Source organism: Microcaecilia unicolor, chromosome 1 (assembly GCF_901765095.1).
Source record: "Microcaecilia unicolor chromosome 1, aMicUni1.1, whole genome shotgun sequence".
Taxonomy (NCBI): Eukaryota; Metazoa; Chordata; class Amphibia; order Gymnophiona; family Siphonopidae; genus Microcaecilia; species Microcaecilia unicolor.
In genome coordinates this window covers 667,306,096-667,378,184 of record NC_044031.1, presented here as the reverse complement: position 1 = coordinate 667,378,184, position 72,089 = coordinate 667,306,096, and the positions used below count along the sequence as shown (strand labels likewise).

The window sequence follows — 72,089 nt, the reverse complement described above, 5'->3', positions numbered from 1 at the left end:
ATCTTCCAGGTTTACAGAGATTTGATTCAGTTTCTCTGACTCATCAGCACTGAATACCATTTCTGGCACCAATATCTCTCCCACATCTTCCTCTGTGAAGACCAAAGCAAATGAATTCATTTAATCTCTCCACTATGGCTTTGTCTTCCCTGAGTGCCCCTTTTACCCCCTCGGTCATCTAGCGGTCCAACCAATTCTCTTGCCGCCGCCTTGCTTTTAATACATCTAAAAAAAACCTTTTTACTATGTGTTTTTGCCTCCAACGCAATCTTCTCTTGAAAGTCTCTCTTTGCCTTCCTTATTAGCGCTTTGCATTTGGTTTGCCATTCTTTATGTAGTTTCCTATTATTTTCAGTTGGACCCTTCTTCCATGTTCTGAAGGATTTTATTTTTTAGTTCTAATAGCTTCCTTCACCTCACTTGTTAATCATACCGGCTGTCATTTGGTCTTCCTTACTCCTTTTTTAATATATGGAATATATTTGGCCTGGACTTCCAGGATGGTATTATTGAACAGCATCCACACATGATGTAAAGTTTTGACCTTTGCAGCTGCTCCTCTTAAGTTTTGTTTTTTTTTTTCACTGTTCATTTCATTTTATCATAGTCTCCTTTTTGAAAGTTAAATGCTAATGTATTGGATTTCCTGTGTGTACTAACTCCAGAGCTTGTATCAAATCTGATCATGCTATGATCACTGTTTTCAAGAGGCCCCACCGCCCTAGCACCATTACCTCCTGCACCAGATCATTCACTCCACTAAGGACTAGGTCTAGAATTGTTCCTCCTCTTGTTGGCTCCTAAACCAGTTGCTCCATAAAACAGTCTTTGATTCCATCATGGAATTTCACCTCTGTAGCATGAACTGATGTTACATTTATCCAGTAAATATCGGGGTAATTGAAATCACCCATTATTATTGTGTTCCCCAGTTTGTTAGTCTCCCTAATTTCTGATAACATTTCTACATCTGTGTCTTCATCCTGGCCAGGTGGACAGTAGTACACTCCTATCATTATCCTTTTCCCCTTTACATGTGAAATTTCAATCTATATGGATTCCAAGATGTGTTGCATGTCCAGTAGAATTTTTAGTCTATTCGATTCAAGGCCCTCCTTAACATACAATGGTACACCTCCACCAATTCAATCAACCCTATCATTGTGATATAATTTGTATCCTTGTATGACATTGTCCCACTGGTTATCCTCCTTCCACAAGGTCTCAGAAATGCCTATTATATCTATTTTTTTCATTTAGTACAATATATTCTAACTCTCCCATTTTATTTCTTAGGCTTTTTGGCATTCGTATATAGACATTTCAGACTATGTTTGTTGTTCCTATTTACATCTTGCTCAGCAGTTGACAGTGATAATGTGCAATCTTGAAAATCTGTGTACTTTTATTTAAAGACCCCTGGTCTACTATGCTCTCTATTGCAGCCTCGCTATCGGGATGCACTATTTTCCCTGAAAGTACAGCACTGGTCACTTGAACTAGTAAGTTCTCTCATTTTTCATTCCATAAACCTTTTCCATCCATCTACCACATGTGTAGAATGGTGGATATCCAATATTTCAGTCTGCAGGAAAAAATAATTATTCCAAGGTATCCTGCTGTACATTTCATGCAAAAATGTGTTTCATCTCTAGGTTTTACCCGCTCAACAGGGTGATGCTAATTATCACAGTATCCTTGGCCTTTTTATAACTATTATGACTCTGTGGAATGGCACCGAAGAAATTATTTGTCACATCCTTCATATCACCTAGACATCCATTTTATTACCAGAGCCCTGAAGAGCACATTATTGCCATTTATGTCTGTTTCTAAATCGGTCATCACCGTCTGACAGATACTTAATTTATTGACTTACATTTCATCAGCAATATCATGTATAGCGATACACCCATGTACCTAACGGCTCTCGTCCTTCATTAACTTATTATCTCTGGCCTAATTCACTAATCAGATGTTAAAATCCTTGGGTGTTTTCAGTTTGAGGTTAGTCGTCTTTTGCATTCAGCACCAATAAATTAATTTCCATTTTAGTTGCTTCATTACCCCTTCACTCTATAATCATGTATGCACATTTTTGTGCACACAGGTTATAGGATAGTGCCAGTTATGTGCATAACTTAATTGGTAAATTAGGCACTAGTAGGACTTTCCTAGTGGTTAGAGCACTATTCGTGACATCCAGAGGTGCCTGGTTCAAATCCCACTGCTGCCCCATTGCCTCAGGTACAAACTTAGGGCCCTGTTTACTAAGGGTGTACTAGCTTCCTCAGCATGCACTAGGAATTTATGGGTGTCTCTAGCATTTAGCACGCACTAAAAACACTAGCGTGCCTTAGTAAACAGGGCCCTAAGATTGTGAGCCCTCCAGGGACAGGGAAACACTCACTGCAGGGGCATAGCCAGACCTCACAGTGGGGGGGGGCCAGAGCCCGAAGTTGGGGACACATTTTGAGTGCCTCCCCCCCCCCACTGCCATGCCTCACCTCACCTCCTCGCCCCCTGCCTCCTGCCCCCCCACTGCCTCATCTCACCCCCCCCCCCCCACCACCTCGCCTCGCTCCCTCACAAACAAATACCTTTACCGGCCTTCTTCAGCACGGTCTCCGGCGCAGCCGTGTTCGCTGCCTGCCCCTACTACTACTACTACTACTACTATTTATCATTTCTTTAGCGCTACTAGACGTACGCAGCGCTGTACACTTGAACATGAAGAGACAGTCCTGCTCGACAGAGCTTACAGTCTAATTAGGACAGACAAACAGGACAAACAAGAGATAAGGGAATATTAAAGTGAGGATCATAAAATAAGGGTTCTGAACAAGTGAAAAAGGGTTAGGAGTTAAAAGCAGCATCAAAAAGGTGGGCTTTTAGCTTAGATTTGAAGACGGTCAGAGATGGAGCTTGACGAACCGGCTCAGGAAGTCTATTCCAGGCATATGGTGCAGCAAGATAAAAGGAACAGAGTCTGGAGCTAGTAGTGGAGGACAAGGGTGCAGATAAGAGAGATTTACCCTGTGAATGGAGTTCCCGGGGAGCAATGTAGGGAGAGATGAGAGTGGAGAGGAGTTTGAACTGTATGTGGAAACAGATAGGAAGCCAGTGAAGTGACTTGAGGAGAGGGCTAATATGAGCATAACAACACTGGCAGAATATTAGTCATGCAGCAGAATTTTGAATAGGAGAGAGATGGCTAAGTGGGAGACCTGTGAGAAGCAAGTTGCAATAGTCTAAGCGAGAGGTGATAAGAGCGTGGATGAGGGTTCTGGTAGTGTACTCAGAAAGGAAAGGGCGAATTTTGCTGATATTATAGAGAAAGAAACGACAGGTTTTAGCAGTCTGTTGAATATGTGCAGAGAAGGAGAGGGAGGAGTCGAAGATGACCCAAGGTTACTGTAGGAGTATTTGCGGTGATCTCACCCACCCGGTGTGCACATGAGAGCACCTTTACAGCCAACATGGACGCTGCAACCTTTCACCTATATGTCTGACTACCAACTGTGCAGAAGTCAGCATTTCAGCTTGTAATAGATTTACTGAAGCCTGCACCACCTCCAAGGTCACTCTGTATCGGGGGAGAATGCATGTCCCTGAGAGAGAGAGAGCTTACGAGATAAGACGGACAATGGAAGCTTCATACAGATGCTGGGAGTACATGGTGGGATTATTTCTGATTGGCTCCCAGAAAACTGATGGGTCGGAGAAGCGGGAACGGAAGGAGAAGAAAGTTGGTTGGCGGGAAGAACGGAAGGAGGAAAGAACAGAGGAAAAGAAGAGGAGAGGACTTGCATTTTCGCAAGCACCTGATTTACCTGAGAGACTTACTGATAATACCTGGCAAAGCTTTTCCCCAGGTTACAGCTGTCGACAGGATCTATACTGAGTCTGTATCATCTGTTGCTGAGCAAGACAAGTGCATCACCTAAGCTCGTGGGACCTTGCTGAGACATTCAGCTGAGGTATCGGAAGGAACCTGATCTGGTGACCAGAACGGTGAGATCATAGCTTACTTCCTTCAAGCTGGGTTAGATAATTGGTCTGTGCTCGGACCCATCAGATGCGTGACGTCAGGATTTATGATCTCTACTCGCTGTTAGCCTAGTATAAGATTTGTGTGGTAATCATTAGGATCTCGGTATTGTGTTTATCTGTCATTACAGATTAGCCAATAGGATAATCATAGTTATTCTCTATATTTTTGGTCTCATTGTGCATGCAATCAGGAATTGCTGATGCTATAAGCTGATAAGGATTTTTCTATATTTTTGTATATAACACTGTATAAATAAACTAATATATTCCATTGGTCTGTCCGTTATTTTCCATGTAGCGAATGTCGGGCGGAGGCCACACCCCCTAGACATAAGCGAGTACGTATGTAGGAATTGGCCTCTTACAAAATCTATATAACTACCTACAAATTGGGGGCGTTCGTCCGGGACGGTTGGTGCAGGAATAGCAGAAGTTAAGCCTTTTTCTGGGTCTTATCAGAAGGCTGGTTTAACCTTCTGTTTCTCTTTGCACGAACTGCAGTTCCACCCTAGCTGACGGCAGACCTTTGTTTATACAGCTGTGTTTTATTGCTGTAATTGGTTGACAGATTTATTACTCTGAGCTCCAAAAGAGAAATAACGGTTTCTCTAACTCTCTGTCAGGAAGGAAAATAGGGTGTGTTTAGTCTTTAACATGGCGACCGGCACGGTTGGCACATTGCCTGAAATGCTCCTAAGAGAACAGGAGAAGGGCGTGCTGAAAATATTACTGCCACTCTCTCATAGTAAGACGAAACCAGCACCTCCTACAGTAGAGTCTGTACGTGCTTTATTTAGTAGCAGTTCACCGAATAGCTCAGAAGTATATGCTACGGTTTTAAATACAATTATAAAAGAGAAACAGCATTTGTCACAATGGATGCTTTGTGAACTGGGCGTGTCTCTTTTGGCGGTTAAAGACTCTTTGATGAATGAGATAAGAGAGGTATCTGTACCTCTAACAGATCGCATAGCGGATTTGCAGTTAGATTTGTCCCAGACTAGGGAAACTGTCCAGGAGCGAGACAGCGAGTTAGCTGCATTACGAGTTGATTTAGAGACTGCCAAATCTGCTTTAGCAGGGACCAATGTAAGCCCCGCCCCACCTCACTCTGCTGAAGAGATGTGTACGGAGTGCCAGACACTGTATGATAAGTGTAAAACTTTGCAGTGTGACCTATCTGATTGTGAAGCACGTAATTACACATTAAAGCAAGAAATTGCCCAGTACCTCATGTCTTTTGATTCGTTGCAAGAGAAATTTTCTCGTTTGACTGGTGCTTTACACAACCAGACTAGGGAAACAGATAAGTTGCAGACATTATATCGGGAGCTAAAACAGGTCTCAGAAGGTGTTCAGAGTGAGTTGCGCAGGGAGCTAGTGACCACTCAAGAATCTGTGTCTGTGTTTCAAGATTGGCACGCGGCCAAGCTAGAGTTGGCTGAGTTAAAAGAGAAGCAGGAAACAGTCTCACTGCAATTACAATGTACAGTGAAGGACAGAGATTCATTGTCTAAAGCATTAGATGAGTGCACTGTAAAGATTTCCACAATGCAGCAAGAGCTTACGCACATGGCGCAGGAAGAAGTACCGTATACCTTAGAGTTCCCCGACAGTTTTGCTGCGGGTCACCCAAGCCCAGCTCCCGAAATGAACCGTTACGTGAGCCGGGAGGGACCCGAGTTAAACACACCCATTGGGGGCATGGCTTCGGCTCTTTCCCGCCCCTCTGTACAATCCAGCCCCATAGTGGCTGGTGACCGAAGCAGCAGACCCGAGACAGTGACACACCCATTGGGGGCACGGGACCAGGGACGGCCTGCTGAAATCATCAGCTCACTTGGTCAGGTGCCTAGCTCAGGGTTTCAGCCTTCGGCAGATCCACCCAGTTTTAGCAATACACCTGCCCCGAGGTTCTCTACACCTGGTAGTGATCAGCGGCATGTCAGGCCGGAACCCAAGAAAGGAATGTCTATGGAGAGGCAAGCATATATTATAAAGATGCTACGCACCGTAATAGCGCCTTTTAAAGAGTCTGCCTCGGTATCCATAGAAACCCATCTTAAGGCAGTGCATGAACTCCTGCAGACCATGCACGTCTCTTCTGAGGATGACATCAGAGCCCTCCTCAAATGGACCTTTAGCACCGAGTGCCATGAAGTTCTAGATTTGATCATGTCCGATAACCCCGATTTACGGGCAGTGGAGCAAGCCTTAGCGAAGCGCTACGGTCTCTTTGCCAACTCTCTTGAAGCTAAGCGTGCAGCGTATACTATTAGTTGTAATCCGGAGGAGAGTCCGCGGGAGTGGGCCCATCGCTTGAAGCGTGCATTTTACCAAGGGGGGGTGCCGCCTGATTCTAAAGATCTTGAATTTGGTGATTTCAGGGAACTTTTTATACAGGGTCTGCCTGATCCGATAAAGATTCCCTTGGCAGGAAAAAACGCAGAACCCTATTCCAGCCTTCTAAAGCAGGCTGAAGGAATTTTTGAAATCTGCCGCGCCAAGCCAATCGCAGAGACTCCGAAACCGGCATCCAAGAGTCGCAACAGGGTGATACCACCCGCCGTTTGTGCGGTCACTTCCACGCTTTCTCTGGAAAACAAAGCGCCGAGACCAACTACGCCGCCGGGCTCTCAGGCCCTGCCGCGGGATGCAGCGCCTCCTATTGCACAGGAGGGACAGCAACAACCTAAAAAGAAGCGGTTTAATCAGAAGAAGTGGAATGCAGAGAAGATCCGTGCTATGCAAGCTCAGCTGGACCAATTGATGGCAAGATGTTCAATCGCGGAGTCTAGCAGTGTACCTAAGACACCTTCATCTCATAAAAAGGTCAAATTCCAGAAGCAGAAGGACCAGTCTTCTAGACCGCCGACCCCTCCGGGGCTGAGTGTTAAATCTGTTGAGGTGGAACAGCCATCCTCTTCGGAGGAAGAACAAGCATGACTAGACGTAGCCACAAAACCTGTTACCGCAAGCGTCCCCACTGTCCACGTGGATGCGTTGTCGTCCATCAGTGAGGAGTCCCCCGTGAACCATGCTGCGTCGCAGCCCTCGAACCCGGAAGGGCCTCTTTCAAAAGACTCATCCCAGGAAGTCAGGTATTTTCTAGGTAAGCTTATATCTAAAGGTTACAGATATACCGTGGAGTTGTTAATTCAACAAGTACTTTCCTGTGAAGGTCTCCTGGATACAGCATCAGAGGTGACTTTGGTCACCCAGGGCCTGTTTCAGAAACTCGAGGCATCTCTAGGGGGGGGTCAGGATGTGCTGCATGTCACACCGTGCGACTTGTCACTGGTGGCCTATGGCAATCAAAGTATTGGAACTGTGGGACAGGTTTGGCTATCTTTACAGCTTGGACAGATGACCGTCAGGCACCCTGCCATCATCACTACCAGTGAGGGTGAAGAATTTCTGATTGGAAATGACCTTTTGAAGAGATTTCGGCCTGTTTTGGATTATGACGAGGAAACGATCTGGTCTAAAGTCACTCGACCCCTTAAATATGTGCGAGGGAGATACTGGCGTACAGTCGGTGATGCCAACTCTGTGGAGCTACAGGACACTCCCCTGCGGACTGATCTCCGGTGTTCCGCGGATCCGCCCATGCGGGAGCCTCCGTTGACAGAGGCACCAGAAGGGGGTCAGAAGCATGAAGAGCTGGTGCAACAAGCGGACCATCTAGAGATTGTTTCACAGGACTCAGCATCACTTGACATCTCATCTCCTATCTCTGGTCCTGATTTTGCTCATCCTTGCAAGGTGACTGTCATCACCCAGAAAGGTGATGAATTCACCATACCAGTTCAGGTGGCTAACACCCAATTGCTTCAAGCTACTTTACTGTTCACTAGTGATCTCTCCTACATCAGTGACTCGTTGTACAGCCAAATTCGTAAGTCTGTACAACTTCCCTTCAGCAGATGTTCCTCTACTTCGGTACAGGTACCGGGACAAGGCTCCAAGCCGCTTGACGGAATATGTGGCCTTCCCTTGACTGTGGGAAAGAAGACATTCACTCACCACTTCTCTATTGTCCGGGGCTTGAGGGAACCCTTATGTTTGGGGTCAGATTGCCTTGCACGACTGGGAGTTTATGTGAACCTGGTGAATCTAGTCCTGTGGAGTAGAATGCAGAACAACCCAGTGGAACTTGAACCTACGGCTGTTTGTTTGAAGTCTGGACAGACCATTCCCCAGGTCTGTGAGGTAGTCTGTGACAAGGATGTAACCATTCCAGGTAGGGTACGGGATTTTTCCCTCAAGCTTCGCCTCGCTCAAGGACAACGTCTGCTGGATGATGTAGTGTTCTTTAACCCACATGCCAACTTTCGAGACCTTGGATTGGCAATTGGTGTTCTGCCATGTTTGGAGGTCACCGGTACCACCTTATACCTGTTGGTCACCAATCCACAGTCTGCTGAAGTTGAGCTATCTGCTGGAGATTCTTTTGGCTTTCTGGTTGGCCAGTCTTTCCATGATGTCGAGGTAAGTTTGCCTATCCTTGGCAGGCTGCCTTCTTCTTGGGACACCTGCCAGGGGGGGGAGACGACTGACAGTTGGTTTACCTCTCCCAGGTTTATCTCTCGAGTTTGTTTGGCCCTATGATGCGACGTGTGCTCAGGTACAGGTGGAAGATGACTTCTTGTTTCTGTCCAGGGAAATGTCTGTACCTCAGAAGCCTCGAAGGGTGAATTCTGTGGAAACCTCAACCTTGCAGGAGGACATTGAAGAACAGGTGGAAATTTCATCCAACCAACCTTTCTCAGAGTGATGCTATGGTGAAAGAGCAAGTGGAACAGGCTGATGCTTGTACTACTCACACAGAGAAGAGGAAGTTGACTCAGTTGTTGTACAATTACAAGGACCTTTTTGCTGTAGATTCGTATGACTGTGGACTTACGAACCTACATGTCACCAGAGTGCCTACGGAACCTGGTAGCAAGCCTGTCTTTGTGCGTCAGTATAAGATTCCATTGGCTTCCTACGAGTCTGTACAAGAGATTCTCAACACTTTGGAGACCAGGGGTATCATCAGACAATGCAACAGCACGTACAACTCCCCTCTGTGGCCCATCTTGAAAAAGAATAACAGCTGGAGAATCGCTCTGGATTACCGTCAGTTGAATAAGCGAGTACCCTTGTCCCGGTGGCCTATGGCTCCACTGGATCAGAACCTTGCAACCATCAGGGGGGCTAAGTATTTCACCAGCCTGGATTTGGCATCAGGGTTTTGGACAGTACCAGTCCATCCCCACGATCAGCATAAACTGGCTTTTACGTTTGGGAAGAAGCAGTATACGTGGAACAGGACACCCTTTGGGTTTCTCAATTCACCTGCTGAATTCAACATTTTCCTACACAAAGCCCTACCAGATGCTGAAGCTCGAGGAACAGTGGTCTATGTGGATGACATTCTGATCAAGAGTCCTACCTTTCAGGAACACCTGGAGGAGATGGAGCATGTCTTCACACAGTTGGCAGATGCTGGAGCTAAACTGACTCTTGCCAAAGGACAATGGTGCAGGAAATCACTGAATTACTTAGGGTATGAAATTTCTGCTGAGGGTCTGCGACCCCAGAAGAAGCGAGTGCAGTCTTTACAACAGTTGAAACAGCCCACCAATATCACTGAACTTCGTTCCTTTCTAGGAATTTGCAACTACTCCAGACAGTTCATAGATGAGTATGCGGAGATCACCCGACCGTTGGTCAAGTTGTTGAAGAAAGATACACCTTGGGTCTGGGGGCCAGAACAGAAATCTGCTATGCAGGAGCTGAAAGACAAGCTTAGCTGCTTCCCATGCCTCGCATACCCCGAGGGAGGTCGTGAGTTCTACGTGGACTTGGGATATTCCCAACACTCTATGAGTGCTGTCCTATATCAGAAGTATGACACGGATAAGAGGGTAGTGGCGTATGCCAGTAAAGGACTAACGGATGTGGAGAGGAAGTATTCCGACTGTGAGAAAGCACTCCTGTCTACCGTTTGGGCTTTGCAACACTTCAGAAGTTACATCCAAGGTGAGAAGCTAATTGTGGAGACTTGCCACCAGCCCATCAGTTTCTTGGGTAGTGACCGAATTAAGACCGGTCGAGTGTCAAACAGCAAAATAGTCTCCTGGACATTGGCTCTTCAAGGCTGGCCTCTGGAGGTAAGGTATGCTCAGAAACATCGTAACGCAGTAGCCCAAGGTATGGCTGACCTACATGATTGTGCAGAACAGGATTCCATTGCAGGTATTCCCGAAGCAGATGTTCCCCCGCTAGAGAAAGAACCTCATCGACACCATCTGTATGATGAACAGACTTGTGCTACCATGCCTAAGGTCTATGTAGATGGTTGTGCTTACCGTCGTGATACAGTCAAGGAATTGGTTGCAGGAGTAGGAGTGGTATGGGATCCAACCAATCTTGAAGAGACCCTGAAACACAGCTTGGGCTCGCGAACTAATCAGTACGCTGAGATTGTGGCAGCTCTGGTGGCGGTACAGTCTGCAATTCAGAAAGGAGTCCGACAGTTGGTCATATGTACGGATTCGGACTATGTGAGACAGAATTTTGTGTCCCATTTGCCCATCTGGAAGCAGAAAAATATGTTAAATTCCAAAGGAAAACCAGTACATCATGGAAACTTGATCCGGATTTTAGATCAACTGGTAAAGGACCATGACATGACCATCTATTGGAAGAAGGTCAAGGGTCATGCAAAAGTTGACAGTCCCGACAAGCTGGGAAACGACTTGGCCGATCACCTGGCCAAGGAGGGTGCGCTTACAGGAGAATTATGGCGACCCCCAGATGTGGAGACTGCGGCTGTCCATGCGGTCACCCGACGACAGGCGAAGCAGTCCAACGACACGCCGGTGGTCCAGTGGTGCAGGGAAGTCCCATCCTTTGATCTTGTCATGGCACAGAAATCCGACCCGGTGATCGGTAGATTTTATGAGTACATATGGAATCCGCAAGACTGTTCCCTGACGGAAGAACACAAGCAAGATGAGGAAATGAGGATACTCTACGCCTCCCGAGAGAAGTTCAAACTTCACAAGGACCTGCTTATTCGGACGAGTAAGCATGGCATTGAGCAATGGGTGGTGCCTAAAGAATATCGAGGCATTATGTTGCAGCATGCCCATGACGAACCATGTGCTGGACATCGAGGGGAGAATATCACCTATGAGACCCTAAAGCAAGTAGCTTATTGGCCTCACATGCGACAGGATGTACAGTTGTACACGCGAGGGTGTTTGACCTGTTGTCGTTTCCAGCCATCTTCACCATCTCACCGAGCACCACTTAGGAAGAAGGGTATCGCCATGCCCTGGTCGGATATCCAGATTGATTGGGTTGGTCCTGTAGTTCGATCCACTCGTGGTAACAAGTACTTGCTCACAGTCACCTGCTTGTTCACCAAGTGGTTGGAGTGTCTGCCTGCACCCAACTGCACGGCAGAAACCACGGCTACCTTACTACTGAATCATGTGTTCAGCCGGTGGGGTTTGCCTATGCGAGTGGATTCAGACCAAGGTTCTCAGTTCACGGCAGAGGTGATTCAACATATGTGGAAGATGCTTGGAGTAAAGAGTAAGTTGCACATAGCTTACCGACCTCAATCTTCGGGACAGGTGGAAAGAGCTAATCGCACCATCGTGACCATTCTGAAGAAGTATGTGTCATCCTCAGGTAAGAATTGGGACCTTGTCTTACCATTGGTCCTTATGGCGATTCGTTCCACACCCCACCGTTCCACCGGAGTGTCTCCTTTTGAGATGATGACAGGTAGGGAAATGACATTACCAATGCATTTGTTGTACAGGACTAATGATGTGAACTTGTCCAGTGCTACCTCCACTCATGAATATGTCACCCATTTGCGTAAGCATTTGCAAAGTGCCTTTGCCTTTGCTCAGAAAAATTTGGAAAGTAGCGCTAGAGGTAGAAAAGCCTATTATGATCAAGGGACTACCTCTAAAGAATACCAAATTGGCGACAAGGTATTCTACTTCAATTTTGCCAGAAACAAGGTTAAAGAAAGGAAGTTTCTGCCTAGTTGGCGTGGTCCATTCCCAATAGTGGAAAAAGCTTCACCTGTGGCTTACCAAATTTGCCTCAAGAAAAATACTAAGGGTGAAGACACCCTTAAATGGGTCCACATCAATCAGTTGAGACCACGTCATCCCAGTCATTTGATTCCAGACGTATGTGTTGATGACACGAACTGTACTAACACCCCAACAGCATAGTCTGTTTTCTTTGTACCTTGCAGATGCAGAAAAGAACCCTGATGATCGTGTTCTGGATCTCCGTGCTGCTGGGATCGTGGTCCAAGATGATCGAACCTGGTCCCATGTCTGGAGTTGTTCTGCAAGATACCCCTGGCTTCCTGATTACCCAGTCCCAGATTGTTCCCCAGAAAGTAGTTGTGTCCCTTGACCCAATGCATGTACTACTGAAACATTTCAATATGAGTAACTTATCTCTGTCTGCTGTTACCCATTCCTGGTTTCTCAATTATATGCAAAATGCCCGTGCACAAGTGAAGAACATTTTGCATCAACTGGACAAAGTCATGGTACAACCTATGCAACCTTATAATTCCAGGTCCAGATCTAAGCGTTTTCTTGGTCTGGCCGGTGGTTTGATTTTTTCGGCCATTGGTTCACTTTTTGGTATTTCCATGTCTGTTGCCAACGTAGTTTCTGTCCAAAAGCTGCAGGCCAATATACAAGCCATCCAAGCAGACTTGAAAGCCATCGAGACCAAATTGGTAGTCCAACAGAGCCAACTTGTGGCCCAGGGTAAAACTATTGCTGATACGGTCACTCTTGTGAATTTACATACACATAAAATTAGTGCTAACACAGCTGATTTGTTGACAATTAAAGGTACCATGAATGAAGACCGTGTGTTTATACAACCTGTTAAGGACCTTATCCAGGATTTATTTAGGGAAGTAGATACTAGTATTAGTAAGCTAATGCAGGGACAGATACCAACGTACCTGATACCATCTGATGTTGTTAAAGATGCCTTTGCCAAAGTTACCCGTTTGTCTATTGAACCTTTTCAAATTCAAATCACATTTCATTTAGGTACTGCCCTTCCCCTTTATTTGGATATGGAGCGTATGGAAATTGCCTTCATCCTTAATTTGCCATTTATTATGCCTGAGAATGTATACCAGCTTAAACAAGTTGTAAACGTAGGTACGTGGCATGAGAATTTGTACCTTAATGTTGATACCCCTAAGTATGTTGCTTACCAACAGGATGCTCCACAACATTATTTGGTCCCTAACTTAGACCTTTGCCACAAAACTAAAGATGTTAATTGGCTATGCCCGGGTAAACCTTTCCTGAAAGACACAACAGAAGCTCTTTGTGGCTTGTCCACAGAGAATGACCAAGAGAAGTGTAAGGTTACCGTGTCAAAATATGACGATTTTTCTGATACCACTGTAGCTGTACTGGATACGGTATGGTTAGTTAGCACACCTAGTACGGAACTCACTGTCACCTTTCAGAAGCATGATGTAATCAACCGTTACACTCTTCCTTGCAATGTTTGTGTGATCGCTGTACCCAAGTATGCTGTTGCCCATGTAGGAGGAGTTTCCCTGTTTTATCTTGACACAGACCCGGTTGTTTCTGAGTTGGAAGTGCTTGATGTATTTCGTGGACATCCTATTGACTTTGCTATGGACCTTATACCATTTTTACAGTCCAAAGACTCTCACACTGTTGAATTATCTGTTGACCATGAGACTCTCGAGGTTGCAGATTACAAACGTCGTTCATCTGATGTCACCCAGTTCCACATGTCCACTCACGTTGTCATCCCACTTTTGACCATCTCGTGGTTCATCATGTTCCTGTGTGCTGTAGTGTTTTGGAGAGACCTTCGTCATTTACGCTATCGCGTAAACACTTTGTCACCTACGGCGATGAGATTGCAAGACTTTATGTAGTTACATCTGACCAGCGTTTGGCCAACAATTTATTCCGTTTTCACTTTTCTGTACTAATATGCTTTGCTTTGCATGATGTGATTATGGTTCATGATTCGTTTGATTAATTTTCATGTGTTAAGACTTTTAACTAACTGCACATGCGGGTTCTATTATTCAGTATTTTGCTGTATTAGCATTTTTGATTTCCTTGTGAACATTATTTTGCTTAATAGAACTGTTGGAAGTGTGTTAGTTTGCATTAGTTGAGATTTACTTTGAAACTTTTTGTAGTTGACCATGAAGTTGTACCTGAATCCTGACTGAACTGTCTGGCTTATTTTTGTAGTTAGGTTGGAGAAGGCCTTTACTCCTTTGTAGTAATTTCCATCTCCAAGGGGGGGAATCTGTAGGAGTATTTGCGGTGATCTCACCCACCCGGTGTGCACATGAGAGCACCTTTACAGCCAACATGGACGCTGCAACCTTTCACCTATATGTCTGACTACCAACTGTGCAGAAGTCAGCATTTCAGCTTGTAATAGATTTACTGAAGCCTGCACCACCTCCAAGGTCACTCTGTATCGGGGGAGAATGCATGTCCCTGAGAGAGAGAGAGCTTACGAGATAAGACGGACAATGGAAGCTTCATACAGATGCTGGGAGTACATGGTGGGATTATTTCTGATTGGCTCCCAGAAAACTGATGGGTCGGAGAAGCGGGAACGGAAGGAGAAGAAAGTTGGTTGGCGGGAAGAACGGAAGGAGGAAAGAACAGAGGAAAAGAAGAGGAGAGGACTTGCATTTTCGCAAGCACCTGATTTACCTGAGAGACTTACTGATAATACCTGGCAAAGCTTTTCCCCAGGTTACAGCTGTCGACAGGATCTATACTGAGTCTGTATCATCTGTTGCTGAGCAAGACAAGTGCATCACCTAAGCTCGTGGGACCTTGCTGAGACATTCCGCTGAGGTATCGGAAGGAACCTGATCTGGTGACCGGAACGGTGAGATCATAGCTTACTTCCTTCAAGCTGGGTTAGATAATTGGTCTGTGCTCGGACCCATCAGATGCGTGACGTCAGGATTTATGATCTCTACTCGCTGTTAGCCTAGTATAAGATTTGTGTGGTAATCATTAGGATCTCGGTATTGTGTTTATCTGTCATTACAGATTAGCCAATAGGATAATCATAGTTATTCTCTATATTTTTGGTCTCATTGTGCATGCAATCAGGAATTGCTGATGCTATAAGCTGATAAGGATTTTTCTATATTTTTGTATATAACACTGTATAAATAAACTAATATATTCCATTGGTCTGTCCGTTATTTTCCATGTAGCGAATGTCGGGCGGAGGCCACACCCCCTAGACATAAGCGAGTACGTATGTAGGAATTGGCCTCTTACAAAATCTATATAACTACCTACATTACGAGCTGATGAGACAGGAAGGATGAGAGTGTTATCCACAGAAATAGAGAATGGGGGAGGAGGAGAGGTTGGTTTAGGGGAAAAGATAAGAAGCTCAGTCTTGGTCATGTTTAGTTTCAGATGGTGCTGAGACATCCAGGCAGCAATCTCAGACAGGCAGGCTGATACTTTGGCCTGGATTTCGGCTGAGATTTCTCGTGTGGAGAGGTAGATCTGGGAGTCATCAGCGTAAAGATGATACTGAAAACCATGGGATGAGATCAGAGTACCAAGGGAAGAAGTATAGATGGAGAAGAGAAGAGGTCCCAGGACAGATCCCTGAGGTACACCAACTGACAGTGGGATAGAAGTAGAGGAGGATCCACTAGAGTATACACTAAAGGTACGCTGGGAGAGATAAGAAGAAAACCAGGAAAGAACAGAGCCCTGAAATCCAAGTGAGGACAGCGTATCAAGGAGTAGGCTGTGATCAACAGTGTCAAAAGCAGCAGCAGATAGATCGAGAAGGATGAGGATAGAATCGAGACCTTTGGCTAGGAACAGATCATTGGAGACTTTAGCAAGCGCTGTTTCAGTTGAATGAAGGGGGCGAAAGCCAGATTGAAGTGGATCAAGAATAGCTTGAGATGAAAGAAAGTCAAGGCCCCCCTGCTCTTCTTTCTTCTTGCTTTTCCTGTGCACGCTGACGCTGAGCCAGAGACCGCGCTGAAGAAGGCTTTGGCTGGCAGGGGTTGGGGACCCCCGCCAGCCAAACCAGGGGCCTGGATAAAATTTGCGGGGGCCCAGGCCCCTGTGGCCCCCGTAACTATATCCAGAATGTAACTCACCTTGAGCTACTACTGAAAAAGGTGTGATCAAAATCCAAATAAAATAAATAAATCATAGGCACTGGCTACCGATAGCTATATTTAGAGTTAATGAAACTGCAATTAGCTGTAACTCTACAGCTTTATGGGCCGATGCTCAGAACTCTCATGGTAAAGCAACAGCACAGAAAACTAACTCAACAACACTCAGTGAAAATGGTATTCAAATTATACGTGAACTGCAAAAGCAAGGGGACAACATGCTTGGCGTTTGCGTAAAAGAGTTTAACAGTAAGCTCAGCTCTTGTGCGCATGCGCCAGGCAAACCTGAATATGAAGCATACATTGGCACCTGTTTTCTATGAAGGATTATATTTTAGCGCAGGAATCAGGCGCCCCTGTGCGCTTTCATTTCGGGTTTGCTCAAACTCACAAACACTTGTCTCTCGCTACCAGCACTTAGGGGCTTGCATGGGATTCTTTCTGCTTCCAAATTAAATAAAAACCAGCAGATTTTAAAGAAAGAATCGTGAGAAATCCTCTGATCAAACACCCTAATGCCTGCTGCAAGCTGGCATTAGGTTTTCAGTGGTGAGGGCAGCTGTGTTTTGTGCGATGTTCTGTGAGCATTGGGCGGGAAAAGGAAATGACCTTATTAACATCTATTTGACTACATTTGCATGCTATTTGCCCTAATCTTTGGCATGTACATTGACTGTCACACTACAGCGTCTAAGCATTCTGCGCTCACTAATGCCAGCATTAATCACCTCTAGCGCGGATGGTACATTTTGAGCATCAGCCCATTAGTGAAGAAATCACTTAGCATAGAACTGCTAGGAGGCTGTTGATGTGGAGGGGGTATAGGCAGGTCAGCACTTACACATTAAAGTTATAGAATACTAACAGTTACATGCACAACCGCAACAGTTAGTCACGGACATTTACACCAGCCACTGACCAGTGGCGTAGCCAAGGGTGGACCTGGGTGGGCCCTGGCCCACCCACTTTGGGCTCAGGCCTACCCAGTTGCATCACACCTATGATGTGGCTAGCAAGGATCCCCAAGCCCCACCAGCCAAAAACTCCCAACTGTCCCTCCTGCTTACCTTGAATCAGGGGCGTATCTGGAATCCGGCGGTAGGGGGGGCCAGAGCCAGAGAGGGGGGGGCACATTTTTGCCTCCCTCCCCCCCGCCGCCGCCGCCGCCGCCTCTGCCTCTCTCCACCCCCTCCCCGCCGTCAACCCTCCCCCGTTGCTTACTTTTGCTGGCGGGGGGCCCCAACCCCCGCCAGCCGAGGTCCGACCCGCAATCTCCATATTTCGTCTTCCTCCGTGGCCATGTGCTTCAAGGAAGTAACGCTGCAGTGCTGATTGGTTGAATCCAGTTCGGCGTCTGACGTCGCAGCAACGTCAGACGCCGAACTGGATTCAACCAATCAGCACTGCAGCGTTACTTCCTTGAAGCACATGGCCACGGAGGAAGACGAAATATGGAGATTGCGGGTCGGACCTCGGCTGGCGGGGGTTGGGGCCCCCCGCCAGCAAAAGTAAGCAGCGGGGGAGGGTTGACGGCGGGGAGGGGGGCCAGGGCGAAATCTGCGGGGGCCCAGGCCCCTGTGGCCCCACGCAGATACGCCCCTGCCTTGAATATAGCAGATCTTCACCTGCAGCGAGCAGCGACTGGTACATACTGCTCTCACCAGCCCCACAGCCTTCCCTCTAATGTATTCCCACCTATGTGGAAACAGGAAGTTGCTTCAGAGGGAAGGCTGTGGAGCCAACATGAGCAGTGTGTATTAGTTGCTGCTTGCTGCTGGTGAAAATCTGCTATTTAAAAGGTAATCAGGGAAGGGGGAGATGTTTGAAAGACCATATGGCATGCAGACAAGAGAGGGAGAGACCAAGAGGGGCATTTTCGAGAGGTCATCCAAGTATGAATTAGGACGCCCTCGCGAAGTTGGCCAAAATAAGGTATGTATAATCAAAAAAAACAGTATGGATGTCCTTAGACATTCCATTATCGCAGTGCAAGACGCCGAAATCAGGGACGCCCAAAGTATAGTAAAAAGGACGCCCATCTTCCAGAACCACAAAATGACGTCCCTAAAACATTCACTGTACTTACCAATTTGTCATATCAACGTCCTTTGCCGGTTCTACAAGAAAGACATCCTTATTAATATACTTTGGACTTCTCTGATGTACCTGGTTGTTCCATAAGTACAGTGCATGTAGTTGCGGACATCCAGGTACGGGAAATATAAGGGACATTCATAAGTGTAAAGTACAGTAACAAGGATGTGTTTCTCACAGAACTGCTGAAGGACGTCCATCTTTCTAGGCCCACCAAAGGACATCCTTGTTACTGTACTTGACACTTATGAATGTTCTTTATATTTCCCGTACCTGGATGTCCGCACTGTACTTGCGGAACATGCAGCTATGGGAAATATAAGGAACATATATATTTTATTGTGTATATATAAAGAGGTTCACACACTATGTTACTATATCAAAGTAGGGTATACACAAAAAAAAAAGTAGCACACTTGATAATGATCTATATAAGGAAGGCTCCGCACGTGTGAACATGTACTCATCCAAATAAGGCCCCACACGTGTGACGACGGTCCATGCATCATGCTCGTCCACGTGCTGACCCATCATATATGGGACAGGACGTCCATGTGCTGACCCGTCCATATATGGAACTGTGCATGTAAGGACGTCCATCACGCATGGGCGTCCATATAAGGCCATGCACGTTTTACAACGGTTATTCACTGAGCCAAATTTTAGTGTGGCGGAGAGTCTGTTCCTGGTGCAGCTCTGCCTGAGGCACCGGCGCAGGCTCTTTATGCACCACCACCACCTGCCCCCCAGGACTGTGTCCATTAAAACATGGACACAGATATGGCAGAGCCTGGAAAGGTAAGTGCTTTTTTTCACACACACCCCCACTGTTCCTGGGCTATCAGGTCCCCCTCCTGTAGCACCACATTTAAGAGCTCCCTCAGCAATGTAAGCACTAACTGTAGTCTGCATTCAAGCATAATCAGTGATATGTGCACATGCACATTCAGTAATAGAATCTATGTACTAGAAAGGAAAAACATTCACACATCCTTACAATACTGCACACAAATGGTACTCTCTGTCCTCATGTCCACCTCAATGACATCACCTGTACCAATGTAATGCCCCCCCCCCCCCCCTCCCCATCATCAGTGTGTGTCTCTACAATTTGGCTGCCAAATGAATTTGTGTTGTGAAAGCAAGAAGGGCCATCCTCTGACTCCTGGTGTACAAACTTGTGCAGATGTTTTGGAATTCGTAGGGACCTAGAGTCCCTGAGATGCCAGTTCCGCCATATATGGCGGGACAGCCCCAATTTCGTCAGGAGCGTGCGACGGCGCCTCAGGGCTCGACGTAAGTATTGAAACAGGGCACCTGTACTCACTTGCAAATGTATTTATTTAATAATGCAAATGTCGTGTACAATATCAGTTTCCATGTAGCTAATAGGCAACTAGTAAGTCATAACACCTCTGTCCCAGATCAAGACCTGAGGTTGCTGCTACCCTCCTATGAGTGTGGCTGTAACTTCCAACTAACCTCATCTGAGATGAATGAGATGACATGCCTCACTTCTGTATTCCCATTTCTGGGGTGGATACTGTTTCATGATATTCTTGCCTGATGTCCTGCTCTTAGTGGATGTCATAGCATGATTTGAAAGTAATGTAAAGAAATAGTGCTTCCGTCCCTCCTCTCCCCCCCCCCCCAAAAAAAAAAAAATGGTTATTCTACCAAAGTCACAACTCAAAATGCTAACATGCTGCTGAGGAATGAGTGTTCCCTGCCAACACATCTCATAGTATACTCCTTTTTCAGACCAGCTTCCAGGGTTCCCTGTCATGTCATCTCATGCATCTCACACCCCATGCATCTAGCCCAGGGCTCACCACTGACCCCGCCTTTCCCCATTCCTACCTCATGCCAGCCAGCCAGCTCCTGCACTATGCAAGCCATGTTGAATGCGCTGATCTCAAGGACAATCCTTTTACATACACAGGGAGCCAGCAGCAGGAGGAGGAGCAGGAGGCAGGACGGCCTGCTCCAGTGGTGGAGGAGGAGGAGGCAGGACTGCCTGAATCGGTGGTGGAGCAGGAGGAGGAGGACCCCTGGCATGACATGCCTCCCCTCGAGGAGGAGGAGGGCCCAACACTTCCAGCCGTCTCCATACCATTCCCAGCAGCAGCCCCATCCCCAGCACCATCCCCAGCCCCAGCCCCAGCCCCAGCCCTGGTACCTGCAAAAATGCCAGCTCCTCCTCGATTCCAACACCCCTTTCCTGCCTGGTTCAAGATGGCTGGTTAGTGCTGATATTCAGTGACACTGCCTGGTTAGGTGCCACTGAATATCAGAGGCTAACAAGCTGAATGTGAGTTAAGTGAGCAGGAGCCTCTATTGCCTGCTTATATAGCAGGGGCGTATCTGCGTGGGGCCACGGGGGCCTGGGCCCCCACAGATTTCGCCCTGGATCCCCCTCCCGCTGTCAACCCTCCCCAGCCGAGGTCCGCTTCCTCCTGCTGCTGCCTTTAAAAATATTCCTTCAGCTGACAGGGGACCCCAACCCCCACCAGCCAAGGTCCGCTTCCTCCTGCCGCTGCCTTTAAAAATATTCCTTCAGCTGGCGGGTGACCCCAACCCCCGCCAGCCGAGCTGAGGTCTTTCAAGTTCTTCTTCGTCCTCCATGCTGTTCAAAGCTGCTGAATCCAGTTTCAGAGTCTGACGTTGTTGCATGTTAAAGGCAGCGGCAGGAGGAAGTGAAAAAGCAAGAGAAAAAGGAAACCGATATGGTTCTCCAAGCAAGTGGTTGAGAAAATAAAGGCTAAAGAGTTGGCGTTCCAGAAATACAGAAAAACTCAAGAAAAGGAACACATGGAGGAATACCGGATGAAAATGAAAGAAGCTAAGAGAGAGATACGACTGGCAAAAGCGCAAGCGGAAGAACAAATGGCTAGAAACGTAAGGAGGGGTGACAAAAATTTCTTCAGGTATATTAGTGAAAGGAGAATGACTAAAAAGGGAATTGTGAGACTAAAAGATACTGCGAACCGCTATGTGGAAAATGATGAAGAAAAAGCAAATTTGCTAAATAGATACTTTTGTTCTGTTTTCACAGAGGAAAATCCTGGAGAAGGACCACGATGGACTGGAAATAGTGCAATTGAGAATGAAGTGGATAGAGCACCGTTCACAGAAGAAAGTGTGTATCAACAACTTGAAAAGCTAAAGGTGGACAAAGCCATGTGTATACATATAAAGTATCACATACCATATATATATATATTGTTGGGCAGACTGGATGGACCGTACAGGTCTTCATCTGCCATCATTTATTATGTTACTATATTAGTTTGTCAGTACAATACAAACCGAAGGTAAACATTGTAACCAGGTTCCCCTTCCAGGTGGGAGCCAGGGTGGACCCTGCTTAGCTTTCACTGGCTTCCGTCTGCTTTCCTAGCCAGCTACCGCACTTTCACTTGCTCTCCCTCTCCACCTTGCCAGCTGCTGAGAAAATCAGTCCCACTCCAGCAGAAAGAGCAATCCAAGTTCTTTATTGTTACAGATGTCAGCCTTGTCTAAACACCTCCAATTATCAGCAAACTTTAATCCATTTTCAATTACAGGCTTTTGTTTTAAATTCTCTCTCCCCAAACCTCCAGCCACACTATCTTCACCGCAGATAGTTTTGGAGATTTAGCTGGAACCACCTCCTCTCTCACCTCTTACAGTTTAAGTTCCCCCAAAATGCACATGCCTTTCTGTCTTAAAGCCCTTCCCCCCCTTCCACAGCACTACCTCTTGGGAACAGCCAATATGGTAGCAAGTTGTGCTTTCCAGTTGCTCCCCCACTGCTTTGCTCCCAGCTTCCCCCAACTCCACAACCGGGGCAATGCTGAGGCCACAAAAGCTCTCACCCTGTCTGCACGGGTTAGAGCCAAACCACCCACCTCCATACATTCCCCCTTACCTTCTCCTTCTACCTCTGCTTTATTCCACTCCATCTCCTCCTCCTCCCCAAGCTCCACCAGCTGTTCCCCATCTCCAGGATCAGACCTCATCTCCCAATCAGTCATTCCACCCTCCCCCTCCTGAGAGTTCAGCTGACCCTGCACTGGCTTCTGGGGAGTGTAGTTTTTCTCCTGCATTACAGCTTTCCCTGGCAGTTTGATCCCTAGAGGGCGCCCTGCTCTTCTAGCTGGGCTGAATGACCGGGGATGATGCCGGCTGAAAGAACCACTATCCCCTCTCCCTCGTACCAGCCCTCCAGAGTGCTCACACACCCCCCGGCTCAAACGATTGCCAGTCTTCTCCTGTCCTGTACTGGCAATTCGAGAAAGAACATCCGCGTTTGTCAGAAATTTGCCTGATCTATGCTCCACCTTGAATTGATAGGGCTGTAAAGCCAGATACCACCTTGTGAGACGACCATTACTATTTTTCATCTGGCCTAACCACCTCAAAGGCGCATGATCAGTAACCAGAGTAAATTTACGCCCATCTAAATAGTAATGGTACATCTGCACTGCCCATTTTATCGCTAAACATTCTCTCTCTATGGTCGAGTACCGGACCTCATGGGGGAGCAGTTTCCGGCTCAGATACATCAGGGGATGTTCCTGTCCCTCGTGTACCTGAGACAACACAGCCCCCAAACCTACCCCCGAGGCATCAGCTTGCAGTACAAAGGGCTTATCAAAATCCACGGCTCTCAGCAGGGGTTCCTGACACAGGGCCAATCTCAATTCATTGAACACCCGAAGCCCTCCCTCCTCCCATCGTAGACTGTTGGGGGACCCCTTCTGAAGTTTATTAGTGAGGGGTGTAGCAATGGAGGCAAAGTGGGGTATGAACCTCCTATAGTACCCCACTAGGCCCAAAAAGCTCCTTAACTGTTTCTTATTTTTGGGGCAGGGAAAGTCCCGGATACTCGCTACCTTATCCCAGAGCGGAGTTATCTGACCATTCCCCACCCGGTATCCCAGATATTTAACCTTCTCCTGCCCAAAGCAACACTTTTGAGGGTTCAAAGTCAAACCTGCTTGACGGAAAGCCTCTAATACCGCCCTCACTCTTATCATATGAGAGGGCCAATCCTCACTCTGAATGATAACATCGTCCAGGTAAGCCGCCGCATATTGCTGATGTGGTCTTAAAACCTGATCTAACAACCGCTGGCAGGAAGCTGCTGCGGAATTAAGACCAAACGGCATGCGTTTAAATTGATAGAGCCCCATGGGTGTAGAAAAGGCTGTCTTAGGCTTGGCCTCCTGAGTCAGAGGGATCTGCCAATACCCTTTGGTCAAGTCCAGGGTGGACAGATATCGGGCAGTACCCAACCGATCCAATAGTTCATCGATACGTGGCATCGGATAGGCATCAGAATCTGACAGCGCATTAACTTGTCTAAAGTCGATGCAAAACCGCCACGTACCATCGGACTTGGGCACTAACACCACAGGACTCGACCATGGACTGACAGATTCCTCAATGACCCCAAAATCCAGCATCTCCTGTACCTGTCGGACCACCTCTTGTTTCTTTGGGGGTGAGAGACGGTAAGGTCTCTGTCTGACCACCCGGCCTGGCTCAGAGATGATATCATGCATGATAAGGTGGGTTTCCCCTGGGCAAGGACTCAGGACATCCCGAAACTCCTCCACAAGTGCCTGAACCTCTTTCTGCTGACTCCCTGGCAATGTAGTCGCAATCTGCGGTTCTCCTGCCTTAAATATCTCCGTGATCTGTGGTCCTAATTCTTCCTCAGCTTCTATCCTAGACTGACCAAATAGTCCCCTTCTCTCCTGCCAAGGTTTAAGCACATTAATATGATAGGTCTGCCCCCGGCCTTGCTCATTCCTTACTAAGTAGGTGACTGGACCTAACTTCTTTTCTATGACAGCAGGACCCCTCCAGCGTCCCGTGAACTTATGAGGTGAGTCTGAAACCATGATCAAGACTTTGTCCCCCACCTCCAATGCCCTCTCCTCCCCTTTCCGGTCATAATAGGCTTTCTGATAATCCTGACTCCTCTCCCAGTGTTGCTGAGCCCCGCGGCTCAATTTATGCAACCGTTCCTTCAGCTTCACTAGATAGTTCACTACATCCCGATCCTCCTCTTCCGGAGGAACCCACTGCTCCCTTAACACATCCAACACTCCCCGGGGTGATCTCCCATACATCAATTCAAATGGTGATACGCCCAGAGAGGCCTGAACATTCTCCCTACACACATACAAAACAAATGGTAACAATAGATCCCATTCCTCATGGGAGGAACCTAACCCTTTCCTCAACAACATTTTCAAGGTTTTATTGAATCTCTCCACCAGGCCATTAGTCTGAGGATGGTAAGCTGCGGTCCGAATATGCTGTATCCCGAAAGCCTCCCACACCTGGGCCAGGGTTCGTGACATGAAATTGGTCCCCCGGTCGGTAATCATTTCCCTAGGAAACCCCACCTCACAAAAGATCCGAATTAGCTGGGCCGCAATAACTTTCGCTGAGGTGGTACGAAGCGGCACGGCCCAGGGATACCTTGTGGCCATATCCATGATCACTAGAATATAGGAATACCCCCTTCGAGACTTATCAATGGGCCCGATCATATCCATTGCCATACGGGTAATAGGAGTCCCTATACGGGGAAGGGGTCGTAGGGGCACTCTGTTCGGTGTTTGCTCTGATACCCTCTGACACTGACTACAGGAGCTGCAAAATTGTTCCACCTCTTTATACACCCCGGGCCAGTAAAATCTGTTTAATACCTGCCGGAGAGTATTCTGAGCCCCCTTGTGACCCCCTAAGATATGATCATGAGATACCCGTAACACCAGGTCCCTAAACCCCCTCGGTACTACTAACTGTTTCTGAGGTTCCTTCCCCCCTGCTAAACAGGACAGCCGATATAGCAACCCCTTGTCACTAACAAACCGAGGGAAGCTGGTTTCTCCCTCTTGATCTACCCGCTCCCACGCATACTGCAATGTCTGGTCATCTTTTTGCTCTTTGGAAAAATCAGGGAATCTCTCTAACACCTGTTCCGTATCCCCTGGGAACCTCCCCTGATGAAGGAGCTCTTGACAATGCTGCCGCCTTTGCTCCTGACCTCGTTTCTTTTGCTGAGAGCCTTTCCTGGTCTTCCCCGGCCGCCCCATAACCTCTCCCTGGAATGGAAATACTTGTGCCAGGGACAGTTCCTGCTCCTTCTCCTGCCTCTCCTGGGCCCGGGTAGATACCAAGGCTTGCTTACCACCAAGGCAGTATGTGAATGGAGCCCAATCCCGTCCTAAAATGAGATCCTGAGGTAGCCTAGGAAGTACAGCCACCCACACCCACTGAAGGCCCTCCTGGTCCTGTATGTCTACTAGCCGGACCGGATACCTTGAGGAGGCCCCGTGTATGCACTGAATAGCCACGGACCGGTCTCTCTTCCTACCCTGCTGACCCCCTTTCCGGGCAATCTGCCCCCACAACTTCTGGGAGCACATTGTCTGGTCCGCTCCTGAGTCTAAAAGTCCTTCCACCGGGACCCCTCCTATCTTAACCCAATGCGTAAACTGGGGTTCCTTAGAGGGGGTTACCTGAGATATGAGCCCCAACTTGGCCCTACAATCCCTCCTCACATGTCCCGACTTCCCACATCGGTAGCACATTCTATCATCCTCCTTAGGACCGTCCTCCCTCCACCCAGATCCTTTGAACATTTTACCCCGACCACCCCGCCAGACCCCCTCTCCCCCCCCTGAGTATTGTGACTCCAGGAAGTATTCAAAGCCTTTGATAGCTTCTTCCAGAGTCTCACATCCCTTCCTGATCAAATTAACCCTGATACTGTCCGGTAGAGCCTCTAAAAACTGCTCCAGCACCAGATCCTGCATCAACTGAGTCACTGCCCACTTATCAGGCTCTAGCCATTTGGTAGCCAAGTCCATCAGCTTCTGAGCCAAGGCCTTCGGAGTCTCCCCCTCCCTCCACCTCCAACTCCGAAAGCGCCTGCGATAAGTTTGTCTGCTTACCCCATACCGGTCCAAAATAGCCGTTTTCAGCTTCTGATAATCCACCACGTCCCCTGGCAACAGGCTCCGAAAAGCTGCCAGGGCTTCCCCCGACAGGGCAGGAGCCAGTCTAATGGTCCATTGCTCTTGAGGCCAGGCAGCCGCCAATGCTACCCTCTCAAAAGTCCCCAGATAATCCTCAATGTCGTCCTGCTCTGTTAATTTGCCCCAAGGCAACCAATTAACTCGTCCAGGCTCCATGCTTCCAGGCACAGCTCCAGTAGCTGTAGCCTCCAACGAAGTACTCTCCTTCCTCGGTAGGGGTACTGCCCGTAACAATTCCTGCACCACCTCCAGCACCGGTTGTATCTGTGCTCGAGAAGCAGCCAAGGAATCCTCTAGAAGTCTCTGAGCCATTTCCTGCTGCTTTTGGAACTGGTGGGCCATAAAAGACAGCAGCTCCTTCGACTCCATGTCGTCTTAGCCACTGGTACCTGTGAGAAAGGGAAAGACAAAGAACACTCTCCAAGTGCGGTATTACCACCACTCTGGCCCTCTATATCCCCCTCCTCCTGGTTACCCAAGTCCCGTATATGCTTACCGGAACTCGGAGTAATACCCGCTTCTTTATCCGGCGGGTTGTTCAGATCATCCCACCACTGCCACCACTTTGTAACCAGGTCTCCCTTCCAGGTGGGAGCCAGGGTGGACCCTGCTTAGCTTTCACTGGCTTCCGTCTGCTTTCCTAGCCAGCTACCGCACTTTCACTTGCTCTCCCTCTCCACCTTGCCAGCTGCTGAGAAAATCAGTCCCACTCCAGCAGAAAGAGCAATCCAAGTTCTTTATTGTTACAGATGTCAGCCTTGTCTAAACACCTCCAATTATCAGCAAACTTTAATCCATTTTCAATTACAGGCTTTTGTTTTAAATTCTCTCTCCCCAAACCTCCAGCCACACTATCTTCACCGCAGATAGTTTTGGAGATTTAGCTGGAACCACCTCCTCTCTCACCTCTTACAGTTTAAGTTCCCCCAAAATGCACATGCCTTTCTGTCTTAAAGCCCTTCCCCCCCTTCCACAGCACTACCTCTTGGGAACAGCCAATATGGTAGCAAGTTGTGCTTTCCAGTTGCTCCCCCACTGCTTTGCTCCCAGCTTCCCACAACTCCACAACCGGGGCAATGCTGAGGCCACAAAAGCTCTCACCCTGTCTGCACGGGTTAGAGCCAAACCACCCACCTCCATACATTCCCCCTTACCTTCTCCTTCTACCTCTGCTTTATTCCACTCCATCTCCTCCTCCTCCCCAAGCTCCACCAGCTGTTCCCCATCTCCAGGATCAGACCTCATCTCCCAATCAGTCATTCCACCCTCCCCCTCCTGAGAGTTCAGCTGACCCTGCACTGGCTTCTGGGGAGTGTAGTTTTTCTCCTGCATTACAGCTTTCCCTGGCAGTTTGATCCCTAGAGGGCGCCCTGCTCTTCTAGCTGGGCTGAATGACCGGGGATGATGCCGGCTGAAAGAACCACTATCCCCTCTCCCTCGTACCAGCCCTCCAGAGTGCTCACAACATGTACACATAGCTGTGGAGGCAGAACATTAACAAAGGTTGATTTCCTAGATCTCGACTCGCCAGTGACGGCAATGCTGAGTTTCACAGATTCCACTAGATCTAGATTTTCTATTATTGTAGAAGCAACTTGTCAGGGCCTGAGAAGTTTTACCATATTCCTCACTGAGATCGGTATCAGCCATTTTAACTAGCAGTGTTCTTAAATTTACAATTAGGTAAGGTTCTGCTCAAAGGTTTTGCCTCAGCAATCAAACTTAAAACAGAAATAAATCCCCATAATGAATACCTTTCATGTATTAATAAGCAATCTGATAAAATTAACAATGCAACTGCAATAAGACCTTAATTTTCAGACATTCAAATTCTACTGCTACTTTTATCATAATAGCTTGCATAGCAACGTTTGGTTGTTGGGCCTTCAGTAAAAAGCACGCACAAAATTGCAGCTGTAAGGCAAAGATGCTAGAATATTAAAATGGGGAAAAGGCACATTTAAATGTCAATTTTGTCTATTTATTATAAAATGAATTGTCTCTTTGCTTTATGGGTAGCACATTAATAGTTTTAGTGGTGATAGTGAAAATTATTTTGACTTTGGCATAGACTCTTATTTTATCTTTCCTCATTAGCCTGTATTCTAACGTGCTTTAGCTTTCTTCTGTTAAATGAGTAGCACTGCTGTCTATTAAAATGAATACTCTTCTCACACCATCTCTACAAATAAATGGCTTGGCTGGTTCTTAAAAATCCATGGCACTCTAATATCTTTCCCAAAGCTGTTAACTGTACTGGATCCATGTTTCAACTGGGGGAATCTGCAGTGGACCCAGGGAAGACCCAGAGGAGAATAGGGAAGAAGCCTAGTAGAGGTTCACTGTTCAGCCTGTCACATCTGTGGGGAAAGCAGGAATAGTGCTACAGGAGATGCACAATGGAACCAACTGCAAAAGGGCTGGTGGTGAGCTGGTGTAAAAGTCAAGAGGAATTTTTTTTTTTTTTGCAAATGTATGTGCATTCCCATTATCAAATTGGAAATACAAGGCTACATTTTTGGCCCTCCCAAAACCTGTCCCCTTTAAATCTCAGAGTGCCAGCCATCTACATTTGAGCAATGGTGCTCAGTAGGATGCTGTACAACACTATTGATAATAATACCAAAAATAAAATCCTGAAATTTCATTGACATTACCCCTAGTAAATATCACAGTCTACATTAATAGACATTTCTAAAATAGAGGAGTAGCCTAATGGTTCGTGCAGCAGCCTGAGAACCAGGTTCAGTTCCCACTGCAGCTCCTTGTAACTCTGGGCAAGTCACTTAACCCTCCATTGTCCAAGGCATAAAATAAGTACTTATATATAATATGTAAACCATTTTGGTTGTAACCACAGAAGTATCTGAGGATCTGAAGGCGACGAAACAGTGTGACAAGGCGGTGACCGTAGCCAGTGGGTTGCTAGGCTGTATAGAGAGAGGTGTGACCAGCAAAAGAAAGGAGGTGTTGATGCCCCTGTACAAGTCATTGATGAGGCCCCACCTGGAGTATTGTGTTCAGTTTTGGAGGCCGTATCTTGCTAAGGATGTAAAAAGAATTGAAGCGGTGCAAAGAATAGCTACAAAAATGATATGGAATTTGCGTTAAAAGATGTATCAGGAGAGACTTGCTGACCTGAACATGTATACCCTAGAGGAAAGGAGAAACAGGGGCAGTGGTGTGCTGGAGCCGGCTCGCACCAGCTCGCAATAGCCGGTTGTTCTGCAGGGAGAGCCGGCTCCGGTAAACAAGGAAAGCATGGCAGGAGGGCGCCACAAGCCATGCTTACCCCATTTACCTCACCTCCCACCACTGCCCTCATTTGCCTGCACCACCCTGGGGTGGTTTAAATTGTTTTTATTACCTCCGTCGAAGCGCCCCCGTCATTGAAAGCCCTGCCCATCTCTAGCCTTCCCTTTGCGAGTTTGTTTGGTCCTGGGAAACTGAGGAACTGAGTTCGATTCCCACTTCAGGCACAGGCAGCTCCTTGTGACTCTGGGCAAGTCACTTAACCATCCATTGCTCCATGTAAGACGCATTGAGCCTGCCATGAGTGGAAAAGCATGGGGTACAAATGCAACAAAAAAAATTAATGTCAATCTAGGAAATTAGGAGATTCACAATCATATGCATCCAAAGGTCTGACTGAGAAACAGAGGAAAGGCCTTGAGAAGCCCCCAGCATATCTACAAGCTTTGGGGGCTGGGCTTCTTCATCATTGGCCAAAAAACCTCTGTGTGTGTTACTATTTTCTTGTATTTTTTTCAATTATATTTCTTCACTTATTATCTTTCATTTTCTAGTAGATCACTTAATACATTCAAATCAATACCAGACATTACTTAGCTTTACCAGATGTCTAGGCATGCAGGTCCTTCTTACACTCTGACCACGACCAACGATGGCCGCCATTTCAAAGACCTGCCTCAGGGTTCAGTGGTCCGTGTATGATCTCCCAGCCTTGACCTTGTTCTCTAACTGCTGAAGCTGAATCTCTACAGCCATGATCAAGGCACTGACAGTAGAAGTCTGTCCGGCACTGGCTGATCTGTCCAACTATGATCAGGGCACAGACCATAAAAATCTGCCCAGCACTGGCTTTGCTTCCCAATTATTGTGTTGCTATTTAATCACTGCTAAGTTTTATTGGTTCCATGCGTTTTATACAGGATTCCTTTATGTTTATCCCATGCATTTTGAATTCTGTTACTATTTTCTTAATTTCAAATAATTTTTTATTGTTATTACAAACATAACAAAGAAATGAACAGTACAGCAGAATATTGATACAGGAATTGAAAAGCCTTGTAAGTCATTTACACAAGTCAAGCAATTTTTACTGCTGTAATTGTCTATTATTCATGTTTGATTTTTTTTCTTACTGTACAACGCCTTGAGTGAATTCCATCAAAAAGATGGTAAATAAATCCAACTAAATAAATAAATAAGGCTGCAATATAAAAGCAAACTGTTATATTTAAAGGAACCAATAATGAGAACAGGTTACTTCCTGCTCCGGGGCAGAGAGAGCAGGGAGCCAGCGGAGCCGAGAGCTGTGCGGCTGCTCCCAGCAGCTAAGTATGCACCCGGGGGAGGGGGGGTCATTGCGCCAGGAGGGTGTCATTCTACACCCTGGGGGGAGTGCACATCGGCGATCTGCCCCGGGAGGCAGCCGACCTAAGATCGTCACTGCGCTTAGATCCAGCCTTTATTTTCGGCATGCCTCCTGAGCACTTTTGGTTGGATAAAGTTTGGCAGGTAGCTGAAATGGAAAGGCTAGTTTGGCAATAAAAGCATCAGCCTTGGAGGTATACTCACTTTTGGTCACCCCTTTTTCGGTCTTCTCCACCTTCTTGACTTAATTTGTTTGAATGGTTTAATCCTTCTGTTACTGTTTTCATCTCCACCACCTCCCACCAAGGCCGCCGAGAGAATGAACCAGGCCCGGGGCAGGACTGCTACCGACGGGCGTGGAGCAGGGCTGCTGCCGACAGGCCCAGGGCAGGACTACTGCCGCCCCCCCCCCCCAAATCATCGTTCGCTGCCGCCCCCTTCGATTGCTGCCACTGCCGTCCTCCCCCCCCCCCCCCATCTCTGCTGCTGTGCCACCCCAATCGCTGCCGCTGCTGAAATACCTGGTGGGGATCCCAGGCCCCACCAGCAGAAGACATCTTCTTCTTCCTCCAGCACTGACTGCCTGCCCCTGCAGCTGCTTTTCCTCTCAGGGCATTCTCGGTTTCAAAACCAAGCATGCGTGCCTGAGAGGAAAAGCAAATGCTCAGCAATGGGCAGAAGAGCAGTGCTGGAGGATGCTCCGGATCCTCCCCAGCCTCCAAGTGGAGCCCGGCGCTGGAGTTTTCTCTCTCCTGCTCTTGTCGGACCGCGATCACTAAGGTTCCGTCAGGAGCAGGAGAGAGAGACCCCAATGCCGGGCCCCCCTTGGAGGCTGGGAAAGTTCCCCCCCCCCCCCCGCTCCCCTCTCGGAGGCCCTGTCTCCCATGGGAGGGCATTCCAGGTATCTACCACTCTCTCTGTGAAATGTTATTCCTGAGTTGGCACTTCTGCAATCTGAATTCAGGTCCTCTAGTTCTACTACCTTCCCATCTCTGGAAAAGATTTGTTTGTATATTAGTACCTTTTTCAGAGATGGGAATGTGGAAGCGCTAGAGCTAGGAAGCTGGCAGGGTGCTCAGCTTCCGATGCTGGCACTTCCACACATGGTCAGTCAAATGCATAAACCGAGCAAGTGCCAGCTTCCTAGCTGCTACAGCAGCTCGGGCAAAGACTCCGGCAGAAAATCTCTTCCACTGGCAAGGCTTGACTAGCCTTGCCATCTATGCATCCGGTAGCACATTTTTGAAGGGGATCTTAGCCCAAAGTGGAGGGGGGTGGTCCAAGTCCCCAAGGTTCCCCTGTTGCTATGCCACAGGTGGACATAGACAGCAATTGGGCTCACAGATTCTCATATCTGCTCTTCTTCTGTCAGCACCATCATAAGCAGTCAAAGAGACAAGTTGTGGTGACACTAATTCATCCTTTATAGGTGATCTAAGTCCGTATGTTTAGCTTCCATTGCCAGTGTGTCAACATGCTATCCGGAATCAGGAATTGACATCAAGAATTCCGTACCACTCATGACATGTCCCCGTTACACTCTGGGACACCTCCAATCATTTTGACATATTTGTAGCATTTAGCTCAGACCTGTTCTAAAATGACACTTTATACATTTTGAGATTTTTTACTTTGATGTGCCAGGACATCGACGTTTATGATGAGAATAACACAATGTTTGCAGCAGGCAACGCTAAATGTCTAGCTTGCAGTAATAGTAAAAAATAGTCAGCGGCATGTAAAGCTTTAATAATTGACATTACCACCTTACATTCACAGCAAGCATGAATCAGCAACCAGTGCAATGTCTTCACAATCCTATTCTTCAGCCCACCCGCTGTTATGAATGTACTATTTGGTTTCAACTGGAATCACCACAATTCCTTCTTAGGAAGATCCAAATACAATGAATGATAATTTTTTAATGAAAGAAGCAAACAAAACTAATGTATCTTCAGCTGGCCAAAGCAACACATGATCAATGCAGAAATCTGATCTTTTCTAGTTAGCTGAGAACATTACATAAACTTCATGTTACCTGACCTGTTACATGTTAAAAAGGGCCAGCAGTTCCAAAGCGATTCCTTCACCCTACCCTCTTTTATAAAAACATTGGTGGCCCGTGATCCTCCAGGTTCCTCCATTCCACTCATAGAATGTCCCACCCCATTTCCAAATGTCCACCCAAATATCCAACATAACCCACCCAAACACCTCTGAACCACCAGTTTGAACTGGTAGACCTTTTAGGACGTCTATGACCATGTGGAGGGAGGGGGATTGAGCCTTTTGGGGGGTGGAGATGGGTGGGTGGGGCTTGAGCCTGGGGGGAGGTGAAGAGTGGGGGGGGGGGGCAGAGCTGGGACAATGGGCCTACTCTTTTTGCTGGGGAGCATAAGGCAATGACTTGGCAGCCCAATTCTCCCTGGCTGCTGAAATAGCATCACTTGTCGGGTGGCTCACAAGCAGCATCATTCTTTTAGCACAGGATTCAGCAACTGTGGTACTGAGATACCATGGGTTCCTGAATTCCACAGTATATCAAGGTGTAGTAAAAGGCAATATTTCATCACACCTTGATAACTTCCCCCCTAAGTGTTTAATACTATTTAGTAAAAGACCCCCTTAATGTACACAAAAATTCAGAATTAGTAAGTACACATAATCTAGTTTGGTCAGCTCCAAAAATTAGGTACATTGGAATTAATTTATATAACAAAAAAGAATGAAAACCTCCACAGATAGAACAAACTGGAAGTCAATAAAAAAGTGGAGTCAATCAATGAAGATAGGAACCAGATGATTCTTTAATATATTCAACAACTATAAACAAGGGAAACCCGACACATATATGTTTCGGCACAACATGTGCCTGCTTTAGGGGTATAAACTCGTGTGTGGAAATATCAGACGTGAAAAAATAAAATTGGTAACTGGTTCTGTATTCAAGATTCTGACTCACTGAACTTTTCTTAAGGTGTACACTGAGAATCATTGAATACTACTACTACTACTTAACATTTCTAGAGCGCTACTAGGGTTACGCAGCGCTGTACAGTTTAACAAAGAAGGACAGTGCCTGCTTCATCTGGTTCCTATCTTCATTGATTTATTGACATAATTAATTTATATACAAATGTTTTCGAACTCATTGACAAGAATGATCAGTCACTTATACAATTAGTTAAAGATCTTGGGTCTGATATTCAAAGGAGAAGCTCCTGCCTGGTTAAATCACTTCTGATTGCCTAAGTGCCAATATTCAGTGGTATTTATCTGGACAGTACTGCTGAATATCATCTCAGACCTCCCTTGCACTGTTTAGTTAGTGCTGGAACACTCTGTGGGCAGAGCATGTGAGGAGCTAGGACCTAACCAGTTAGCAACCATATTAGGTAAGTGTCTGAAGTTAGAACAGCAAAGATGCTGTCCTAATTTTAGCCACAAAGCTAAGTAGGCACCAGTCTGGATATTGGCCAGCGCCTGATTAGCTTCCAGGTTGTGGCACTAGCTGTCCTGCTGCCCCACTCCCTGATTCCCTCTCCCTCTCACCCTGCATACATTCTAAGGCAGCCTGAGGCCCACCCCTCAGCCTACCCATAAATACCTGGTTGTCCAATGGGGTCCCATGATGAGCAGCTATTGTAAAATGGCTCCTGCCACCTCTAGCAGCAGCCTCACAATACTTGCCAAGAATCCCATACTTATATATTGGGTTTCTCAGCATTTAGTGCACCTTAGTATAAGGACCCATAAGCTGTTAAACATTTTTTTTACTTCTTTGTACTATTTTTTATGCATTTTAGCCTTATTATTTATCAATAATTAGTTTTAGAGGCAATCCTTGCCTGCCTTCACTGGATCCCCATTGCATTTCAAATCTATCATAAACACTGACCTTAGCACAGGAAGTATTATATTCAGGCACCCCTTCCTACTTTTCCTCTGTTATTACCTCTTGCATACCATCTCATGACCTGCACTCTGTGTCCATAGGAGCCAACTTTTCAAAATTATTGGGGGTGCGAAGCCCAGTGGAAATAACCCTTCCCTGGACACATACGAGGAAATTCGCAATATTGGGGGTGCTCAAGCACCCACAGAGTCGGCTCCTATGACTGTGTCTGCTGGTCATCTGGCCATCCCACCTTTTACTGTTCCCACTTAGAAACAGAACATCACTCAGCTTTCTTTTGCCGTGCTCCATTTCTCAGGAACTCACTACCCCTTGCAGTACAGACAGAACAATCCTACCCAAAGTTCAGATCTGCCTTGAAGGCACTTCTCTTCACACAGGCCTTTTCTCTGGGACTGTAGAGCAGACTGGATCTCCATTCAGGGTGGGAATGTGTCTTCCTGATTCTATTTTTCTGACTGTTCTTTTTCCTGTTCTTCACTGATGATGTAGTTCCTTTCTTAATTTCCTAATTATGGTTTTTGAGTTGTGAACCGAATAGTTAAGCTCTGGAACTCTTTGCTGGAGGATGTGGTAACAGCGGTTAGTGTATCAGGGTTTAAAAAAGGTTTGGACAAATTCCTGGAGGAAAAGTCCATAGTCTGCTATTGAGACATACAAGGCAAAACAACTGCTTGTCTTGGGATTTGTAGCATGGAATGTTGCCACGATTTTGGTTTCTGCCGGGTAATTGTGACCTGGATTGACCACTGTTGGAAACAGGATACTGGGCTAGATGGACCATTTATCTGACCCAGTATGGCTACTTTTATGTTCAGATTTCATAGCTACCAGGCTGCTTAAAAAAACACGATAACATGGCTTACAACAGGCAAGACCAACAGAATATTTAAATTTTATTTTGATTTATATTATTTTAATGCAGCCTAGAACTGAAATAAATAGAACTAGGGGGATGGACTTGGATCCTAGATCCCAAATTATATTCTGATGGACTGTCTGACCAAACCAATTGTTGCTCTAAACAGTAATGAGATGTCAATGTGAAAACCAAACACCAGGGTGCAGCTCTGCAAATTTCCTCTGAGGAGGTTGATCTCAAGTGGGTTTCTGACACAGCCACCATACATCACGAAAAGGTCAGAAATGGAAAACAATAATATTAACCTCTTTCACAATATGCTAATATACCAACCTATGCATTTATTGTACTTCTGTATTATGTACTAGACTTCTACAAATCTAAATTTTGTAACTGCCTTTTTAGCAATATGTAAGCCACATTGAACCTGCCATACGGTGGGAAAATGTGGGATAAAAATGCAATAAATAAATAAATAGCAGACTATGGACTTTTCCTCCAGGAACTTGTCCAAACCTTTTTTAAACCCAGATACGCTAACCGCTGTTACCACATCCTGATTGTACTCAAAGAAAACAAAGTTACTTACCTGCAGTAGATGATTTCTGAGCACAGCAAAATAAATAGTCTAATGTACCTGCTCTCCTCCTCTTTGAAATTGAACACTTATGCTAAGAAACTCAACTAGGTAGGTAATGCTTGACAGTAGCAGGTGAGAGGATGTACACATTCGCAGTGCAACACTCTAAAAAGTTATAAACAAGATGGGAGAGCATCCCTGTGCAGGCTCCGTCAGATGACATCACCCAGATATAAGATCTATCTGACTATCCTCGGAGAACACCTGATCAGGTAAGTAACTTTGATTTTTCTTGTGCAGGAGGTGGGGATCTACCATCAGTGTCTACGTGTGCATATTCTCTAATAAAGACCTCTAGCTGATTATTTGGTATCAAAAATAGACACTTAAATTGCTTCTTTAATTATAAAATCCCTACACCAGTGGTATTCACTCCCAGTCAAGTTTTCAGGACATGCCCTACCTTTACATCTTTATCAGATCCAATGTTATGGGAAATTTCAGAATGTTTAAAACTTGGATTTAATAGGATACATTTTTTTTAGGTAAGATTAAGATTTGTCATTTTAGGTTCAGATTCTATTGAAGGTTGTAATTGATGTAGCAATATTAGAATTACAGGTCTTCCTGAAGGCACAGAAGAAAAGACCCAATTGGTTTCTTGGAAGATTTCTTACTGAAATTCTTAAAGTTAAAATTCCAGCATCCCTTTGAAATTGAACAAGTATATTGGGTCTTTGCTCACACTTCCAGAGAGCAACAATCACTGTGACCTATTGTTGTCAAAATCGTCTGCTTTCCTCAAGTTTTTGAAATTCTATAAACTGAAAAATCTGTTCCATCCTTACAATGGAATGGCAATCACATCGGCATGCTTCTTGTCTTCACTGAAAGAACTGGGGACATTTGTAAAAAGTTTCTGGATTTGAGACCTTGCCTTAAAGCTTTTGATGCAAGATATGGTTTGTTAGTTCCTGCTTGCATGAAGATCACACACAGAAATGTCACAAAAACAGTCCTAAATCCTACACTGTTGGAGAAATATATTGTTCAGGCTGAAAATAGTCAAGTTTAACATTTTTACAATTATATGATTGATTTGATGGGATGTTGATTGATGTTTGAGCCTCCTTTGTCCCTCTTGACCCCAAATTTCTCCTAAGGGAGATTGTAGTATGTTGTCAGTGTTATTACTTTTGTTGTTCATGTTTTCAATAATGTTTTGCTCTTACTGTGGGAATGATATTCACTGTTTCTCTGTATTTGCTTCATTGCATCCACAGGCGGACTGACCACTGGGACAATAGGGCAGTTACTAAATCAACAAACGTCAGTACAGGCTATTTGCCAATTATGGTAATCTAATACTCAATCTATAATGGCAATAGCTTATTCAAAAGTCCAACAAGTTAGATACCCTTAAACAATATCTATTGGTAGAACATATGCCCTCAGAAACCAAAGCATTAGCTTCAATCTTTAAACACATCAACAACAAGAATCTAATTCAGATTCTTGTTGTTGATGTGTTTAAAGATCGAAGCTAATGCTTTGGTTTCTGAGGGCATATGTTCTACCAATACATATTGTTTAAGGGTATCCAACTTGTTGGACTTTTGATTAGGCTATTGCCATTACAGATTGACAATAGGGCAGTGCCTGTGGGCCAACAGCAGTAAGGGTCCCACTCTCCCCTAGCCTCCACTTAGGTTTAATCACATTTGATAGGTGGTTAGAGACCCATGACACTTATTGACTGGGGTCCCAGATCACTGTCAGTCAGCCCCTGGTTACATCTCAGATATTTTTGTTTAACAGTTCCCTTTATATATTTATATATCATTACTTAAATGGGTTGTTAGAAATTTGTTTCATTAAAAGTAAAAGGGATTACACATCCTATTAAGAGAGAGGAGATTTGATTATACTTGTAAAATGTATCTGCTTCTGTTGATTTTCTACAGGAAATGCATATTTCTGCATCAGAATCTTCTAAATTAAAATCTGCCAGGGTCAAAGATTGCTTTTACTCTTCAGGTTTAAAAAAATGGTGTAGCCATACTATTATCTAAGAATTTTAATTATAATGTATTATATCATCATACTGACAAAGATGGAAGATGGGTAATTGTTATAATTCAGATAAAAATGGTTATCTATGCCTTAATTAACATATGTGCTCCAATAGCAGATCAACCACACTTTTTCTGGGATTTAGCTCAACAAATGTTTCTCTTAGTGGCTGATCATTTTATTTTAAGTGGAAATATGAATATTCCTATGGAGCTAGTTTTGGATAGAAAATCCATAATTCATATTAATTCTTCAAAATCTCAAAGCACTGCATAAAATACTTGCAGACTGGGATTTGATTGATTCCTGATGACTCGTGCATCCAGAAACTTTAGACTACACATTATATTCTTTTTTTTTTTAATTGCATTTACATTTTCAATTCAAGTATAATTCTTGAAAACAGAAAAGATAACTATTTGTCATGATAAATTCTAATACATATTGTTATATCAATCTTACATTCAAATACATGATCTACTGGCTTATCTATAGTCCACAATTGGGGAGACAATGCACAATGTTAAGGGAATCGTAAAGAAAAAACTCTACCGAAAAGAATTAGATGGCTGAGAAAAGATCCCAATAATACTAATATTAATTATGGAGTAGAAGTGATCACATTTCTTGGTTATGGCATAGGGGATTTAGCTATCCTGGTATCAAAAAAAGAGTTTAGCTGTTTATAATCAAAAATACATATTTGATAGAATTGAACTTTATAACACATTTGCAGGGAAAGTTTAACCAAAATAACGTGCCCAACTGTTAAACATTTGGGCGCAGTTTAAGAAACTCTTGTCAATTCCTTTGGGTTGCCTTAGAGACATCTGGAAATATTCTTACATTTCAGTTCAAAAAGGATTGTTCTTTATGAAGAAAAAATTGTTTCAGTATCCAGTCTCTGTCAGGCTGTAATATAAAAGTTACTATCAATGTTGCTGTTGTCAATCCCACTCTATCATGTTCAATTATTTGAGTTAGATTCATGTCTAAAGTCTCTGTTGGCACATCCGCTCCAGTTTCATATTCTAAATCTTTTTTGACAAAAGGTAGCAAGTAATAAATTTTTGATATAGGAGGATGTGTCTGTTCTGGAATTTTCAAAATTTCCGTTAGATATGTTTTAAAGGTTATAAGAGGTGAGATTGAAGCCTGCTTAGGAAAATTTATTAACCTAAGTGTATTTGAATGTTGATAATTTTCCAGGATTTAAATCCTATTCTGAAGGTACATGTTCTCTTTTATCAAGTTAACTTGGATTTGTTGACAATTTTGTATTATTTTAGAATTATTTTGAATTTCTTTATCCAAGGTTGCAACCTTTTTTTCCCATTATTGGTATTTTCTCTGGCAGAGTATTGGATTGTTGGTGTAAGGAAATAAACTTTTGTGGAAAAAGAAGTTTCCAGGCCCACCAAGGCCTCCCATTAGTGTCTAAAGTTATAGTATCCGTTTTTTTAGGCAAAAAAGACTTACTTAGTAAGCCAAGATCAGGTGTGGAATCCCTCAACGGCTGTCTCTCCAATGCCTCGCTGTTTTCACCAAGAAGACTCTCTCCTCTTTCACCCACCATAATCACTGTGGGGACCGTCAGCATTTCCGCACTTGAGTCGGTGCCCGCGCCCAGTGACCCCATCATTTGTGAGAACCCAGGGTTTCCAGGTCCCTTCTCGGCGTATCTGCCGGCATAGGGGGAGGGTTCCGTAACCCGGGACTAAACAATGTTTCTGCTTCAAGTTGGGAGTGTGGGAGACCTTTCTCTACACGACCCAGCAGCGAAGATGTTCCCGATAATGTTCCTGGGACCAAAAAGTGATCCAACGTCCCCACCACAGGCGAGACTGGCGCTGCAGAGCTAGTGCGTTGTCTGCCTCTCCTCTTAGGCATCGGAAATGTGGAAAAAAGTTTTAAATATTGTACGCACGCCAAATGGCATTTGAACCACGTAGGCCATTACCACCCATTTACTGCGTGAGTCTTTACCCCTAGGTCAATGGCTGGCAGTAAGGTCGCAGACCCAAAATGGATGCGTAGCAATTTTGATTTTGAATGCACATCCATTTTGCAAAAAATTTAAAAAGTCCTTTTTTACAGGCACGCTGAAAAATGGATCGGTGTGCCCAAAACCCATGCCTACACTACCACAAGTTTTTCAGCGCACCTTAGTAAAAGGACACCTCAGTGCGCTGAAGAATACTTTTCACATCATTTAAATGATGCTTTTTCTTTTCAGACTATCTGGAATGCTTACAAAGTTTACATTGCCTATTCTGCTATTATAAATAAAAAGAGGAAGTTGACATACAAATTATGAACAAAATATTAAACAATTGGAAAATGTATATAAGGCTTCAGGAAGGAAACTAAAATTTCAATTTAATAAAATGTTAAGCCTCAAAGCGGGTATATAATTATTCGCTCAACAATCTGTATATTATACAGGCATGAGCAAAGCTAGGAGAGTTCTAGCTGATTTTCTTAAAAGCACTAAACAGAAAACTGTTATTCACTGTATAAATAGTAATAGTAATAATACTGTATTAGCAAAAGAATCTGAAATAGTAAATCATTTTATTGAATTCTATGAAAACATTTATACATCCAAACAGGACATGTCAGTTGAATAAATTCAATCATTTCTCCTCAATTTAAACCCCCTGAATTCAAAAGCAACAAATTTAGGGGATCTTTTATAAAGGTGCTCTAGTGGTTTTTTTTTTTTTTTTGCATATGCTAAACATATAGATGCCCATAATATTCCTATGGGTGTCTGCACATTTAGTACACACTAATTTTTAGCGTGCACTAAAAATGCTAGTGCACCTTCGTAAAGATATACAAAAGCCATTTCTTAGAACAGAACAGAACAGAACATAAGAGTAGCCATACTGGGTCAGACCAATGGTCCATCTAGCCCAGTATCCTGTTTTACAAACAGTGGCCAATCCAGGTCACAAGTACCTGGCAAAAACCCAAATCTTGGCAACACTCATACTACAAATCCCAGGACAAACAGTTGCTTCCAATGTCTGCCTCAATAGCAGACTATGCACTTTTCTTCCAGGAATTTGTCCAAACCTTTTTTAAATCCAGATATGCTAACTGCTGTTACCACATCCTCCGGCAAAGAGTTCCAGAGCTTAACTATTCGTTGAGTGAAAAAATATTTCCTTCTATTTGCTTTAAAAGTATTTTCATGTAACTTCCTCGAGTGTCCACTAGTCTTTGTACTTTTGGAACAAGTATAAAATCGATTTAATTCTATACATTTTACACCACTCAGGATTTTGTAGACCTCAATCAAATCTCCCCTCATCCGTCTCTTTCCTAAGCTGAAGAGCCCCAACCTCTTTAACCTTTCCTCATACGAGAGGATTTCCACGCTCTTGATCATTTTTGTTGCTCTTCTTTGAACCTTCCACTATATCTTTTAACTTTTTTGAGATACAGAAACCAGAACTGAAAGCAATACTCAAGGTGCGGATGCACCATGGAGTGATAACAAAGGCATTATACTGTTTTCAGTCTTAATCACCATCCCTTTCCTAATAATTTGTAGCATCCTATTTGCTTTTTTGGCCACCACCGCACACTGAGAAGATTTCAGTGTATTAACTACAACGACACCCAGATCTTTTCTTGAGTGCTGAACCCCAAGGTAGACCCTAGCATCAGGTAACTATGATTCGGATCATTCTTTCCAATGTGCATCACATTGCATTTGCCCACATTAAATTTCATCTGCCATTTAGACGTCCAGTCTTCCAATTTCCTACGGTCTTCCTGCAATATTTCACAGTCCGCACATTTTTTAACAACCTTGAATAGTTTTGTATCATCTGCAGATTTAATCATCTCACTCGTCATTCCAATTTCCGTATCATTTATAAATATATTAAATAGTGCTGTTCACAGTACAGATAATGTTTCTGTATAAGGGCTTCCCTTATATGGAAACATGACCCCTAGCAGTAATACTACAAGACTACCACTAGGGGTCATCAGTGACATTTTGAGCCCAAGTGCTGGTGAGGGCTAGCAAGTGTAACATGTAGAGTGAGATATGAGCCTGGATCTCCTTCTCTACAGTGCACTGCACTGACCACTAAACTACTCCGGGGATCTGCTTGCTGCTCTAATAGGACTGGCTAAAACATCTGAGGTTGTCATGTGCTGTTTCTTTCACATCTTTGTGGGGTGGGAGCGGATCTAGACCAAAATATTCAGATTGTAGCCCTGGACATTTTTGTTTTTGTTCCATTATGGCTGCAAAACATCCAAGTGTTAGTGACGCCCAAATCCCACCCCTTGTGATCTAGACGTATTTACAAATAGATTTACAAAATACTGATTTGAATGTTTTGGTAAGAAAAACATCCAAACTTGGCTTTATGCCTCTTTTTATATGTTTTTCTCTTTTGAAAATGAGCACCATAGTACCTTTAAAGATAAACAGCAATAACTTAACATAAACTCTTGCTTTAACTGGGAACCAGTGTAACCTTATCAACAGTGGAGTAGCATGATCTAGAGCTCTATCCCCCAGAATCAACTGGGCTGCCACATTTTGAATGTGCAAAAGTGTATGCTATTAACAACAAGAAAAAATCCTGAAATTTCACCGACATCTTCTCTGTCATTTGAAGCACATGCATATTTCTAGTAAATGCTGGTAAGAAGATCTCCACATGTTATAAACCAGCATCAACGTGCAGTGTACTTCATGAAGCAGATCTGTAAATCAAGGTGTGCAGTTGGCTGCAGCTATGGGAGAATTCAGAGGCTCAACTAAGGAGACTTGGATCTCTCATAAGAAAACTGGGTGTATAGAGATTTCCTTCCATAGAGAACAAGAAGAAATGAGGGTTAAGATATTGGGTTCGATGCTATGAGATTTTGCATAACAGAATAAGGAATTTGTCTCACAATGAGATGGGAGATGCACATAGAGAGAATCAAGAAGGGGAGGGTAGAGCCCAAGGTCTGAGATTGGGAGATGATTTTGTCTACACTGTTCTGAAATACTAAAGATGAGAAAAGGGAAACCTAATGAGCAAATGGTTATAGTAATCTAAGCACTACTGAGGATAAAGATGAGACTCTTGTCCCTTCTATGTAGTACAGTATATTGATCATTCATATAAACTTAATACTGTCAGGGCTGGTCTTAGCAATTGCGGGGCCCTGTGCAGACCAGTTTAGTGGGCCCACCTGCGCCCGTCACCATAAGCCATAATTTATCAGTTTAAAAAAAGTAAGCTCTTTGAGCAGGGACTGTCTTTCTTCTATGTTTGTGCAGCACTGCGTACGCCTTGTAGCGCTATAGAAATGCTAAATACTAGTAGTAGTAGTAAGTTTAGAGCTCTCGGAACCCTGCCTCACCCCATATCTTGATATGCATCCATCCCGTTTCAGTAAACAGCAGCAATTTTCCTATTCCATAAGCTGCCAAGCCCATAGCCTTATTGTTGCTGCATCCCGCCCTTGTGGAAGCAGGAAGTGACATCAAAAGGGGGTGGGATGCAACAATGAGGAGGCTCTGGGTTCGGCAGCTGACGGGATATGAAAATCGCTGCCTGATGCTCTCTACTGAAATGTTGATGCACATTATGGTACGGAGCAGGAAGGTATTCTGAGACAGGAAGACATACATGCCAGGGATGTGGGGCCCCTAGGAGTGCGGGACCCTGTGCGACCACCCCTGTCGCCCTTGCCTAAGACCGGCCCTGAATACTGTGTCTCATACAGAGCCACATGCAACACATTTTGAGCATCTTTCTCCAGATCATTAACAAAGCTGTTTAACATATAATATGTAGTACCAAAGGATATTCCTCCTGCAGCCAGAGAGCCAAACACAGGAATAGTACTCAGAAAATATTCGACTGTTGAGAGTGCACCACCTGCAGCCTTAGTTAGCAGCTTATAGACAAGACGAACAGATATTTCGTGGGCCACTGGGGACTTTATGGCAGCTTTCAGGGTGTCTATGGGCTTGTTAACCTTCTTAGCAAGTTTAGCAAGTGACTCTTCATCTAGACCAAATGCTTTGCAATAATTTGATAGAGCATTTACCAAGATGACAACATCACAAGCAACAGAGAGACCTGGCACAGGAATAACAGCAATAGTACATGACACAGTGGCTAATTTCCATATATGCTGTTTTAAAGCTTCTTTTTTCTTTTCTAATACCTTTGATGAAATGTTGGGCAAGGAGAGAAGAAAAGCATTCCTCTTATCAATGGGCAGTTCCGCCTGCAGTCTTTCCCGCAGCAGTGGGAAATCATATTTTTCTAAATCCCAACTCGTTATAAGAAAAACTTGTGGGGATTTCACACCCTTGTTCTCCAGGTTTTCTGTACACTTTGTTCTGATTATGTCCAGGATCTTTCCTTCATCATAGCTGGATTTACGACGTCTTTTTGATGCATCCACATCTGCATCCACTTTGCTGCGCACAAAGTAAAACTTTTTCCCCATGTCCTGAATATCACGAGCCAGCTTGACATGGTTGGATTTGAAGCGTTTTGAAGCAATGATAATAAAAAAGTCATACTGACTAAAATTAACTTGCTCAAGGTATTTATGCGCCTGAAAATTTCGAGTTCCAATTCCTGGAAGGTCCCATATAATTATATTGTGGTTCTTTGGATGTGGATAAGGGATGGGCTGCAATGTAATTTGATTCACCCCTCTCTTAGCTGATCCTTCTTCTTCATCATCCAGACCCCTGATGGCATTAACAAAGGTTGATGTCCCAGAACCTGACTTGCCAGTGACGGCAATGTTCACTTTGACAGATTCCACTAATTTCAGATTTTCCAAGATTTTTAAAGCAGCCTCAGTCAGGTCCACAACTCCTTCTACAGCAGCCTTGAACGTATCAAATTCCTCTTGAGAGATTATTCCATATTTCTTGTTGTGATCAGAATCACCCATTTTAGTTAGCAGAGTTGTGTGTTCTTCAAATTGCAGTAAGGACAGCTCCTTCCAGAAATTTCAGCCTTCCTTAATAATTCAGCTTAAAATAGAAAAGAGGCACAATGATTACTTTTTCTATATTAGTGAGTCACCTAATATAATTCATAATATAACCACAATAAGACCTTAATTTTCAGAGATTCAAACTTTGCTGCTCCTTTTTATAGTAACTCACAAAACAACATTAATTTTTTGGGCCTTCAAATGAAACATCTCTGAATTGTACCTTTAAGGCAAATGTACTAGAAAATTGAAACAGGAAAATATGTATGCAGATATCACAAGTGGTACAGCATTCTTTTTATTAACTCAGATTAATTAGATCCATTCAATCTTTAATATACTACTACTACTACTACTACTACTACTTATCATTTCTATAGCGCTACTAGGCGTACGCAGCGCTGTACACTTGAACATGAAGATACAGTCCCTGCTCAACAGAGCTTACAATCTAATTAGGACAGACAAACAGGACAAACGAGATAAGGGAATATTAAAGTGAGGATGATAAAATGAGGGTTTTGAACAAGTGAATAAGGGTTAGGAGTTAAAAGCAGCATCAAAAAGGTGGGCTTTTAGCTTAGATTTGAAGACGGTCAGAGATGGAGCATATGGTGCAGCAAGATAAAAGGAACAGAGTCTGGAGTTAGCAGTGGAGGAGAAGGGTGCAAATATACTCCCCTGCACTGAATATCCTGATGTATTCCCTCATAATTAGTTAGTTAGATTACTGTGATTCATGGGTATCTGAGTTAAAGATCGTCACAGACTGCAGTTTGTCCAGAATACAGCTATTAGAATCATCATTGGTCTCAACAATTCTGATCTGGTCACACCCTACTTCTAAAATGCTCACTGGTTGCCCATCTCTCACACTATCACATACACAATTTTGAAGTTAGTATTTAACATTCGTATCTTTGATGAACCTCCCTACTTAGCATGCTATTTAGTTTCATATCTTCCTCCTTGGGCACTCAAATCTGCACACCTTCAACGTCTAAATGTGTCTAACTATAGGGAAATTCACCATGAACACTCTAGATATTCCATATTTTCAGTCCAAGCTCCTGAACTTTGGAATTCATTACCTATTTACTTGCGTCAGTGTTCTTCCATTGACCAATTCAAATCTGAGCTCAAAAGCTTTCTTTTTTGAGATGCAGAATACCTCTTGTTTGATGTCCCCCTCCTTCTTTCCTATTGAAAATTGGAGTTCCCCCTTCTTCCCTGCTGTATGTTGTTTAGTTTAATAGCCTAGCCCCTTTTTGAGTTTAGAATGTACGCTGCCTAGATGATACTTTAGGTGAGATAGTAAATTTGAATAAAGCTTGAAACTTGAAGACTTAGTCCATGTATTATAAAATGAATTTCCTTTTTGATTTATGGGTAAAGCACATTAATAAATTCTGGACTGATTGGGGAAATTATTGTGACTTTTACACAGCCTCTAATTTTGTCCTTCTGCAGTAAGCTGCATTTTAATTTTCGTTATCTTCTCTCTCTCTCTCTCTCTCTCCCTCTTTCTCTCTCTCTCTCTCTCTCTTTAATTAGCAGTACTGCTGTCTATTAAATCCTCTTCCTCTCACCACAGCTACAAATCTGGTTATTTGGTTTTTGAAAATCTCTGGCACTCCAATGAGTTTTCCCAAGCTGCCAACTGTACTGGATCTATGGATCAACTGGAGGTCTCTGTAGTTTTTTTTCCTTTTAAGCACACCACTATCTATTGATTTACTTGTTTGTATCCCATCTACCCATATTTTCACTATTTCCTGAAACACCCTATGATATCTTTGGTCTGGTCAATTATTTCCGCTTTTGAAAAAACTCCCTAGGGCTAATATTCAGCAGGATTTATCTGGGTAGGGGTGGCGTGTACCTGAATAAATCCTACTTACCACATCTATACCAGGTTTTTCAGTACCATCATCTGGATAATGATGCTGATAATCTAGATAGATTGCTTCAGCACTATCCAGATAGTACCGGGGCTGTCCAAGGATTGAGTTTCACTTATATAATCAATCGTGGTGATATTCAGTCTGCTAACCTGGTAACTGCCTCAATAAAGTTAGGACAGCTAACAGGCTTATTTTCGAAAGAGAAGGACGCCCATCTTTCGACACAAATCGCCCAAATCGGCATAATCGAAAGCCAATTTTGGGTATCCCCAACTGCTTTCCATTGCAGGAACGACCAAAGTTCAAGGGGGCGTGTCAGAGGTGTAGCGAAGATGGGACTTAGGCGTGCCTAACACATGGGCATCCTCGACCGATAATGAAAAAAAAGGGCATCCATGACGAGCATTTGGATGACTTTACCTGGTTCAGTTTTTCTTACGACCAAGGCACAAAACATTGCCCGAACTGACCAGATGACCACCGGATAGAATCAGGGATCACCTCCCCTTACTCCCCCAGTGGTCACTAACCCCTTCCCACCCTCAAAAAACAACTTTAAAAATATGTTGTGCCAGCCTCAAATGTCATACTCAGGTCCATCACAGCAGTATGCAAGTACCTGGAGCAGTTTTAGTGGGTGCAGCGCACTTCAGGCAGATGGACCCAGGCCCATCTCCCCCTACCTGTTACACTTGTGGTGGTAAATGTGAGCCCTCCAAAACCCACTACAAACCCACTGTACCCACATCTAGGTGCCCCCCTTCACCCATAAGGGCTATGGTAGTGGTGTACAGTTGGGGTAGTGGGTTTGGGGGGGGGGGGTTGGGGGGCTCAGCACACATGGTAAGGGAGGTATATACCTGGGAGCAATTTATGAAGTCCACTACAGTGCCCCCTAGGGTGCCCGGTTGGCATCCTGGCATGTCAGGGGGACCAGTGCACTACGAATGCTGGCTCCTTCCACTACCAAAGGACTTGTATTGTGTCGTTTCTGAGATGGGCGTCCTTAGTTTCCATTATCGCTGAAAATCAGAAACAACCAAGTCTAGGGACGACCATCTCTAAGGAAGACCTAAATGTCAAGATTTGGGAGTCCCGACAATTTTATCGAAACGAAAGATGGACGCCCATCTTATTTCGATAATACCGGTTTCTCTGCCCCTTTGCCGGGACATTTTGTGAGGAGGTCCTCAGCAAAACTTGGGCGTCCCTTTTGATTATGCCCCTCCACGTGTCCTAACCTTATCTGGTGAGTTATTTTGGTACCAGCCTGAATATTGTCGGTACCCAAAAAAGTGCCGGTGACCAAGTAATACCCTGATATTCAGTACCAGCAGCTATCCAGATACCAGCATTAAATATCTGGTGTCATAATCAAGAGGGTGCCCAAGCTCTGGCTCCTGAACCAGTCTTTAAAAGAAACCTTTCCAGATGAAGGCAGCCTTTCCTAAAGAGCAGGGCATACAAGGGGACAGAGAAATTCCAGGCTGGAGTAGGACTTGAAGGAAGGGAAGATCTCTGCTGTCTAAGATGTTTTTCTGTGGAAAGGCTAATGAGGGGAGGAGCCCTGTGGAGGAAGAACCTCCCTGAGTGCATAAATAGTATATAATGGCTCCCAGTAGGACCAAAGTGTGGAGCTCCTGCATATTCCTGAGAGGCTGGAGGAACCCACCCCTATGGAAACAGGAATTCCTGAGACCCCTGTTGGAGAGCAAATAACTGAACCTGAACCTCTGGACTGCACTGATTTGTAAGCCGAGTTTGAACCCTAAGGTATAGAGATTTGAAAGGGGGGTTAGAATTGAAGCCATTCTGATGAAGGAAGTCTTATATGCTATTTTACCAGTGTTGGCCAGCTATGGAGTAGGAGTTAGGTAAGCAACTGGTACTATTTGAATGGGAGGAGCTGTCAGGGTCCCCAGAGCTTTAAAAACAGGGGAGTCTGGAACCTGCAGAAATTGTGAGAAGTGAAAATTGCCAGCCAGAGTGAGACTGTCACAATAGGCTTGGATTGAGAAGGGCCACGGTGAAGGACTGTTGGGAGCAACCATTGACTGGGCACGAAATCAGACAGCAGGACTTTGTTTCCACAAAGCCTCATTTGCATATAAACTCTTGGACTATTTAAACTCTTGGAATTACAATTTTTTTTGGGACAGTGCAACTAGATTGCTAAAACACTCATCAAGTGATGCTAAGTGATTACATTTTTGCAAGATTTGAACTTATTATTTATTCACCCTGAGTGTGGAAGGCAGCAGAAAACAAAAACCTTGGTAAGACTACAGCAGTACTTGGGTGAATGCATATGGGTTATCTAAGTTTGATGATAAGTTCTAGGTGTGGTAGACTCTACCTGCTATGCTGGGTATAAAACAGCTGTGGCTACCAGCATTTAAATCAAATGCTAGCTGCTACAGCTGAATATTCAAGATGGAATATAGAGGATCTATATATAATGGCCCTGATATTCAGCACTATTTAACTGGCCATGAATAGGTACTGGCTGAGTAAATAGCGCTTAGCTGGCTAATCATTAATATTCAATGCGAGATAGCTGGTTATCTGCGCTGAATATTTGCACTTAGCGGTTAACTGCTATTTAAATGGTCTATCTTTAACTCCTACTAACACAACCAGCTAGTAATGACTATGTGCTTAGTTGGTTTAGTTGTCGCAGGCCAAAAACCCCCTCGGATATTCAAAGCCGGTTGCCGGCTGAATTTCGGGAGAACATATAAAATTAAGAACATAAGAATAGCCATACTGGGTCAGACCAATGGTCCATCTAGCCCAGTATCCTGTTTCCAGCAGTGGCCAATCCAGGTCACAGGTACCTGGCAGAAATCCAAACAGTAGCAACATTTCATGCTACCAATCCCAAAGCAAGTAGTGGCCTATGGACTTTTCCTCCAGGGACTTGTCCAAACATTTTTTAAACCCAGATATACTAACTGCTGTTAGTACATTTTCCGGCAAAGTGTTTCAGAGTTTAACTATTCGTTGAATGAAAAAAATGTTTCCTCATTGACTGACCCCTAGTCTTTGTACTTTTTGAAAGAGTAAAAACACTGATTCACTTTTACTCGTTCTACACCACTCATGAGGGAGGTAACTGCACAGAACAGCAGTGCAACCCTGAAATCAAAGGTATGGAGAGGTAGCGTGCAGAATGGCAGTTACAATCCTAACTACTTTAACAGGCAGACCGGATGGACTGCATTGGTCTTTATCTGCCATCATTTATTACATATACCCCCAAATTCTATATATGGTGCTCAAAACTGCATGTGAAAATTTGGGTGTGCGCCTAATTTGTGTACACAATTTAATTGAATAACAAGCCAATTAGTGCCAATAATTGGGTGCTATCAATTATTGGTGCAAATTGGAACAATTTGAATTTATGCACGCATCTTACTAGTCAGGATTCTACACAGATGCACACGTAAATTTTTCCATGTGGATCCAACAAGGGGCGTGGCCACAGGGGGTGACAAGAGCAGGTCAGGAGCATTCCTAGAATTTGCACGCAGTGTTACAGAATCTGGTAGATCTGCACCTATTTTAGCTGTGAGGATTTATAGCAGGTTTTAGTTGGTAGAAAGCTGAAGAAAGCATGCTAAAGACTGAGCCAGCTGGTTGCTCCCATGGGTGCGGTTACCATATTTGCAGGGACAAAAAAGAGGATACAAAAAATAAAATGCTGCCTCCTCCTTCGACCACACTGCACCCCGACGCACAGTCACCTTGATCCCCCCCCCCCCCCCCAAGAAAGCCAGATTCCATAAGCAGTGAAAATACTGGTAAAAGTAACAGCAATACATTTTCTTCCATACTCTGCTAAATACAAAATTAGAAAATATGTACATTTCCAAAAAAGTAAGCATCCATGAGCTTTTTCCCCTTTTCCTTTCCCTCTGATCCATGAGCAGCATGACCAGGCTGTGTTCAACCACTTCTCCATTTCCAATCCCTTCCCCCCCACACCCCAGGGCCAATCCCATCCTCTAAAAGACGCCCAATTCCTTACCTGGCTTGAGTGCATTTCAGGATCACAGTCTTTCCAACTTATGCTGGCTGTGCGGTGCCGGATGGTGGTGTCACGGGGGGGGGGGGGGGGGGGGACAGCAGCAGTGAGCACTTTAATTAACCAGCATCCCTTGTGACGGCAGCCTCTGCTGTCTGCAGTCTGCAGTCTGCAGAAGAGAGGCAGCTCAGCAGGGCCGGAAACTTCCTGCGCTTCGAGATACAGTGCACCTCCTCTCTCGTCTTGCAGCTTGTCTGACCTGCAACCTGACCTGGCTGCTGGTGCTGCACTGGTGCGTGCTCCATGCACGGCATGAGGATTCTGCTCAGGAAGGACTGACTCACATGAGAATGTGCCAGTAGATCAGGTGACCTCTACTCTACTGGCGCGTATGCCTGCTGTGGCACTGCAAATAACCCGGATAATTAAACAAAGTTGAAAACCCGCCCGGACACCCCACAGTGCCTTCAAAAAAAGGATATGTCAGGGGAAACCCGGACATTTGATAACATGGGTGTAGTTTGGGGGCAAGGGGGGGAAGAGGAGAATTGCTGAACGTCGATGGATGGAGGGCAGGGCAGGGGAGAGAGGAGAATTGCTGGACATGGATGGAGGGAGCAGGGGAGAGAGCAAATTTGCTGGAGATGGATGGAGGAGAGGGCAGGGGAGAGAGGAGAATTGCTGGACATGGATGGATGGAGAGAGGGGAGAGAGGAAAATTGCTGGATATGGATGGATGAATGGAGGGGCAGGGGAGAGAGGAAATTTGCTGGATATGGGTGGATGGAGAGGAGAGAAGTCAGGACGGAGATGCACATGGATGGAGGGGAGGGAAGAGAGGAGAAATGCTGGACATGGATAGAGTGGAGGGCAGGGAAGAGAGCAGAAATATTGGACAAGGATGGAGGGAAGGAAAGACAAAGGAAGGAGATGTACACGGATGGAGGGGAAGGGAGAGAGGAGAAATGCTGGACATGGATGGAGGGAAAGGAAGACAGAGGAAGTAGATGTGCATGGATGGAGGAGAGGGGAGTGAGGAGAAATGCTGGATATGGATGGAGGAGAATCTGCTGAATTTAAGGGCTGGATCAGAACACTTTGAGGGCAGATGCTGAAACTGGAGGAAGGATAGAGACAGGGCTACAGATGGTAGACAGGACGCATAAGAACACAGGAGGATGGTGGACATGATGAGTGAAAAAATATCAAATGAAAAGAAGACACTGCATAAAACAGAAGACATTGGGACCAAAGCAAATAGAAAAACTAAATGATCAGACAACAAAAGTAGAAAAAAGTATTTTATTCAGAATTTATTAATTGAAATATGTCAGTTTATTTATTTGTGGCATTTATACCCCGCTTTTTCCCGCTCGATAGCAGGTTCAGTGCAGCTTACAAAGTATGGTTCAAAGTATCACAGAGATGATACAAAGTATGGAACAAAGTGTTGCAGAGATGACATAATTACATAGAGTAGGACAATAATAAGAGATGTGGGGAAGGGATTGGAGTGTGGGTAATACTAATGGTGTGGAATTATGTTTGAGAATTAGGATGAGTCATTTGGGTAGCCTTGTTTGAAGAGGTAAGTCTTCAGCAGTTTTCGGAAGGGTAGGTGTTCAGTGGTTTTTCGGATGTGTCGAGGTATGGCGTTCCAGAGTTGGCTGCCTATGACAGAGAAGTTGGATGCGTAGTAGGTTTTGTATTTGAGGCCTTTGCAGTTAGGAAGATGAAGATTGAGATATGTTCTAGAAGTTCTGGTCCAGTTCCTGGCTGGAAGATCGATCAGGTTGGACATGTAGCTTGGAGATTCGCCATTGAGGATCTTGTGGACCATTGTGTGGGCTTTGAAGTTTATACGTTCCTTGATTGGGAGCCAGTGAAGTTTTTCACGAAGTGGTGTTGTGCTTTCAAATCATGATTTGCCAAAAATGAGTCTAGCTGCTGTGTTTTGGGTGGTTTGGAGTTTTTTCATGATTTAGGTTTGGCATCTGATGAAGATGGTGTTGCAGTAGTCGGCATGGGTGAGCACTGTGGATTGTACTAGATTGCGGAAAGTTTTCTGTGGAAGGTATGGCTTCACTCTTTTCAGTACCCACATCATGTTGAACATCTTCTTCATTGTGGCTTTTGCATGAGTTTCTAAAGTTAGGTGTTTGTCTAATGTTACTCCTAGGATTTTTAGATTGTCAGATATTGGGATTGTAACGTTGGGGGTGATCAGGGTGGTTGGCAGCTGAGTTGCGTGTTGTGATGAAAGGATTAGGCATTGAGTTTTTTCTTTATTCAGTTTCATCTTGAAAGTGTTGGCCCAGGATACTAGGGTGTTCATGGCAATGATTATTTTCTCTGAAATTTCTGTAAGAGTGGATTTGAAAGAGATGAATATTGTGACGTCATCAGCATAGATGAAGGGATTTAGGCCAGATTTGGATAGGGTTTGGACAGAGGAATCACCATGAGGTTGAAGAGGATCGAGGGTAGGGGTGAGCCTTGGGGGACTCCGTATTTTGAGGACCATGCGGGCGATATTGATGAGGTTGATTTGACCTGATAAGATCTGGTGGTGATAAAGCTTTTTATCCAGTTAATGATGTTTCCGCCGATCCCTAGTTTGTCCAGTAATTTTGTAAGAATGTTATGTGCACCTGTGATATTTTGCATGTAAGTTTAATTTTTCTAGTATTGCTGCATGCTGAGTCTGACTTCTTGAGGTAACTTTCCAGTTCAGTATTTTGCCTTCATATCTATTGTCATGTGTTTTTCATGTGTGATCAAGGTGCAGTATTCTGCTAGCGTGTAATATTTGCAGCCCTTTTTGTTTTTTTTTTCACTAGGTTGTGTACTGGTGTTTTTTAGAGCCCAGTGTAATTACAGTGCTGCCTTTCCACACATAAGGTTGTAGCTTGTCCTGTCCTTGGAATTAGTGCTATTATGGTTTGGTAAGGTTATGAGTGTGTTTTTGCACAAGTGTGTGTATAGTGTTTTGCAGTGGAGAGATTGTATGTTGGCCTTACTGAGGTGGCACCATAACACCACAAAGGGTTTTAGAGCCTAAATCATGACACACTACCTCTTGAAGGATCTACATATGGTCGTTAATAAAAGGAGCTCATTGTGAACACTATCCACCCTAAAAGGGTATTTTGTGGCTCTACATGAGAATTATGATCCCTTGTTTTATTGTTGACGGTCTGCATTTTCCATACGGGTGGTATATTGGTGTATTAGGATCCGCCCAGTGTAATATTTATGGTACAGTAAGGTTCTGAGTGTGTTTTTGCACAAATTTGTTCATAATGTTTTGCAGTTGAGCAATTTGTGGTTAGTATATGCTTTCAGCAACCATTTTATTCTTTGACATATGAGACATATCTAAATTTTATAAAAGGTATTAATTGTGACTATTTTATTTTTACTTTTTTTTCTGTGAGTTGTCAGAGAATTATGGATGTAAGCTCCCCCCTGGCCCCACCCCTAACACCGCCCTTTTAGCCTCCCCAAACAGTTGGGCCACCGACTGCCTTTGTAGGGGCCACACCTTCCCTCAACCCCATACATTCATTACACTAAGCAAATAAGGCTGGCATGAAAAGCATGTTACATCTTTGCAGGAGAAAATCAATTTAAAGTAAACATTGCTTTTGAGATTCATTTTCATTTCTGCCTTGTGTGTCCACAGATTCACAGAATGTGGCTCCCACCTTGCTTGTTCACCTCTGGCAAGGGCTCTGTCAATGAGACTCTGGTTTGTTTAAACTAGTTTACTAAAAGAAAGTGAAAGTGTTCTGCATTTTAACTCACAGACCTCACTGTTGTCACAACAACCTCACCTATGTTTTGGCGACCATATCTCATACTAAGAAATATATGTAATGTAGTTGTTACTGTTTATTCACACTGAAGATTTATTTATGATAGCTGTACTCTCTTAACTGGAGTTGTGTACTCTGTGGGACTTTTCTACTAAGCTATGTTAAGCTACTAGCACAGGTTATACTGCAGAATAGGTAGGGGTAGGGAACCAGGAGTGAAATTGGGGGTGGGCGGGGGTGGAGTCCAGTGGCATAGCTAGAACTGACTGAATGGGCCTGCTATAATACAATCTCTCCTAAGGTAGGGGGGCCAAAGGGAAGGTGGAGGGGAGGAATCCCTTCAGTTCAGAGCTCCAGTGTGCAAAACATGCAAAAAGCAAATTCCTGCCCTATATAGAAAACCTGTCATAGTTATAGAAATAGAAATGCAGATTTCAGAGATGCACACTTCCCAAAGCTGAATATCACTGAGTGCTAGGAGCTCCTTGCACCGAGTATACACATACGACTTCTCACCAACTGGGATATAATCGCTGCTGGATTGCTGCCTGCATCTTATTATTGGTGATTTCCTAATTAAGTTACTAATGGAGTGGGAATATAGAAAAAAATGTCCCTTAAGATTTCTAGTTATATATGCTATGCTAATATTTAGTTTTTATTATTATTGTTTTAATGCAGTTAGTAGGTACCCCTCTATGGATCTAAGTAGACTATTTCTAAGAGCTAATTACTGGCAGATAGAGATGCCCTAATTAAATATGTAGTCTCCTAATTGGTTGAAGGGTCTATAAATTAGAGATTAAGCCAGGGGTGGGTGGGAGAGAATTAAAGTCTAAACTGAGGCTACCTGTGGACATGAATTGAGGTTGAAGGGGGGGCAGACTCAGGAAAAATGTTGGGAGGTATTTTTTCATGGAGAGGGTGGTGGATACTTGGAATGCCCTCCCACAGGAGGTGGTTGTTATGAAAACGGTAACGGAATTAAAAAATGCGTGGGATAAACACAAAAGAATCCTGCTTAGAAGGAATGGATCCACAGAAGCTTAGCAGAGATTGGGTGGCAACAGCGGTAATTGGAAAGCAAAGCTAAAGCTGGGCAGACTTCTAAAGTCTGTGCCCTGAAAATGGTAAGGACAAATCAAGGTCAGGTATACATATAAAGTAGCACATACAATGAATTTATCTTGTTGGGCAGACTGGAAGGACTGTATAAGTCTTTATCTGCCATCATCTGCTATGTTACTATGTTATATTAACTGTATTTTACACTATTACTATAGTAACTATTAAAAAAGCCCCCTGAAATGCTAGTTTATGGAACTGTAAGAGACTTTATATGCTAAGAATAGCTATTCCCTAACAAGCAGATGATCAAAAGCCCCGCGCTGTTCCAAACAGGTTACCTATTTAATTCTAAGCTTACTTTTCCCCAAGTTTAAAACAAGAATTTCCCAGCAAATTCTTACCAATGAAGATCTCTCCATCTCTGGAACTGTTCTCACAGCACTACTTCCAGTCTGGATTGAGAACTCACCCTGTTGTGCCCTACTATGCCCCACTTATATGATTGTGCTTCCTTGGTGATTCACACTGCTATCAGGGCCCTTTGAACTTTTTTCTTTAATCAGTTACTGTGGTTTGATTGACAGATAACTGAAGACAGTGCTAATCCTGGTGCCTAGAAGGGAAACTCTTGCAAAGGTTCTCCTACCTTTCTGTCTGTATTGATAGAGATGTCTTTCAAATAACTAAAGTTAAAAAGTCTAAGCTGAGGCATCCTGTGAATATCAGCAGTGTTTATACTACTACTATAGTAACTGTAAAAAGGCCCCCTTAAATGCTAGCCTATGGAACTGTAACAGTTTTTTAATTGTGATTAATAATGAATGTGTTAATTGCTGTGTTAACTGCGATTAATGGGCAGGCTTACTTCTGGTTAGAATATACACTCTACTTTTTTACCTTTTCCCATTTTTTTGTGTGCATGTTTCATTTAAAATGAAATGAAATAAAAAGCCAAATGAAATTTCCTTTTTTTCTTTGTTTATTTTTTAAAATTGAAATTCAATGTGAAATTGCGTTAAATGCTCTTCTTAATTTCAGACAGATGCATATTCCTACCAGCTAGTGCCAGTTTTAATTATTACAGCAGCAGAGTGACTGAAAATAGCTGCTGCCTTGTGAAGACTTCATGGATAGGGTAAGATACTGTGAAAGACATCCAGGATGCAGGATAGAGGGAGAGAGATCATGGGTAAAGCAAGTTTTGGAATGATGAGTCATAGGATGAGAGTGAAATAGGATAGATTCAGGAGCATTCTAAATAAATATTTCTTTACAGCAAGGGTGGTGGATGCATGAAACCACCACCCAGTGGCGGTAGAGACAAGGACAGTAAATGAATTTGAGATAGCATACGATGAGCACATAAGATTTCTATCATGTTCCCTGCTTGCGCAAGGTATGGGCATCTGAGGAGATGACGGCCATCTTGGATGTGGGCATCTCCAGGATAGGGCGGCCATCTTAGAGATGGGCGTCTTAGGATGGGGCGGCCATCTTGGAGCTGGGCAGCCCTAAGAAGGAAGTCCATATTTGGGCTTGAGGACATCTCTGGTGGGGGCAGCCATCTTGAAGACAGCTGTGCATGTTTGGGCCTAATTCCTGTCCTATTTAAAGCCCTGCCTCCAGTCCTCCCATCATGCTTTGGCTTCTACTCTGTTTCCTGGGTAGTTGTAGTGCTTCTGGATCTGCTTCTGTTTGCTGCCTGGTATTAACCTTTGCCTGTTCCTGGATCTGCTACTGTTTGCTGCCTGGACTTGACTTTTGCCTGTTCCTGGATCTGCTACTGTCCGCTGCCTGGTATTGACCTTTGTCTGTTCCTGGCTCTGTCACTGCTTGCTTCCCGGTACTGACCTCTGCTGGCTCCTGGTCCTGCTTCTGCCCGTTGCTTGGCCGTGCCCCGTGGACTTTGTTCTGGACTCTGTTCTCTCTGCTGTTTGCTTCCCGCACCTGGGGGGCTCAAGCCCTGGGGAACAGAGGGGGACACAAGGGGAACTCTGAGTTGGCCGACAGCTCGGTAAGGAATCCTCCTCCATCGGGCACAAGAGCTCACACCTACACTGGGCGAGCCTGACAGAAAGCCGAAGCCATGAGCTCGTTGGACAAGTCCGAGATTGCTGAATTGACCCGAATAGCACAACAGCATTATGTAATATACCAAAATATGAAAGAATAATGGCAGGATAGAAGGTTAGATCTTTTCAATAATATCTGGAATCTGTTGCTGAATTTCTATAAATCTTCATAAGGAAGCATATAGTTAATATTGCATTTCCACTTATCTTATATGTTTTTAATACTTAGAAAATCGAGCAGTGCCGTAGCGAGGGCAGCTAACACCCGGGGCGGGTCGCCGCTGCGCACCCCCCCCCCCCCCCGGGTGCAGCATGGAGCACCCTCCCCCTTCTGGAGCATACCCCCCCCCCCCCGGAGTGCCTACTTACATCGCAAAGTGGCGAGGACGGGCGGTAGGGCCGATCCGTCCCGAATGCACGTTGGTGGGAGCTGCGTCGGCTCCGCTGGTTCCCTGCTCTCTCTGCCCCAGAACAGGAAGAAACTGAGGCAGTGGGCAAAGAATAATTCTAAGAAATCATATTAAGGGTTAATTTTGTTTAAAGGTGCTCAAAATACTATTTTAAATTCTCAGTCCTGCAAATGAAGGGATGCAAGCTGGAGTTAATTATTTCAATGTCTGGCTTGGCTGAGCCAAAGGTTAGAAAGGTCAGAGACAGGAATTTCTTTCACCCTTGTGATTGATGGATTGCTAAGCAAACACATATGTATTCTATTATGAGCCGGCATATTGCAGGCAGTTTGTTTAGGATTAAATTGAACACTGCTTAGAAGGAAATAGTTAGATTCTAAATAATTCTAGATATAAATGAGTTAGAATTTAGAAGTTCTTGATATGTAGAATATGTTTTATAAGGATGCTTACTTTAGAATATGCTGTATTCTGTGTAAATTAATAATTCTGTGTGGAATGTTTGTTCAACTCTCTGTCTGACGTTCTGAGTAGGGCTGCAGTGAAGAGGCCAACATGTGTTTTAAGTTATCTGCAGTTCTGGCTGGTTCAATGTATAAGCTGATAGGTGAAAGAGGTCAGGACTAGCCAGCTCTCTTCTCCTTGATTAATTATAGGTAAAATGTAGAAATGGTCTTGAAAGTAATAACCTGATATGTATGCTATTAAGTAAGATTGGCCCTTGACCCCTTTAATGAATGCCAGAGTTTAGTTAGCAGTTAGTACTAGGAATATGAGAAATCAATCATAATAACATGTAAGAGACTGGAGCCCAAATGTCTGGTGTAAGGGGCCCCAGGTCACAGGTCAGTTTAGGATGTCTGGAACCTATGTAACTGATATTTGTATGGGGCTGATTGGTTGAGGCAAGGTAATCAATCTATTCCTTAACCAATTGGAGAGTAAGGGGGCTAGGCTAGGCTAGATAGAACTGTATTTAAGTGGGAGCAGAAGCAGTTTACGTCAGAAGGAGCTCAGAAGAGAGAGAAGGACAGAAGGAACAGACAGAAGAAGGAGAAGACAGCATAAGAAGAGAGCTGAGACAGAGAGCTGAGAGAAAGACACAGAGAGCTGAGAGAAAGACACAGAGAGCTGAGAGAGAGACAAAGAGAGCTGAGAAAGAGAAGAAAAGAGCTAGAACTGATGTCCTACTGTGTTTGCTGGCAAATAAAGAAGATTACTCTCTCATTCTGGTGTGCTGTCTGACTCCTTAAGTATCATAAATTTATGCATCAATTCCTGCAACAATTCTTGGTGGCAGCGGTGGGATACTGAATCCTGCATTAATCCCAGCACCCAACTGACTGGAGAACATTCGCCGGGTATGTATTCTGTATTCTGTATTATAATTCTAGCTAGAAAGTTGTAAACCAGCCCCTCAAAAATTGAGGGAAGGAGAGCCTGATCAACTCTCAGCGAAGGCCCTAGTACCTTCTAGTCTAGTGGAGATTAGAAGCGAAACCGCTTGAGCTTATCTGTATCTGAGAAATTTGAAATTGTTGGGTGGGATTTTCTGTATGGAATGTGTGATGCGTGAATGATTAACTGAGTGCGGACTTCTTATAGCTGCGTTTCCAATTAACGCGAGTTCAATTGGCCAGCGACGGAAGGAAGCGATTGCTGTCTGTCTACCTAGTGTCTCGAGAGTGCGGACCCCTTACTGCACTTTCAAAAATTCCCTCCCCCTTTGTGTGTTGTAACTGTAAGCATTATGGGTGGGACATCATCTAGACAAATTGCTACCCCCCTAGATTGTATGCTTAAGAATTTTAAAAAAGGATTTTTAATTAATGACTATGGGCAGACTTTAAGCTCAAGTACTCTAAGAACCTTGTGTGAAGTTGAGTGGCCATCTATGGGAGTGGGGTGGCCCCCTAGTGGCAGCTTAGATATTGAAGTAATCCGGAAGGTCTACAGCATAGTTGTAGGAGAACCAGAATATTCTGAACAACTCCCTTATATAGATTCCTGGGATAGCCTTGTGACTGACCCTCCCTCTTGGTTGAAAACTTATATGGGATCCCCAGTAAAATTCATGTTAGGCCATGCTCAAAGAAAGATTAGAAAATCTAAACTAGAAGAGGGAAAAAGCCCTAGGAAGCCTACCACCCAATCGGTGGCTTCCGCCCCTACCCTGTCTGAGAAACCCATACTCTCTGATGACCCCTCAGACCTTGAGCCACCACCTTATGGCCCATTGTTGGGGTTCCGTGCCGCCCCTAGAGATCCACGCCGCCCAGCCCAAGCTTCTCCAGTACAGGCTTCTCCGGATAGTTCCTCCCCCACTGTGCGAACCCCACCACATCCTAGGTTGGAGTTTTCAGCCAGTCTCTACCCTCCTCTGCCACATCCTTCCCTGTTAACCTCCGAAGACCCGCTTTGGGCTCCACCCCCTGACTCCTCAACTCCCGACAGCCCAGTCTCTCCCTCTAGTACCCCTACCCACTCATCAGGGGCCCGGCATCCCTTTCAATGGACTGAATCACCTGTGACTACCTCTCAGTCTATGAGTACCCCTCCCCATCCCTCAGGGTTTCAACCTACCTCCCCTGAATGGGTTAGACCTGCTGCAATCACCTTTGAGCATGATAGGAGGGTAGCTCCTAGCTCTACCTCAGATTCCATTCCCACCTCCTCGAGAGTTCTGCCACTCCGTCAGGTAACTACCACTCGACCGGATCCTAATAATCAGGGTCAGGTTATACAGGCACAGGCCTATCAGTATGTACCCTTCACAACCACCGATCTCCTGAATTGGAAGACGCATTACCCCTCTTATACTGAAAAGCCTCAGGCAGTGGTGGACCTAGTGGCTAGCATTATGGCCACCCATAACCCAACCTGGACTGATTGTCAACAACTTCTCCTGACCCTCTTCACAACTGAGGAGAGGCGGAAGATTTTGCAAAATGCTGAGGCCATAACGCGAGCGCGTGCCCCCGAGGGGACACAGAACCTAGAGGAATGGGTTAGAGCTCGGTTTCCTCGCGCAGCTCCAGTTTGGGATCCAAATAATGGGCAGCACTATGAACTGTTGTCTGGCTATTGCCGGGACTTGCTGGAAGGTATGAGGAAAGGCATAAAGAGGCCCATTAATCTGGCAAAGGTCTCTGAAATTCTCCAAGGGGCAACTGAATCCCCTGGGGCCTTTTTAGAGCGACTAATTGAAGCCTACAGAACATACACCCCATTTGACCCTGAAGCCCTAGAAAACCAGAGAATGGTGAATAGTGCATTGGTGGCCCAGAGTATGCCAGATATCCGGAAGAAGTTGCAGCGTCAAGAGGGATTCGCAGGGATGAATACCACCCAGCTAATTGAGATCGCAACCAAGGTTTTCATTAATAGAGATCAGGAGGTGCGCCGAGAGGCTGACCGGAAGATGCAGAAGAAGGCCGACCTTTTAGCGGCAGCCATTACTAATTCCACCCTTAATCGAGGTCGACCTCTAGCTAATGGGAAGCCAAAGTGGGACCCCGGACCACCAGCCAGGCCCCGAGATTCCTTCAATCAATCCCGGCCAAGGGGGGAGAATCCCAGACCAAGATTGGAGAGGGATCAGTGTGCCTACTGTAAGGAAAGAGGGCACTGGAAAGATGAATGCCCCCAGAGGCGCCAGGGATTGAGAAGGGGACCAGGAGATCGAGGAAGCCGAGGCCGAGTTCGAGAGGGAAGATATGAGCCTCCTGAATCTGACATCATCGGGATAGCCGAGATGGCAGAATGGGACGAATAGGACAGACCGGGTTCCTACAAACTGGGCTCCCAGGAACCTATGGTCAAGTTAACTATAGGGAGCCGCTCAATTCCATTCATGATTGATACAGGAGCTGAACATTCTGTTGTGACGGAGCGATTAGCGCCTGTGTCTGGAAAAACTGTCCGAGTGGTGGGAGCCACGGGGGTGCAGAACCGGAGGCCCTTCCTGACGACCCGTAGATGCCAATTAGGCTCACACACAGTCACTCATGAATTCCTGTATATGCCAGACTGTCCAATCCCTTTGTTAGGTCGAGACCTGCTGTCCAAGCTTAGGGCCCAAATTTCCTTTGACTCTGATGGCCAGACTTCAGTCTCCTTTCGGCCCCCGACATCTAGCCCTAAGGGTATATTGAGTTTCTGCTGCCCTCTTGAAGAAGAATGGCGGCTGCATCAGTCGCAGGGCCAAGTTGACCTACCCCTGGCAGACAGCTTTCAAGTCAGAGGGGTATGGGCAGAAGATAATCCCCCAGGGTTGGCCCGAAATATTCCTCCTGTCCATGTAGACTTACTTCCAAATGCCCGGCCAATCCATCTTCGCCAATACCCAATTCCCCGAAAGGCTCTGGAAGGGATCCAGGCACACCTGAATCGTCTGTTATCCCATGGAATTATTCATCCTTGTCAGTCTCCATGGAATACGCCACTGTTGCCAGTTCAGAAGCCAGGGACTGAGGACTACCGGCCAGTCCAAGACTTACGAGTGGTCAACAAATCCACTATCTCATTACACCCTGTAGTGCCTAACCCATATGTCCTGCTAGGATTGATACCTTCTGGAGCTACCCATTTCACGACACTAGATCTAAAAGATGCCTTCTTTTGTATTCGGGTGGCCCCCGCCAGTCAACTGCTTTTTGCCTTTCAATGGGAAAACCCAGTAACAGGAAGGAAGCTTCAGTATACATGGACCCGCCTGCCACAGGGGTTCAAGAACTCCCCCACCATTTTTGGGACTGCCCTAGGACAAGACCTTAAGACTTTTAAATCTGAGCCTTCCAGGCGAGTTTTACTCCAGTATGTAGATGACCTCCTGATTGCAGCAGTGACTCAGGAAGAGTGTTTTGAGGCTACCAGAGAATTGCTGGAGCTACTCTTGGATGCAGGCTATAAGGTCTCACGCTCAAAGGCCCAACTTTGTCAGTCAGAAGTGAAGTATCTGGGTTTTTGTATTTCCCAGGGAAGTCGGAGACTGGATGTCAGTAGGAAGCAAGCAGTTGCTGCAATTCCTCAACCCAAGTCCAGAAGAGAAGTTAGGGAATTTCTGGGAGCAGCCGGATTCTGCAGAATTTGGATTCCAAATTTTGCATTGATGGCGAAACCCCTTTACCAAGCCACAAAGGGGGGTGAGGGGTTGGTGGTTGAGAGGCTAGGATGGGGGAGGGCAGACTTATACGGGGTCTGTGCCGGAGCCGGTGATGGGAGGCGGGACTGGTGGTTGGGAGGCGGGAAATACTGCTGCACAGACTTATATGGTCTGTGCCCTGAAAAAGACAGGTACAAATCAATGTAAGGTATACACATGAGTTTATCATGGGCAGACTAGATGGACCGTGCAGGTCTTTTTCTGCCGTCATCTACTATGTTACTATGTTACTATGTTACTATGAAAAGGAACCATTTGAATGGGGACCTACAGCTCAACAATCCTTCATTGCCATAAAGAAAGCCCTACTCCAAGCCCCTGCGTTAGGCCTTCCTGATGTGGAGAAACCTTTCTCACTGTATGTCCATGAGCGACAGGGGGTTGCTCTGGGTGTGCTGACCCAGATGATGGGATCCTGGCAGAGGCCTGTTGCATACCTGTCTAAACAGCTGGATGGAGTGGCTAAAGGATGGCCAGCCTGCATGAGGGCCATTGCAGCAACAGCCTTACTGGTCCAGGAAGCTGACAAGCTGACCTTGGGGCAAGAACTGGTTGTTAAAGTCCCCCACGCAGTTCTTACCCTCATGGAGTATAAGGGCAACCACTGGTTTACAAATAACCGCATGGTTAAGTACCAAGCTAGCTTATGTGAGAATCCACGGATACACCTGGAAACAGTGGCTACATTTAATCCCGCCACTCTTTTGCCAGCATCTGAGGGACCTCCGGATCATGATTGTATCCAAACCATGGATGAAGTGTACTCCAGTCGACCAGATCTTAAAGATGTTCCGTGGAGGGACCCAGATGTAATTTATTTCACAGATGGAAGCAGTTACGTGGAGAACTCCAAGCGATTGGCAGGCTATGCTGTGGTGACAGAAGACAAGGTGATAGAAGCAAGAGCCCTGCCCCAAGGAACTTCAGCCCAGAAAGCAGAACTTGTGGCCCTCATACGAGCCCTGGAGCTAGCAGCAGGACTGGTAACCAACATTTATACTGATTCCAAGTATGCCTTCACAACTCTACATGCTCATGGAGCTTTGTATAAGGAAAAGGGACTCATAAATGCTGCAGGCCAACCTGTTAAGTATGGACCTGAAATACTTCAGCTGCTAGAGGCTGTGTGGGCACCTAAGAAGGTAGCTGTCATTCACTGCAGGGGACACCAAAGGGTAGATACTCCAGTGGCCCGAGGGAACCGCCATGCTGATCGGGTGGCCAAGGAAGCTGCTCGAGGACCCCCAGCAAGTACTGTGACTCCCCTGTTCCAAATTCGACTGCAAGAATGGACGCCTATGTATACCCAAATGGAAGAGAAATGGGCTCAAGAAGAAGGTGCAGTAAGGAGACCTGATGGCTGGTTACATCTCCCTGATACCCGAGTTCTGGTGCCACGCCACCTAGCTTGGCCTGTAGTGTCTCAAGCTCATGACCTATCACACTTAGGGAAAACAGCACTAGCCCGCCTACTCAGTCGAGTAGTGGTGCTGGAAGGATTGGATAGTCTGGTTGCCACTGCCTCTGCCCGATGTACTCTTTGTGCCCAGAATAATGCTCGTCAGGGACCCCGTATTCCACCAGGAGTTCAGTCTAGAGGACTAACACCCTTTGAGTCTTTAGTTATAGACTTCACAGAAATGCCCAGGAGCGGTAGGTTCCGATACCTCTTGGTCATGGTCTGTACCTTTTCTGGGTGGGTGGAAGCATATCCTACAGTTACTGAGAAAGCCACAGAAGTAGCTCGAGCCCTCCTTAGGGATGTCATCCCCAGGTATGGACTGCCCCTTGCCATAGGTTCAGATAATGGTCCCGCCTTTGTTGAAGCTACACTTCAGGCCCTGTCCCGCGCATTGCGCATTACCTGGAAATTGCATTGTGCTTATCGTCCCCAGAGTTCAGGGCAGGTTGAGCGGGCAAACAGAACCTTGAAAAATAGCCTAGCAAAGATTTGTCAGGAAACCCAACTGAAATGGCCACAGGCACTGCCACTAGCCCTCTTCCGCCTCCGATGCACTCCAACTAAAGGAACAGCCCTCTCTCCCTTTGAAATTGTGTATGGGAAGCCCCCAGCCATTTTGCAGGGAATTAAGGGAGACATAGGGATTTTAGGGTCTGCCCAGGTACAGGAGCAGGTAGCCCTCTTGGGCAAGATAATTTCTGAGCTTCAGTCTTATGTGAGAGAAATAAACCCTGTCCCCTTCCAGGCTCAGGTACATTCCTTCCTGCCAGGGGATAGAGTTTGGGTGAAAGACTGGAGGCTCCAGCCTTTGGGGCCCCGATGGAAAGGACCTTTTACTGTTTTGCTTTCTACCCCTGCAGCTGTGAAGGTCGCAGGGATTACTCCATGGGTCCATTGGTCTCGAATTAAGTCTGCTGACCAGACTGAGCCCAGCACGGATCAGACGGAGCCTAGACAGTGGAGAGCAGAAAGAGATCCAGCGGAGCCATTGAAGTTGCGCTTGACCCGAACCAAAGAATCTACTAGCTGAAAAGAAGGGTCAACTGCGTACTGCAGGAGCTGCTGAACTTCGGCTTCACACTGAGACTCTTTCTTGCCTAGATTCTGGCTTTCTTGGAATTTGAGAGCTTGATCCTTGTCAGTTGAGGGTCTATCCCAACTGGTATAAGAACTCAAAGACTGAGAACATTATATGAGAGTAATCTGTGATTAGCACAGACTGTTGAAATATTATTGCTTAATTAGTTTGCTGTATTTGTTTTAGATTAGGAAGAAAGAAAATGTTAGTAGTTTGGATGCTTTTGTTGTTTTCTACTCCTTGCCTCCTTGTTCCTAAAACCCCAACTCGCTCTAACCTTTGGTTACACTCAGTCCAGGAACTCATTAGTCAGGCAAAGATTACTTCCCCTTGTATTGTGTGTTCCCGATTTTCTCCTTATACTACAGATGTCCCAGCTGTTCCTGTTCCTGTGCAGCTCCCAGCTCTTATACCTCCCTACTTTTCGAGTTCAGGTCCTTGGAGCCAGGATTATACTTGGTGGTCCTTTTATAATGCTACTTCCCCCTCTGACTCTTCTCTAAGGCCAGTTTTTACGTCTCCCTATCCAGCTTCTGGAGTGTTTTGTTTAACAAGAGACATCTCAACTGTTCTTCCCATTCCCTGTAACTATACTAATGTTCTCCCAGAGAAGGAGGAACCTGTGTGGGTAGTTCAGGTACTCCTATGTGTCCTACTACCATACCTGTAGATTATGACCAAGGTGATTATCTGGCTCCTAACTATACTACTGAGAAGACTATAGTGTCCCATCCTATTTTCTACTTTCATAAGTCCCCGGGGTATGAAGGGGTTGCATCATATGAGCGGTCTGTTACAATTGGGGATTGGCACCTATGGTGTACAAAGTCTCCATTTCTTCTTCGTTCCCCCTGGGATAGGGGCTCGCATTATGGGCATCCTAATCTCCATCCTGTGCCTACATTTATTGGGAACTTTCGTCGCCCTCTCCTTGGTCATTACTGGCTCTGTGATAATGTCCTTCATATGATTCTTCCTCCCACATATGATTTTTGTGTATTGGTGACCTTGAATTATTTTCCTAAAGTTATTCCTCTTCTCAAACCACCATCCCCGCACCGCTCTAAGCGAGAGGCCTTGTTTTTACCCTCCTCCGTTGCCACAGAGGATGAGGCGATTGAATTAGCCCTCCAGTATATTAACTCTACTTATCCTCTGACTAAAAAGAGACTTGTAGCCCTTTCTGCCACGGCCTGGATTCCAATTGGGGGCCCGGTAGCGGGTATTACTGAACTAGGTATGGCCACCTGGAGACTTCAGTCCCTACTCCATGTTCTAGTTCATGAGCTGAATGTGGTAGTCAATGCATTGCAGGATCAAATTAATGAATTAAGTATAGTTTCTCGGTATAACCGTATGGGTCTTGACTATCTCTTTGCAGCCCAGGGTGGCCTCTGCACAGTGCTAAATTCTTCAGAGTGCTGTACTATTGTCATAAATAGGACGCATGTAGTTAGGCATGCTATGGATAAAGTCCTACAGTTGGCCAGCCTTAATGTGGAGGATTACCGAGGAGGATTAGACCTTACCTCCTGGTGGTGGTCATTGACCTCCTGGATACGTCCTTTGTTTATTTCCCTAATAGTCTTAGTTCTAGCAGGGTTGTTGTTTTGTTTCCTGGCCTCATGTGCTTCGGCAGTATGCCGTCGGACCTTAACAAGTAGGGTAATGGTGGTTCATAAGTCTAATCCTAGTTAGGACCACTATAATCTCCAGAGTTTGAGTTGTGAGACTTATCTCTGCATAAGCTGATTTTAGTCTCAAAGGGGGGAATGAGGCAGTGGGCAAAGAATAATTCTAAGAAATCATATTAAGGGTTAATTTTGTTTAAAGGTGCTCAAAATACTATTTTAAATTCTCAGTCCTGCAAATGAAGGGATGCAAGCTGGAGTTAATTATTTCAATGTCTGGCTTGGCTGAGCCAAAGGTTAGAAAGGTCAGAGACAGGAATTTCTTTCACCCTTGTGATTGATGGATTGCTAAGCAAACACATATGTATTCTATTATGAGCCGGCATATTGCAGGCAGTTTGTTTAGGATTAAATTGAACACTGCTTAGAAGGAAATAGTTAGATTCTAAATAATTCTAGATATAAATGAGTTAGAATTTAGAAGTTCTTGATATGTAGAATATGTTTTATAAGGATGCTTACTTTAGAATATGCTGTATTCTGTGTAAATTAATAATTCTGTGTGGAATGTTTGTTCAACTCTCTGTCTGACGTTCTGAGTAGGGCTGCAGTGAAGAGGCCAACATGTGTTTTAAGTTATCTGCAGTTCTGGCTGGTTCAATGTATAAGCTGATAGGTGAAAGAGGTCAGGACTAGCCAGCTCTCTTCTCCTTGATTAATTATAGGTAAAATGTAGAAATGGTCTTGAAAGTAATAACCTGATATGTATGCTATTAAGTAAGATTGGCCCTTGACCCCTTTAATGAATGCCAGAGTTTAGTTAGCAGTTAGTACTAGGAATATGAGAAATCAATCATAATAACATGTAAGAGACTGGAGCCCAAATGTCTGGTGTAAGGGGCCCCAGGTCACAGGTCAGTTTAGGATGTCTGGAACCTATGTAACTGATATTTGTATGGAGCTGATTGGTTGAGGCAAGGTAATCAATCTATTCCTTAACCAATTGGAGAGTAAGGGGGCTAGGCTAGGCTAGATAGAACTGTATTTAAGTGGGAGCAGAAGCAGTTTACGTCAGAAGGAGCTCAGAAGAGAGAGAAGGACAGAAGGAACAGACAGAAGAAGGAGAAGACAGCATAAGAAGAGAGCTGAGACAGAGAGCTGAGAGAAAGACACAGAGAGCTGAGAGAAAGACACAGAGAGCTGAGAGAGAGACAAAGAGAGCTGAGAAAGAGAAGAAAAGAGCTAGAACTGATGTCCTACTGTGTTTGCTGGCAAATAAAGAAGATTACTCTCTCATTCTGGTGTGCTGTCTGACTCCTGAAGTATCATAAATTTATGCATCAATTCCTGCAACAAAACGAGTGAGCAGGGAACCAGCGGAGCCGACACCCCCCCAGCGGCGTGCACCCGGGGCGGACCGCCCCACCCCCTTCCTACGCCACTGAAATCGAGCAAGATTCACTTTGGAATGCTTTTTGGTGAGGCAGATAACCAAATAGTGTGAAGTAAATAATGCATATGTTTTTGTATACGATGGTAACGTGTATGCATGCAAATCCTTCATGCAAATTAATTTGAGATGTCCTAAAAACCTGACCCACTAGACTTTTTAGATGATTTTTCAGTTCTCAATTACTTTCAGTTTGGTTTTAATAAGGTTCATGGCACTAAAACCACATTTCTCTGTATGTTAAATCATTTGTTTCAGTTTAGATAAAGGCTCTGCTTTTCTACTAGCTGTACTGGATATTTGTATTGCATTTGACAAATCTTGAGACTGAAGACCATTTTGTAAATATGTTCATCTCATTTCTAAATAGCTGTGTTCAACACATCAGAGGTGGTGAGGATATGCAGCTTAGATAACCCCAGTGATGTAGTGTATCTCAAGAATCAGCACTTTCTGCAGCCGTTTACTATGTTTACCTACAGCTACTGGAATAACTTCTTTTGGTTCCAGGGCTTCAATGTTGTCTTTTCAGAAAGACTTTTTAACTCTGTGATCCTTTCCTGTAACACCAGTGTTAACCCTGTAAATGACTGACTACCAACAAATTTGTTTTGAACTTGGAAAAAATAAAATATTACATAAGATTTATTCTTTTAGTATGTTGCTCCTAGACCAAAGGTATAAAGTTGAAGCACAATAACAAGCAGGGAAACACTTCACCTTACCAGAAGTAGTGTGGTAAAAATACAGAGCTTAGTTCTGGGTGCAGTAGCAGCGGCAACTTGTAATTAAGCATGGTAACTCTGCAGGCACATTCTTTGAAGAGTGTGGCCTAGTAGCTGGAGTAGTAGACTGGCAACCAGGGTAGGTGAGGAAAGCATTTTCATCTTGCATTTGCTTTTCTTTTTTTCTTTCTTTTAAAATTCCTATTCCACACAATCCTGTGTTTTGGGCAGATTACAAAGTTACACACACTGTAATAAAATACATCACAAACTCCAGATCAAGAACAAAATAAACCACACATAACAAACATTGTTTCCATAGCCACGTACTTGCCCCTCTACCTCAAAAACCCATGCAACCTCCCACCTCCTCAACCGCGTTTAAAGATAGAATTGTTTTTAACTGGTTTCTAAAACTAAGCAACATTTCAGCTTTATGCATTTTCTCTGGCAAGGTATTCCAGAACTTAGGCCCCACAATTTGAAAAGTCATAGCCCAAAAGACCTACTAAGTTAATAGATCGAAAACTTGGGACATGAAGCAAATACTTAATCTCTGACCTTAAAGAACGAGTAGGCCTGTATCTTTTCAGAACTGACGCTAGCCAAGGGGAACCTGCATAACTCAATGTTTTAATACTCAATGTGAGTACCTTAAATTCAATTCTATACATAATTGGTAACAATTGTAGTGATGCTGAAGTAGTTGTAATATGCTCCCTAACTGATTTACCTACAAGCGCTTGTGCCACTGCATTTTGAGCAACCTGGAGCAGGGATGGCCCAACCTGGTAAATGCGGTAAGCATGGCAGGAGGGCGCCAACCTTTGGCGGCCACCACAAGTCATGCTTACCACTACCGGCGGCTCACAATTCCAGACACACCTGCAGCCCTCGGTCCCCATCTGCCCGCCTTCAGCTCCCCGACAGCTTTCTTTTTGTTCCTGCCGCCCTGCATTTAAATCTTTTATTTTACCTCAAAGTCAAAGCAGCAGTGGTGGAATAAGCAGGCTCACCTCGAGCCTTCCCTTCCTTCTTTGTGTCCCGCCTTCCTCATGTAATTTCCTGTTTCCACAAGGACGGGACACTATGAGGGAAGGGAAGGCTCGAGGTGAGCCTGCTTCTTCCACCGCTACTGCTTTGACTGAGGTAAATTAAAAGATTTAAATGCAGGGCAGCAGGAACAAAAAGAGAGATGTTGCAGGAGAAGGGGGCTGGGGATGGAACTGGAACTCGTGGGCTTAAAAGGGGGCAGGGGTGCTGGGGTGAATTGCTGGACATTGACAGTAGGGGAGAATGGGGCAAAGGAGAATTGGTGGACATAGAGGGGAGGACAGAGAAGAATTGGTGGACATAGAGGGGAGGGCAGAGGAGAATCACTGAATGGGAAGGGAGGACAGGAGAGAGAGAATAAATCACTGGACATGGATGGATGGAGTGGAGGGCAGGGAAGAGAGGAGAAATGTTGGGCGGGGATGGAGGGAAGGGAAGACAGAGGACAGAGATACACATGGGTGGAGGGTAGGGGAGAGAGGAGAAATGCTGGAAATGGATGGCAGGGAGGGAAGACAGAGGAGGAGATGCACATGGATGGAGGAGAGAGAGGAGAAATTCTGGAGCTGGATGAAGGGGAAGGAAGCTAGAGGAAGGCGATGCACATGGATTGAGGGGAAGGGAGAGAGGAGAAATGCTGGGCATGTATGGAAGGGAGGGAAGAGAGAGGAAGGAGATGCATACTGATGGAGATACCTCCTCCAGTCAAGTCTGTGGAGGACCCAGCTTTAACTGGGCAAGAAATGAAGAAGAGAGGAGGAA

The 72,089-nt window shown here is 44.9% G+C and overlaps 1 protein-coding gene and 1 long non-coding RNA gene across 2 annotated transcripts; both read right to left on the bottom strand.

Annotated features, from left to right (window-relative positions):
* Positions 1 to 28,951: 28,951 nt before the first annotated feature.
* LOC115460592 lies at positions 28,952 to 38,038 on the bottom strand. Its single transcript, XR_003940523.1, has 3 exons — positions 37,702 to 38,038; positions 31,954 to 31,958; positions 28,952 to 28,965 (listed from the first exon to the last, which is right to left on the bottom strand). It is a non-coding gene; the product is annotated as an uncharacterized LOC115460592 (long non-coding RNA).
* A 6,044-nt stretch (positions 38,039 to 44,082) lies between these two features.
* LOC115461550 (interferon-inducible GTPase 5-like) lies at positions 44,083 to 45,417 on the bottom strand. Its single transcript, XM_030191437.1, has one exon. The coding sequence runs from the start codon at positions 45,415 to 45,417 to the stop codon at positions 44,083 to 44,085; it is 1,335 nt and encodes a 444-aa protein (XP_030047297.1).
* Between the last annotated feature and the right edge of the window lie 26,672 nt (positions 45,418 to 72,089).

Bases quoted from the DNA above. Each gene is read 5' to 3' on its own strand.
- LOC115461550 (XM_030191437.1), bottom strand. From the start codon at position 45,417: ATGGGTGATTCTGATCACAACAAGAAATATGGAATAATCTCTCAAGAG.